At 40.8% G+C, this 72,089-nt stretch overlaps 2 protein-coding genes across 4 annotated transcripts; both read left to right on the top strand.

Moving 5' to 3' along the window:
- The first annotated feature begins 8,329 nt into the window (after positions 1–8,329).
- Positions 8,330–10,592, top strand: LOC139370675 (protein MANBAL-like). 2 transcript variants are annotated; one of them, XM_071110293.1, is made up of 3 exons: positions 8,330–8,482; positions 8,745–8,914; positions 9,181–10,592. In XM_071110293.1, exons 2-3 carry the CDS (start codon positions 8,765–8,767, stop codon positions 9,289–9,291), a joined length of 261 nt encoding a protein of 86 aa, XP_070966394.1. In that variant the 5' UTR covers positions 8,330–8,482; positions 8,745–8,764; the 3' UTR covers positions 9,292–10,592. The 2 variants fall into 2 exon arrangements, with proteins under 2 accessions (XP_070966394.1, XP_070966395.1); XM_071110294.1 differs by lacking the exon at positions 8,330–8,482 and adding an exon at positions 8,493–8,633.
- A 4,314-nt stretch (positions 10,593–14,906) lies between these two features.
- On the top strand, positions 14,907–52,641 carry LOC139370676 (proto-oncogene tyrosine-protein kinase Src-like). Of its 2 annotated transcripts, XM_071110296.1 has the most exons (14): positions 14,907–14,964; positions 16,085–16,423; positions 25,966–26,238; positions 27,730–27,829; positions 28,818–28,835; positions 29,336–29,434; positions 30,147–30,250; positions 34,655–34,804; positions 35,309–35,464; positions 42,956–43,135; positions 43,486–43,562; positions 43,786–43,939; positions 50,728–50,859; positions 51,234–52,641. In XM_071110296.1, exons 3-14 carry the CDS (start codon positions 25,974–25,976, stop codon positions 51,440–51,442), a joined length of 1,644 nt encoding a protein of 547 aa, XP_070966397.1. In that variant the 5' UTR covers positions 14,907–14,964; positions 16,085–16,423; positions 25,966–25,973; the 3' UTR covers positions 51,443–52,641. The 2 variants fall into 2 exon arrangements, with proteins under 2 accessions (XP_070966397.1, XP_070966398.1); XM_071110297.1 differs by lacking the exons at positions 14,907–14,964; positions 16,085–16,423; positions 28,818–28,835 and adding an exon at positions 23,890–24,261.
- The last annotated feature ends 19,448 nt before the right edge of the window (positions 52,642–72,089 follow it).

Consider the following 72,089-nt stretch of genomic DNA (forward strand, 5'->3'; position numbering starts at 1 on the left):
GGTCAGGGTGTGACAATGACCGGCCCTAGTAAAAGTAACTTGTGTAATCTTACAAAAGTAAGAGAAGATTAATACACATACAATTAACAAAGAACATAACAAATGTTCAGCTGTAGTTTTATATAAGCATGCACACTTATGTTTATGAAAAAACAGATTATTTGTGCATAGGCATACCTTGTCATGGACATAAAGGCCACTCGGGTCCTCATTGAAGAGGTAGGGCAAGAGCAGGATTGCTGCTGTGGTCTTGAGTCCTAGTAAAGTAAAGCAATAATCTTACTACAATTGCTAATTTTATTACAAAATACATTTTTTATGTACTATGTATTGGCTACTTTAGAGGAAGGGAAGGAAAAAGAGCAAATACCCCTGTGTGTCTCTTCTGTATTGTCCTTCAGGGTTTGCCGAAATAGCTGGATGATGTCCTCACCCCTGCCTCGCCTCTCTACCTCTGCTATAATCTTGCCAACTAGCCTTGCGGAGTCCTTGAATAGTCTTTTCATCTATGTCCATTCCATGGCCTTGATTCATTTGTATGTTAATAGATTTCAGTTTGTATTGCCTGATGTGTAGGTTAAATGTACACTTCAAATGCAGCTGTCCTACAACATATCCTTACCTTCTTCTTGATCCCAATTGAATTGTGTCCATGTTCTGTCCTATAAGAATTTCAAAGGAAGAGAAAATGTGTCAAAAAAGTCTTACAAGCATTTAATTTTTTATTTAATTTAATATTGAAAGATAAAGGCATCGACATACAATTGAATGCAAAATAGACAAACATATTGGAGAAAGTTCTAGCCAATACAGTAATGCCATACAGGCCTAATATCAAATTTCAAGCTATCTTTGTACACAAATTGTTCAATATTTTATCAAGTTGACTTGAAAGATTATACGCAACATTTTGCTGCGTGGCAATACTGTGTTTGGATTCTGAAGGGCATGCATTTACACAAAAGAGGTAGTCTAGTCACTGTATTAATATCATTATGCATTTGAATCCCATGTATTGTACATGTAATGTTATGCCCCCTTGTGAGTTCCTAATAGTATTACATGCTATATAAAGGCGAAACCCTCCATTCACTGATTCAGTTCATTGTAACATCTCGATTGGACAGGTCACCGTCGTTAGTATGTTGGCTGTTTTGTTGGTTAGCTAGCTAACGTCAACAAAGCTAACGTTAGCTAGTTCATTCTCACAAATGTGAGAAATGCTTTAGATTGGAAACTTATGTTAATGAGTGTAAAGCCATGTTGGCTTTATGGAAACGATATACAATATATTGGACAGAATATAGTTGAGGAAATCATACAAACCTAGTTCTGCCTAGTTAGGACATAACGTTAGCTATTTACGTTAATTATTCTGAACTATAGCTAACTAACGCGGCAGCTAACGTGAAGCTATTCACAAAATACCATAATTGTGTTCGTTATTCATTAGTATTGTATATTATTAGATAAATTATTTCGATACATATTCAGAGCCAAACATCAACCCAACTTACCTTTTTAACTGTTGTCGCAGAAATTCATAGGTGGGTGGGCCTGCAGGTATTTGGGTTGGCCCCCCCCAGAAAATATAATAATAATAATGTTTTTTTTGTTTTGGGGAAAGCAGCCAACTTCCTGCAATTTTACACATTTTGCTATGGGGCAAAGAGAAAATGTGCAGTTGTATTGCTCATCTCATGCTATTCTACACATTTTGCTATGAGGCTCAGACAAAATGTAGCATTTTTTTAAAGCTAAAAATCTAGGTGTTTTGACTGTGATAAAGGCACAGGGTAATTCAGGGTAATTGAAACAGGCTGAGCAGCAAGCTATTTATGTCAGTAAAGATAGAGCTAGTAAGCTAGCTACAGTATAAGCTAAGCAGCTGATACCAGCAACTTGTTAGCAACACTAAAAAAGTACTTCCGGATCACAGAATTTCAGAAATGTAAAAAAAAAAAAAAAGAGTCCCCCTCGTAACAGTAGAAAATGTACCTGTATTTATTCATTATTAGGGCTGTTATCGCCACACCAGCGGTCACGAGTCATGACAGCAGTCAAATTTTGTCATGGTTATTAGGCTGCTGATGGTCATTACTAGCCTACCACACTTCCTGCCAGGTACTCCGCGTTCTATTGTCCCTCTAATCACTCTGACATCAATGCAAATCTAATCAAATACTTAATGAGAGCCCATGAGCTCATGTTGTAAAACAATTCTATAGGCTTTGCAATTGTGTGAGAGAACAAAGTTTTGATGGCCTCTATTAAAAAGAGGAGGATCCCATCAGCTTTCTATAGGCTAGGCCTACTATATTTATTTATAAACATTCCTGATATTAAGCACATATGTGTTAATATTGCTTCAGTCCCTCATGAAATAATCCCCTATATAGATTCTACAGACCCTACTGAGTATTCCCAACCCCACTTTTACATTGGCACATAGAATAGTTCTCTCTTTAAGCCAATATGTCATTTATGCACATAGAATAGTACTCTCAATAAGACAATGTCATTTATAGGCCTACAGTGTATTTCATTGGGACCAATGGAATGGGTGGAGTAGCAAGTGGCCCTCGCGTCATACTCGTCGCCAAACTCACTGGCTCCAGTTCATCTACAAGTCTCTGCTAGGTAAAGCCCTGCCTTATCTCAGCTCACTGGTCACCATAGCAGCACTCACCCATAGCACGCACTCCAGCAGGTATACAGTGCCTTGCGAAAGTTTTCGGCCCCCTTGAACTTTGCGACCTTTTGTCACATTTCAGGCTTCAAACATAAAGATATAAAACTGTATTTTTTTTGTGAAGAATCAACAACAAGTGGGACACGATCATGAAGTGGAACGACATTTATTGGATATTTCAAACTTTTTTAACAAATCAAAAACTGAAAAATTGGGCGTGCAAAATTATTCAGCCCCTTTACTTTCAGTGCAGCAAACTCTCTCCAGAAGTTCAGTGAGGATCTCTGAATGATCCAATGTTGACCTAAATGACTAATGATGATAAATACAATCCACCTGTGTGTAATCAAGTCTCCGTATAAATGCAGCTGCACTGTGATAGTCTCAGAGGTCCGTTAAAAGCGCAGAGAGCATCATGAAGAACAAGGAACACACCAGGCAGGTCCGAGATACTGTTGTGAAGAAGTTTAAAGCCGGATTTGGATACAAAAAGATTTCCCAAGCTTTAAACATCCCAAGGAGCACTGTGCAAGCGATAATATTGAAATGGAAGGAGTATCAGACCACTGCAAATCTACCAAGACCTGGCTGTCCCTCTAAACTTTCAGCTCATACAAGGAGAAGACTGATCAGAGATGCAGCCAAGAGGCCCATGATCACTCTGGATGAACTGCAGAGATCTACAGCTGAGGTGGGAGACTCTGTCCATAGGACAACAATCAGTCGTATATTGCACAAATCTGGCCTTTATCGAAGAGTGGCAAGAAGAAAGCCATTTCTTAAAGATATCCATAAAAAGTGTTGTTTAAAGTTTGCCACAAGCCACCTGGGAGACACACCAAACATGTGGAAGAAGGTGCTCTGGTCAGATGAAACCAAAATGTAACTTTTTGGCAACAATGCAAAACGTTATGTTTGGCGTAAAAGCAACACAGCTGAACACACCATCCCCACTGTCAAACATGGTGGTGGCAGCATCATGGTTTGGGCCTGCTTTTCTTCAGCAGGGACAGGGAAGATGGTTAAAATTGATGGGAAGATGGATGGAGCCAAATACAGGACCATTCTGGAAGAAATGTCTGCAAAAGACCTGAGACTGGGACGGAGATTTGTCTTCCAACAAGACAATGATCCAAAACATAAAGCAAAATCTACAATGGAATGGTTCAAAAATAAACATATCCAGGTGTTAGAATGGCCAAGTCAAAGTCCAGACCTGAATCCAATCGAGAATCTGTGGAAAGAACTGAAAACTGCTGTTCACAAATGCTCTCCATCCAACCTCACTTAGCTCGAGCTGTTTTGCAAGGAGGAATGGAAAAAATTTCAGTCTCTCGATGTGCAAAACTGATAGAGACATACCCCAAGCAACTTACAGCTGTAATCGCAGCAAAAGGTGGCGCTACAAAGTATTAACTTAAGGGGGCTGAATAATTTTGCACGCCCAATTTTTCAGTTTTTGATTTGTTAAAAAAGTTTGAAATATCCAATAAATGTCGTTCCACTTCATGATTGTGTCCCACATGTTGTTGATTCTTCACAAAAAAATACAGTTTTATATCTTTATGTTTGAAGCCTGAAATGTGGCAAAAGGTCGCAAAGTTCAAGGGGGCCGAATACTTTCGCAAGGCACTGTATCTCACTGGTCACCCCCAAAGCCAATTCTTCCTTTGGCCACCTCTCCTTCCAGTTCTCTGCTGCCAATGACTGGAACAAACTGCAAAAATCACTAAAGCTGGAGACTCTTCTCTCCCTCACTAGCTATAAGCACCAGCTGTCAGAGCAGCTCACAGATCTCTGCACCTGTACATAGCTCATCTGTAAATTAGCCCATGCAATCTACTTCATCCCCATACTGTATTTATTTATTTATCTTGCTCTTTTGCACCCCAGTATCTGTTCTTGCACATACAGTGCCTTGCGAAAGTATTCGGCACGCCCAATTTTTCAGTTTTTGATTTGTTAAAAAAGTTTGAAATATCCAATAAATGTCGGTCCACTTCATGATTGTGTCCCACTTGTTGTTGATTCTTCACAAAAAAATACAGTTTTATATCTTTATGTTTGAAGCCTGAAATGTGGCAAAAGGTCGCAAAGTTCAAGGGGGCCGAATACTTTCGCAAGGCACTGTACATCTTCTGCACATTCTACCATTCCAGTGTTTAATTGCTATATTGTAATTACTTTGCCACCATGGCCTACTTATTGCCTTACCTCTTATCTTACCTCATTTGCACATGCTGTATATATATTTTTCTACTGTATTATTGATTGTATGTTTGTTTATTCCGTGTGTAACTCTGTGTTGTTGTATGTGTCGAACTGCTTTGCTTTATCTTGGCCAGGTCGCAGTTGCAAATGAGAACTTGTTCTCAACTAGCCTACCTGGTTAAATAAAGGTGAAAAAAATAAAGTGCTGCTGGAAATTTAGACCACAGTCACAAAATAAATAACACCATATAGAGAGACTAGTGCTAATTCAGTAGGGTCTGTAGAATATTATGTTGTTTACATGTATTTACTTCAGCTCCAAACATTTCTCAGTGTCTGTAGAATTGAATGTTCTTTACATTTATTTACTTAAGATCTAACCAATTCTCAATGTGCTCCACCTTCTAATTTAATTTGATATAAAGTACTAATTCTCTTTAGTTTAGATTTTTCCCGATGTAGTTATAATTTTGTAACATAATTGTAAGATTATGCACTATGCAAAACTGCAAAATTATTGATTTCGTATCATTCACATAGCATTTTACTGTAAACTCTCATTTTGAAGTCAAAATCGGAAAACCGGAAGTCTTAATTTTGCTGCCGGGACGCTAATGTTACTGCCATGACGCTAATACAGTTGATCAAGTCACTACCACCGGCAGTGGAGACCGACTTCTTTGCACATAACTTTTGCAGGAGGAAGCCATTTTGTTTTGTTTATATTTTCTCACAATTGCAAATGATTAAATCACTGCCACAAGGTTTGTAACAGTTTAGCTAGTTATTCTGCCTATTTCATGGAAAGTAATGCAAGAGTGCAGTGATATCATAAATTAAGAAATATATTTTCATTTTTGAATGATCGGATGCTTGGGAATATATATATATTTTTTTTTTTGAAAAATAATTTTTATTTTCATTTCACATTCAAATACAAATTCAGTGCATAACGTTGTACATAACATGGATACTTACAAACAGTATCAAAAAGTACAGTAACAATATAAGAATATCAAAACTCCTAAAAAAAGTGCTGTTCTGCAGAACCTGACCAGTATTATTGGCCTATATTCAAGATTAACATGCCTCTAACAATCTCCAAAAACAATACAAACAATTCTATAAATAAAAATATATACATATGCCAAAATGCACTCTGGATAAACCTCAGTGTGTATCAAATATCTACAAAGGCCTAGTTTACATTTCAATTGTACCTATGTAATACAATTATATATTGGTTATAAACACATTTACAATGACGGGTAAATCTCTTTCCATCTCTGTTTTACTGATGCAATGCCCCCCTTATCTAGTTCGAATTGTATTCTTTTCCAAACTTCCTGTTTTATAAATTGAACCAATCCCGTCGGTGACCACTTGAGGGTGTCATTAACTGCACCACATCTGGCCTCCCAAAGTTTGGTCTTGATAAGGGACACCAGAGTCACTAATGCTAATAATTGCACCCTTTCCACATTTTTTATTTCAAGTTTGGCAACCCCTTCATAATCAATGTTTTTTAAAATCTCAAAAAATTGTTTACTTTTTCCCCAAACTGATTGAGCAAAAGAACATTCCCATAAAACATGTGGAATTGTTTAGATTGCGAAACAATTGTCCCTGGGACAGAATTTATTTAGGGTCAAATTATGATCGTATAAAGTTGAACGGACCGGAAGACGTCTGTGTAAAACAAGCCAATTAAAATCTTTCAGTCTGTTGTCTAACCCTTTTAATTGTGTCCGTATCCAGGTGGAAGGCGATATTGGTAATCTGTCTCTAGGACGACGATTTTCTATTAATTTTGCGTATAGCAATCTGTGGTTGATTACATTTTCCTTTACTTTGCAGACAGGGGTTTTCCTTGCCCACTCCACTATTTTCTTAAAATGCAACGGGATAATTTCAGCTTTTGGCTTACTATTATTATTATTATTATTATTATTATCCCACCATGAACCTTAACGGTACAGACAGCCAGAATTTTATTAAAATGTGACATTTGTGTACAGAAGACGACAAAAGACAACAAATGTTTGAGTAGAACAACGCATCTAGCTTGAGAGGAATATGAGGGAAATCCCTTCCACCAGCCTCTATAGGCTGGTACATCCGATCTCTACGGATGTACTCATATCCCCCCCAAAAGAAATTAAACAGTACCCGTATGAAAGTTTTTCTTAGTGACACCGGCATGGGAAACACATAGGCAAGGTGAAGTAATGAAGGCAGAATGTCCGCCTTCAGCACTAACACCTTCCCACTAAAAGATAGTTGCTTGGGGATATATATATATTTTTATATGAGTCCCACATCCTACAGATGGTCCATGCTATCTGGAATCCTTGGGACATCCCTACCCCCCAAGACAGAATCGGTCAGTGCTATCCAGAATCCCTGGGACCACTACCCTTAAAGGAGTAGTTCACTATTTTACAACTTGACGTTAGATTGTTCCTCACCCTGAAAGTGGTCTATGGGCCAAGAGAATATGTAATCCAGGTTTCAGTTTTCAACGGGGTACTTTTATTTTGAAGGTGAAACGCAAATTCCACTATTGTGGCTAATTGTTTTAAACAGTCACTACAAATTTACACTAACTTTAGGCACCACTAGTTAACAATTAATGGAAATGATGGGGGCATGTGAGTATGTTTTTTTAAATGCTCAAATCACCTGAAATCAATTAAAATCAACACAATATTTGGTTTCATGTTATTTAAAGGTGATTTTAGTTTTAGTTTTTTGCTCACATGCCCCAATCACTGCCATTGAACGTTAGCTTGTGGTGGCTAAAGTTAGCTGACGTTTGTAGTGGCTGTTAAAGAGAACTGAATCATGGATTGCAGTTTCTCGTGGCCCATAGACTACTTTTAGGGTGGGGAACCATCTAACATCAAGTTGTACAATATTGAATTACTCTTTTAACCATTTTAAATTAAAACTTAAATGGGGTAGGACCATCCCAAAGATGGGGCGGCAGGGTAGCGTAGTGGTTAGAGAGTTGGACTAGTAACTGGAAGGTTGCAAGTTCAAAACCTCGAACTGACAAGGTACAAATCTGTCGTTCTGCCCCTGAACAGGCAGTTAACCCACTGTTCCTAGGCCGTCATTGAAAATAAGAATTTGTTCTTAACTGACTTGCCTAGTTAAATAAAGGTAAAAAAATAAATTAAAAAAAAAGATCCCGGATAGCACGAACCAAGATGTAATGTAATTTGAAGTAAAACAATGGTCCAAATATGGCATTATTCCCATTATAATTCGGAATTAGTCATTTATTAGGATCTGTAGATTATTCCTTTAGTTGTATCTGTTTGCATTAGTTTCAATTGGGTACTTTTATTTTGAAGGCGAACCACAAATTCCACTTTGAGGCTAATCGTTATTGTGGCTATATTCACATAGCTACGAAAATAAGCGGATATCACAGTGACTTCACTTCCGATGCAAATTTTACGACTGTAAAATATTTTTTGTGCTGATACGAATTACATTAAACTCACAATTTTACACTCAGGATCGTGTTTGGTGCTATAAAAAGAACGAAGGACGAGTTGACGTAGGGCCCTGGTAAGCTTTTGTTGGAAATTGTAGCCTATGATTAGATTTGCCGAACAGAAAAGTGCTGTTATTGTATCGAGGCCGACAGATTCAATTTCAGAAGCGTGGAAACATTGTTGCAGCCACTGTTACATTGTTGTTTTTGTAAACAGCAACGCAGGTAACAGTATTGCGCGTATTACAATATGGCCTTCAATGATTTGAAAAATATATTGAGCATTGCAGAGCAGACTTATCTTTGTTTACATACATTTCGTGTTCTTGCACACAGGGACCTGAAAGTAGGCTACTATGTCCGCGGAACTGGACCTTTCGCCCCCAGAGGTACCTGAACCCACTTTGCTTGAGAGTCTCCTGCGCTATGGACTCTTTCTGGGAGCTATTTTCCAACTCATCTGCATCTTGGCTGTCATAATACCGACCTCCAAGGGGCATGAACAGGTATGGTAAACAGTCCTGTTGGCAGTTGAAAGAATGCGGTATGATATTGTAATAATATTGTCATTATTTACCATAGGTTTACTTATAGCATTATGTGTTAAATCCGTATAAGCCTGATACTTTGTATCTTTTCCCTTCTGTCCTATTGTAGTCTTCTTTTGAACTTGGCTTGAGCAAGCAAACTGCCCATTACTATTCAGCAACCTACTGTTACTGTTCCATATGTGTCGAGTGTCACTGGGACTCACATTCTGTTTTATCTTTAGGAGGAGACGGAGCCAAGTGACATGAAGGCTGGTGACCAGAATAAGAAGTCAAAAGGACCTGCGCCTCAGATTCGCCAGAAACTAAAGAAAGAGAGCAAGAAGAAGCGATAGGTGTGTCGGATTTTGTGCTGTCCATGCAGTGCACCCAAAATGATTGTTACATTTCAAATTATGTAAACTGAATCATTTTTGTTCTATCAAATTCAACGATGTCGCTACCATGATTTATGAAAGAACAGAAGTGCATTTAAATAACTGTTTTATTCAACTAGTCTGCTATCAAATGTCATTTGTCAATCTAAAACCTGTAAAGGCCTAAACACAACCAAAAACTTTGGGGACATACTGTGCATTCAGAAAGTATTCACATCCCTTGACTTTTCTCAAAACATTGTGTTACAAAGTGTAATTTTTCTTGTCAATGATCTACACACATACTCTGTAATGTCAAACTCGATGTATGATTTGTTTAATTAATAAAAAATAAATGCTAGTATATCTTGATTATATATGTATTGACTCAGGGGGTTGAATAATTGTTAGTCACCTTTTGCAGCTATTACAGCTGTGAGTCTTTCTGGGTTATGTCTCAAAGCTTTGCACACCTGGATTGTACAATATTCTAACATTATTCTTTTTAAAATTCTTCAAGCTCTGTCAAGTTGGTTGTTTGATCATTGCTAAATGGCAATTTTCAAGTTTTGCCATAGATTTTCAAGCCAATTTAAGTCAAAACTGTAACTTGGCCATTCAGGAACATTCAATGTCATCTTGGTAAGCAACTCCAGTGTATATTTGACCTCGTGTTTTAGGTTATAGTCCTGTTGAAAGGTGAATTTGTCTTACAATTTATGTTTCCTCTAGGAATTTGCCTGTGCTTAGCTCTTCAGTTTATGTGTATCCCTAGACAAGCATACCCATAACATGATACAGTCAACACCATGCTTGAAAAGCAGATGAGTTAGGAAGGATTCCTGTATCTTTGTAGTGACTGGTTGGGTTGATACACCATCCAAAGCATAATTGCTAACTTCAGTATGCTTTTCTATGTCCCGATAGGTGCCTTTATTTCTGAGGCATTAAAAAACGTCCCTGGTCTTTGTGGTTGAATCAGTGCTTGACAGAGGGACCTTACAGATAATTTATATGTGTGGGATACAAAAATTGGGTGTAGTCATTCAAAAATCATGTTAGCCACTATTGTTGTGCACAGAGTGAGTCCATGCAACTTATTATGTAACTTTTACTCCTGAACTTATTTAGGTTTGTCTTAACAAAAAGGTTGAATACTTAATGACATTTCAGCTTTTCATTTGTAATTAATTTGTAAAAAAATAATGTCTGACATTATGGGGTATTTTGTGTGATTAGTGACACAATCTCAATGTAATAAATGTTTAAGGCTGGAAAAATATGAGGGGTGTGAATACTTTTAGAAAGTACTACTTCTACATATTACTAACATTTATGTGAAACCCCAGAATAAGCACCCTCTTTCTCTGTTATATCAATAAGAGGTTGAATTTTTTTATACAACTACCCTTTTCATCTTAAAAAGTCTCATTCAGCCTTATAACCCTCACACTGTGCATATATTCTCAATGTTGTAACAACACATTTTATGGGAAATACATTATTTGAAATATTTCTCAGATAAGATTAAAAACACTTTTTTACGAAATTGACCTTGCTAATAAGGATGAATAGCATTTTCTGAGAATAAAAACGTAAGGACTTCTGGATGGTAGGTTGCCTGGTTCGTAACCCGCAACCTTGTGTCAGTCCAACACCTTCGCTTTTACAACAAGAAGAGGTCCATTGATGAGAGAGTTGGTGTTGTACTAAGGACTTACATCCTGTGCACCAGCCCATTCCTTCCCTCTGCACCTCAAGTCCCTCATGCTCTGGCATATCTCATGGTAGCGCTATCCCACTTTTTCCACCATTGTAGCGAAATTTGTGGGTAGCCCAACTAGGACTTGAACGTGTGGTCCCAGGTCTGTCAGTTCCACTCCTCACCAACAGATTGCTGGTGTTGTGCTTGTGCAAAGTATGTACTGGTAAACTATTCAGATTCCTGTTCAAATGACTGACTCACTTTTCACAATATAGGTTATGCAATCTCTGTTCTCTGTTAGTTGCTAAATTCAATTTCACAGATACAGTACAGTTATATCAGGTGCGTGATGGAAAGTAGGATGCATTGTGTTCCAAGGCCCTTGTTTTTCACACCCACAACCTACCTGTAGCTGAAAACACAATCATCGCGAGATGAACAAGTGATGAATTTCCGTCCAAGGGTGGTCCATTTAAAAATCATTCCTTCCTTTTGGCTTATATCCAAATGTATTGATAGTGAGTGTGTTACTACAAATATATGTACTCCTCCCCTCACAGACCATAGGGCCATTTACATTGATATCAAAATATTTACCCCTGATACTAACCTTGGTAGAGTATGTGGGCGGCAGTGTAGCCTAGTGGTTAGAGCGTTGGACTAGTATCCCTGAGCTGACAAGGTTCTGCCCCTGAACAAGGCAGTTAACCCTCTGTTCCTAGGCCGTCATTGAAAATAAGAATTTGTTCTTAACTGACTTGCATAGTTAAATAAAGATAAAATAAAAAATCCTACTGGAAGCTAAATAGCTTATGATGGTTAAGTTTGAGGTTAAAGATTGGCTTTCACACTTTTGGGAAAGGAATTGTGAAGAAAAATCTTATTATTGCAAGAACTCTTTAAATTTAAGGTGTCCAAACACCTTAGGAAATGTGGTAGTAATTTTGCTAAGACCAGAAGACCTGAGGAGGAAACGGTGATCATTAAGATAACTTCCCTTTCTCAGAGATCCCCAGCCAGCCTCTCGGGGGAAGAGAAGATGGAACTGATTGTGTTATAAAATAAACTGGATAATATATATAGATTAAAAGCAGAAGGAGCCTTTATTAGATCTAAGAAAAAATGGATTGAGGAGGGAGAACAGAATTCATCCTATTTCTTTAGACATGAGAAATTTCACTCAACAAATAACAATATCCATAAGTTAAACATTGATGGTGTTATTACAGATGACCAAAAATTAATCGCTAAATACTGTAGCAATTTTTACAGAAAATTGTATAGCTCTACGTATTGTCAGGAACCCACAGATATGTTTTTTTGACTCACTGAAAAATGTTCACTCTATTAGTGATATAGAATCTAAACAGTGTGATGAACCCATCAAAGTTGAAGAGATTATAGAGTCTATCAAACATCTAAAGAACAATAAATCACCAGGTGTTGATGGAATTACATCAGAATTTTACAAATGATTTTCTGAACAAGTAGCTCCCTTCCTATTTGAAGTATTTTTAGAGAGTATTAAAAACAATGTTCTCCCTCCTACAATGAGTCAGGGGTTAATATCACTGATACCTAAGCCTAAAAAATAAGTGCTGCTCATTGATAACTGGCGTCCAATTTCTCTTTTTAATAATGACTATAAGATAGTAAGTAGCCTTACTACTTGCAAAAAGAATTAAAGATGTCCTGGATGTAATCATTGATGAAACACAGTCTGGCTTTATGAGGAACAGACATATTTCTAACAATATCAGACTAGTATTAGACATACTTGATTACTCAGACCTAATAACCGAGGATATAAAGCATTTGACACAGTAGAGCATCAGTTCCTCTTCCACTCCCTTGAGAGACTTGGCTTTGGGGATTTTTTCTGTAAGGCTATTAAGACTTTATAAAAATGGTAACAGCTCTATCAAATTGAAATATGGCGCCTCACCTAGATTTGAGTTAAAGAGAGGAATTATGCAAGGTTGTCCTATCTCTCCGTACCTGTTTTTATTAATCACCCAACTTCTTACCAATTATTTTAAATAATAGTCCTGTACAAGGAATTTCCATAGCTGGTAAATAAATTATTATAAGCCAGCTGGCTGATGATACCACACTTTCTGAAAGAAGCTAACCAAATTCCCATATCGATCAATGTGATACAATCCTTTTCCAAAGCGTCTGGTGTATATCTTAACATTAATAAATGTGAACTCATGGCTGTCAAAGATTGTGTGACACCCTCATATTATGGTATTCCAGTGAAAGAAGAACTTACATATTTAGGCATAACCATTACAAAGGATCAGAAGTCTAGAGGCTTGCTAAATTTGAACTTCTTTGTTTTTAGAATATTGGTTCCAAAATAATATCTTATTGGTGAGCCAACTGGTAAATGCAAAGGGTCTTTTACTTAGTTATAAGGAATTCTTATCACTTTACAAGGTCCCTGTAACACCTAAAAAATGTGCAATTGTTTTAGATGCCATTCCCTCAGGTGTTGCTTTATTATTCAGGAATGTGTCAAGACCTGACCCTCAGAGCCTACCTTCCGTTGACCATGTTGACTCATCAGTAGGACAGATTTGTTTCTCTTTTGGTCCATTCAACAACGGAGCGATATGAACCTTGTTTCAGCAGGATTGTGTCATGCCATATTGAAATGAATTTATTGATAATATCGGTTGGAAAAAAAGTTTGGATGTTCCCACACACATACCTACTTGTTAACAAAATTAAGGAACTTTTCTTAAAAATTAATCATAAATATTATCCTGCCAACCACTATATGAAGAAGTTTAAGGAAAACATCAACTCAAATTGTTCCTTTTGTAATGACCACCCAGAAACCATGTTGCATCTTTTTTTGGCATTGTATTCATGTAAGAAAACTGTGGCAAGACATCAGTAGATTTATAATTGAACACATTTATGAAGATCTTACACTATTGTGGAGAGATGTTCTGCTTGGATTCTTTACCTATGATAGAAATAAGCTGAAACATTTTTATGTAATTCATTTCATTATTCTTTTGGACAAAGTTCATATTCACAAATGTACATTTACAAACATAACACCACATTTTCTTACCTTAAAAAAATTAATTTAACTGTATTTTAAGACAATTAAATACTCTATTAACAAAAAAGCTGTTAATAATTATAGTATGTATGAGTTTGTAAGAGTATGTATGTCCCGTAAGGTCCTTGTGTAATGTGATATTGTACCCTTAGCCCAATTGTCCTTTGTATATTATTTATATATATATTTGTGTTCTCACATGTACTTCCTGCATTGATTTGTTGTTAATAAAAAAAATATATATATAAAAAATATTTTAAAAATCCTTCCTCCCTCGCCCTGCAAGTGTATACTCGTCAGACGTCATGATACGTCATCAGAAGTGTCCACTTAATTTGAAGGGATAGGGTGTGTCTTTTAATTGTTTGGACCGTAAATGTGTTATTCCTGACTCCATCTAGTTGCGTAAAAAACGTAATACGCTCCATTCTCCCCTATCATATTTGTGCTGTCTTGTTTCGTCACTGATGCACATGATCTTGCCTTTTTTCAATACAAGGAATGTTTTCACCATATCCCTCGTATATGGCACAAGGATTAATTTCATAGCCCTAATTTATCACTGCGCCTTTCACTAAGCCTACTTAATTTTACTCATATTAATTTCCATAGCCTACTTGCGTTTATTTTAGCGAAGTGGATCGCTACCGCAATCTAAGTTGTGCGCTCTGCTCTTCATGACCTCGCAACACTTAAACACCTAAATTCTCTAAATGGGATTTTCTTTCACTACTAGTTTCTTCAAATAAGTTCGATATCTTTCGTTTTCGAATCCTTTTCATGAAATTAAGACTACTGTGAAGATTTGATTTGGTTCTTTACTCACTCTTCTGTGCCTTGCGTGAACCTCAAGACGCTTGCTTCAAAGGTGAGTGTTGACTAGCCTACAATACTAGTTTATCTGAGGCCAAGTGAAGGAATGTCAAGACATTTTAGTATAATACATTTGCTTGACATTACACAAAGGATTCGTAATCGACAGCTTTTCTCTTGTTGGCTCACATTGCTCGCATCCCCACCACTCCACAGTGTTCTGAATTGACAGTATAATTTTTTGGCAATTTCATCCTAGGATTTATATCCTACGTCATTCATTGAGTATGTTGTTGACAGATTTCACCCCCATCGCATAGCCAACATAGGCTACTATACAATAATGCATGCTCGACCCCTCCTCAATTGAAATGAAGGTATACAAATAATCAATACACACACACTGACCATAGTAATTCAACATGGAGTTGTAACAGCACCTGCTCTGATTCATACAGCCCAATTATAACCTACCAATTAAAGCGGGTTAAGATCAGTATGTATGTGCATGATCTGCACTTAAATATACCCTAGCTAATAACCTTTATAATAACACATATTTCACCAATGGGGTTACAATACGTTAACTTGCGTAAATAGTGACCGTCTGGTGCGCAACATTTTTTCCGGCATTTTGGTTACAAATATTATGATTTGGACAGGGGCACAGTTGTGTACATCATATACAGTTTATGCTTGACCCCAATCGCTTGATATATATATTTTTGCTACAGCCCACATTTACTGGTTTGAATGAAACAGGTGTGCATCCCTGGGAATTTTGGCATGGGATGTTGCCAAGTGTCAGCATAGCTAAATGGAGGCTATTGTTCAAGTGTGGCTTAAATACACCATTGCATTATAATAGAATAACACAGCCTCAAATGCTCCCATACACCGGTTCATAACACCCTTACCAATATAAGGATAGCTTTAGTCAATCGGATATTTTTAATATCAGATGTACTGTATATGCTGTTGAGTCTTTCTATGTCGATAGGATCTTGTTGATGTGCTTCCCCTAAGGATTTCTCCAAGGACTGATATGGGTTCAAAAGAGCCTATATAATGTGCCTCATTAAAGGGAACAGAAGCCCAGTTCCTATTTAAGTCTGTTTTCATGGCTCATTGTCTGCCAATGGTTGATACTGTGTATCTACTTCCCCTTCTTACAGTGTGGAACATGGCTTAACGATGCCTCCTTTCGTTGCTTCAGGGAGAGTACCGCATTAAGTGACGGACAGAGGAAGTGGATCCAGCGTCGAGTTTATCTGCTGGGTTCTCCCCTGGCTGCACTCCTCTGCTCCACTCCCCCTCTTCCCCCTCTCCATTCATTCTCTGTGCACTGCCATGGAGGAGAGAAGATTAGATGGGACAGGCCGATAAAACCTGGTTTTCTGGAGAGTTGGGGTGAGACAAGGACTCCAGGACTGCGGAGACACTGCCGTCTCCTGTGAAGTTATTTTATCAAAGCTTTTGACGTCCTTTTACAGGGACCACGAGACAACATCAAGGTGATTCTTAGTCTCTCATGGCACCATATTCCCAATATATAGTGCACTACTTTAGACCAGAGACTTATAACCTTATTCTCAAAAGTAGTGTACTATATAGGGAATAGGGTGCCATTTGACACACCCTTGTTCCACCTATCTGGCAAGTCCAAGAATTGTTGAAAATTTATATCACTGCCATTTTGTATGTTCTTCTGTGAACCAAGCCTCAATTCAGTGGCCAGGCTATATTTAGCAGAATTGTGGATTGTTCTGAGGATTATGGATATTTTCTAAGTCGAAAATATCTGAATATTTTCCTATTTAACCATGTTTGTATTTGCTCCGTGGAACAGGGTAGACCTAAGCCAGAATGAGGAGCACACACTCCTTTTTTTGTTCACTTTTGATCTTGATAAACATGCTTGTTTCCCCCTCCAGGGAAAAAACAAGATGAGTCTTTCGATTGTCCCATCAGCCTCAAGCAAAGTCCCAACTAATTTCATCAATGGAGCAGTAGCACATGTAGGAACTATAACCGTAATCCGTTGAATGTGGGGATTACAATTTTTTTATTTGCGTTGCTTGGTATGTGGAACATGCCATCAAACTGTGTTTTCCCTCATGTTGTACGCACACACATAGTGCATTCGGAAAGTATTCAGACCCCTTGACTTTTTCCTAATTTTGTTACATTACAGCATTATTCTAAAATTGCTTAAATTGTTTTTTCCCCTCAATCTACACACAATACCGCATAATGACAAAGCAAAAACAGTTTAGACAATTTAGCTAATTTATCAAAAATAAACTGAAATATCACATTTACATAAGTATTGACCATTTACTCAGTACTTTGTAGAAGCACCTTTGGCAGCGGTTACAGCCGCTCTTCTTTGGTATGTTTGGCACATCTGTATTTGGGAAGTTTCTCCCATTCTTGTCTGGAGATCCTCTCAAGCTGTCCGATTGGATGGGAGGCGTTGCTGCACAGCTATTTTCAGATCTCTCCAGAGATGTTCGATTAGGGTCCAGGTTCTGGCTGGGCCACTCAAGGACATTCAGAGACTTGTCCCGAAGCCACTCCTGCGTTGTCTTGGCTGTGTGCTTAGGGTCGTTGTCCTGTTGGAAGGTGAACCTTCGCCCCAGTTGGAGGTCCTGAGCTCATTGGAGCAGGTCTATGTCAAGGATCTCTCTGTACTTCGCTCTGTTCATCTTTCCCTCGATCCAGTCTCTGCCACTGAAAAACATCCCCAAAGCATGATGCTGCCACCCATGCTTCACTATAGGGATGGTGCAAGGTTTCCTCCAGACGTGACGCTTTGGATTCAGTTCAAAGGGTTCAATCTTGGTTTCATTAGACCAGAGAATCTTGCTTCTCATGGTCTGAGAGTCTTTAGGTGTCTTTTGGCAAACTCCCAAGCAGGCTGTCATGTGACTTTTATTGAGGAGTGGCTTCCGTCTGGCCACTACCATAAAGGCCTGATTTGATGAAGTGCTTCAGAGATGGTTGTCCTTCTGGAAGGTTCTCCCATCTCCACAGAGGGACTCTGGAGCTCTGTCAGAGTGACCATCGGGTTTTTGGTCACCTCCCTGACCAAGGCCCTTCTCCCCCTATTGCTTAGTTTAGCCAGGCGGCCAGCTCTAGGAAGCCCTGGTGGTTCCAAACCTCTTCCATTTAAGAATGATGGAACATACTGTGTTCTTGGAGACCTTCAATACTGGAGAAATGTTTTGGTATCCCTTCCCCAGACCTGTGCCTCGACACAATCCTGTCTCGGAGCTCTACGGACAATTCCTTCGACCTCATGACTTGCTTTATGCTCTGCCATCCACTGTCAACTGTGGGACCTTAAATTGAAAGGTGTGTGTGCCTTTCCAAATCATGTCAAATCAATTTAATTACCACAGGTGGACTCCAATCAAGTTGTAGAAACACCTCAAGGATAATCAATTGAAACAGGATGCACATGAGCTAAATTTTCAAGTCTCATAGGAAAGGGTCTGAATACTTATAAATAAGGTATCTGGGTTTTTTTTGTGCTAAAATTTCTAAAATCCTGTTGTCACTTTGTTATTATGAGGTATTGTGTGTAGATTGCTGAGGAAAATGTTTTATTTGGAATAAGGCTGTAACGTAACAAAATGTTGAAAAGGTCAAGGGGTCTGAATACTTTCCGAAGGCACTGTACATGCATGCACACAGTACATTCACATACTCTACAGTACACATGGCTATGGATGCCTATCTATGGCTTTTCTCAGACTGCATATGCGCACACACATTGTCATTTTTGTGTTTTAGGACTTTGAACTCGAATGAGTTTGGTTTCCCCTGTATGGAACTGCCCCTAAACCTATATTTTGATTCCTAATACAAAACTCCTTACAATTCCCCTCACTAGCACCACATATTTACACACCCCCATTCATTCAAACATTTTGTATTTCTTCCATTGATTGCTACCAGCAACATGAATTGGAACTACACGCTAGACTTCCTATGGAATGGAGAACCTGCATTTTTTTTTATGGAACGAAAAAAGGTGTTGATCTGTCTTCATCCTCAGGTGCCTGTTCACATCGGTTGGCAGTGAGAGGAGTGGTTGGTTGGTTGATTCTGGTTTTCAACCAACCACCAAATCAGTCCCTCTCCCCTTCCTCAGTCCACCTTTCCATCTCCCTCTCGCTCGCTCACTTCCTATCCATCACCCTTTCGCTCGCTCACTTCCTATCCATCACCCTTTCGCTCGCTCTCTTCCTATCAATCTCTCTCTCTCTCGCTCGCTGTCTTCCTATCTCTGAGTATTGTAACTGGGAACAAATCACATCATCACAGATCCTGTTGTTCAAGCTTTCTTGCTCCATATTAGGGGATGTGCTACTAGTTATGCAGCTGCAGCATTAGTTCCATTGTTTACACACTAACTTTGAGGCTACTATGGGTGTGCTGGTCACATTGTCCTCCTGTCAAAGAGCAGTCACAGTCCGTTGAGAGGTTTCGACAGTGTTTCGAAACTCCTAAATTGCTTCCTTCCCTCTTCTCCTGAAAAGCCTCATTGATACTGATTGGTGACAGTAGGGCACAATATTGTGGAACGTTCAAATAGAAATGCAGTATGTAGAACAAACATGTACATGTAGATTAAGGACTCAAGTCAGCTCTGTTCCTGACATTTCTATGGGCAAGTTGTGTACTAAAGGTGGCCCAGGTGATATCACTGAACAGGAGCATGGTTGCGTTTCGATTCTGTACCCTTCTGCTTAATGCACAATCCTCCCTCATTGGTGTGTAGGAACAATGGTGGGAAATAGCCAGCCAATGCTTGCACCAACCCAAAGCTTTTAAATCGATGACAAGGAGTGTGGAAGTGCACACCTCGGGAGAAAGATCGAGAATCGAGAGACAACCTCTGTGTGGTCGTGGAGGAAAGACGTCTGTGATGGTTGTTTTGAAGTTATTTCGTGCATCCTGTACAGCAGACAGCTCTAGCGATTAAGCTTTACCTCCAGTTGAAGGCAAAAGGGTTTGGGATGTATCTCAACCGTGTTCCGTCACTATGGTCTCTCTTCCTATAGTTTTTAATCGATTTGTATGGCACTCTGCTTATCTTTTGTCACAGTTCACTGAGCAATACACTCATTTTTCAAATGCAAGCTTAGGGGCAAGAAAAATGGCCATGTGTTGTTCATAGAGAGAAACCTTGTGATGAACCAAACCCGTAACCCTGGAAACCCATCTTTCTATGACCAGTAGCCTGGGTCACAGGTTCATTGGGAAGGTATTTAAAATCAGGTAATAATTTTTTTTTTAGGAATGTAGGGTTTTCTACAATAAGTTGCATGCTGTTCTAATGTAGCATGTGCTAGTTTAGCAACAGCACCGGTATTCTGCGCAACACTGCCTTCCATCAGAACGCTGCACTCTGTAATGCTGCTGTCAGTAGTAGGCTTATTGGTATACCACTAAAACCAAAGCTTTTTTTTTTTTACCACTAAAACCAAAGCTTTTTGGGGAAAAAATAAAATAAAGAAATTGGGCATTCTCAGTAGATAGAAACTGGATGTACTACCCAAACTTATGTTTCAATTAGCTTTCTCCATTTTGTAGCCTACTGAACACAATGAACCAGTTCTCAGGGAAGGTGATGTCACTTCAACCAGCTAAACTTCCACCATACTAGGACATCGGTACAGGCTTTTGGCCCATGATGCTGGTGTTTTGTCCCAATCTAGACATGTGCACATGATAGCTAAGCTAGCTTCAACTATATAGTTAATGCTACAACGTTGGTATGGCTTTTGGCCTGGATGCTGTTTGGTCCAGGGCCCAGCCTATGCGCAAGCTAGCTTAACTAGCTAGCCACCACTATGCTAAGCTAATACGTTGGTACAGACTTTAGACCCCAGCTGATGGTATTTTGTCCAGGGCCAGGCTTGTGTACGCTATTTTGTCCTTTGGTTCCACAATTCCAGTGACCTGCAGTCTCATCAAACGCCCACTAACATTGAGCTGTCATCTACCCCCCGGCTGTCTCTCTGTGTGACTAAGCAGCATGACACTGAGGAAAACGTTATTCACCCCCACTGGGCTGGCCTTCATTCTGACTACAGATACATCAGAGCCATGCATTCTCACACACATTCCCATCTGTATTTATAGATGCACACAGCAGGATGTTTTTCCTTTTCCTCTGAAGGTGTGCATGCATGAACTAGGGCTGGGCGGTATACCGAATGTTATGATATACCGGTATTGATGCAGGGACCATTTTTTATTTTTTTACTTTACCTTTTATACCGATGTTTGGTTTGTTAAATGTGATACGCCATGTGTAATGTCAATATTTATAGTTTACTTCGCTACTTGAGTCCTCTCTCTCCGCTCTTTCCTCTGTGCCACTTTCCACACAGATCTAGCCACGCCCCCTGTCACTCAAGGAGCGCATTTGATGTTCCTCAACCACGAGCAGTGTTGCCAACTTAGCGACTTTATCACTATATTTAGCGTGTATTCAGACCCCTCTAGCGACACATTTTCAAAAAAGCGACTAACAACAAATCTAGCGACTTTTTCTGGTGTTATTGGAGACTTTTGGAGACTCTGACGTGAAAGCACGTATCGTTCTTACTCTTCTCAACGAGCAGCGGGTGCTGCCGTGGGCCCCACCCCAGTCCCAAAGCACTCACAGGCGGCCCAGTCCTCGTGCAGCAGTCCCTCCCAGCTGCAGTCAGAGCAGGAGATGTTCACCCCTCCACGTCCACACTGCAAAAGAATTGCGCATGAGGGAAGCCGCCGCTGGCTGTTCCCGCCCTGGTTTACATAAAAAAAACAATTAACCTGAATTAGGGCCAGACTAGTTACCATACATTTCTCACATTGCCATTGACAGTTTTTTTTCTATTGTCTCTTTTGGTCCATTTAGATTGTATGCAAAAAAAAAAAAAAAAATGTATGGTTAAAAATGTTTTACTTGTTGTAGGCTCCTAAGTGGACCATAAGGTTAAAACCAAACCAAATTAAGAAAACTAAACAAAATAAAAAAATAAAAAACAAAGTAACTCTTTTGTCTCTTTTGGGTCACTTTTGCTGGTCCCAAGCCCGGATAAAGGAGGAGGGTTGGAATTGTGACATTTAAAAAAACAAGAATCGACAGAAGAAAGTTCTTTTGAAGTTCTAAACATATTTAGGGTGTGTTTTACTCACTGTTTGTCTCTCCCACTACGTTATTCCTCTCTCCTACAACGTCCATCACAATTACATGCACATGGCCAATTATGCAAATTCGGTGATGTCATTTAGCGACTTTTAGGACAGCCAATAGCTACTTTCCTTACTGAGGAGTTGGCAACACTGACCACGAGACGCATTCAGTCTGCCAGGTCAATGCAGCACAGGCAACAATGTTGTTGACAACAATGCTGTTTTCACTTTGCTTCTTAATATAAATCCACTAGCGTTCTATAATGACACTATTAGTTTGTGTTTCTTACATCAGCAAACTGCTAGCTTCTTTTCTTAGCAAGTTGCCCTAAATCTTGTGAGATGCTAATTGTTATCCGCTAATACAAATAGCTAGCTAGCTAATACATGTATTTAGTAAGAGCAAATGTAGCTCGCTAATACAGCCTGATAATAACAGTGATGGTGTAGACCTAAATCAGCATGTTGTTTGTGCAACAGCATCTTCTAAATCAAAGAGGAATATGCCAGCAAGAATATGTTAGCTACATGAAGTAGCTAAGAGAAAGCATGCAATGTTGCCAAAGCTTATAGGAAACACTTAAACACACTTTTGTTCCTACCCTGTCACAATAACTCCTCCTTGGCATTTTAATTTGTTGTCATGTCAAACAACACTGTATTCAAAGTGCCCACTATTATAATTATAGAATTAAAATGGTCATTCTATTTCCATGATTAGTAAAATCGCAATTGCAACATTTGGCTAAAAATAAGTCCTAGATTATTTGCCCATATCGTGCAGCCCTACGTGGCAGTGTGGAAATGATCTCAATTGAGCAGTGGTGTAAAGTACTTTAAGATAACATATTTTTGGGGGTATCTGTACTTTACTTTACTATTTATTTATTTTTTTGACAACTTTTACTTTAACTTGGTCCAATTCATGCACTTGTCAAGAGAACATCCCTGGTCATCTACTGCCTCTGATCTGGAGGACTCACTAAACACAAATGCTTTGTTTGTAAATTATGAGTGTTGGAGTGTGCCCCTGGCTATCCGTAAATTAAAAAAATTAAATGGTGCCATCTGGTTTGCTTAATATAAGGACTTTGAAATCATTTATACTTTTACTTTTGATACTTAAGTACATTTTATCATTTACATTGTCTTTTGATAATTAAGTATATTTAAATCCAAATACTTTTAGACTATTACTCAAGTAGTATTTTACTGGGTGGCTTTCACTTTTTCCTTTTTCCACCACTGCAATTTTTCCACCCCTGCAATTGAGTACAGGAAATGCAGAAATGATAAAAGTGCTGAAATTTGTTTTAGTCGAATTGAACAGTATAAAACAATCAGCATGGAGAAAGACTCATTGAAATCACTTAGAGTGTATGTGTTGCCACCCTAGGATCACTCACTACTCATAAAGCAAATGTAGTACTTTTATCATTCAAAAACTTTTTTATTTGTAATTTTTTAAATACCGTGATATAATATTTTGGCCATATCGCCCAGCCCTAGCATGAATGCACACGCATGAACGCACACACACAGCATGTTCCTTACCTTTTCATCTGAGTACACACACACAACAATGTCTTAAAAACCCCAAAACAGAGAAGAAATCTCCACACCTGCACTCGAATGTGTCTAAAAATCCATTCACACTCATGGACAAATGCAGCAACACATACACAACCACAACCTCAAATGCTGCAGCAGCGCACCCCCCCCCCCCCATTCCTTTTTTTAGCTCTTCCCAGTTAATCTGCTCCTCCCCCACCCTCTGTTAGTCACACTCAACCCTGTCTGTGTTCACACGGCCGTAACACATCTCGACAAGAGGAACACATATGTGTAAATGCTGTTCATTGACTACAGTTCAGCATTCAACACTATTGTTCCCTTCAAGCTCGACACCAAGCTCAGAACCCTGGGTCTGGACGCCACCCTCTGCAACTGAATCCTGGACTTCCTGACGGGCAGACCACATGTTGTAAGGATTGGCAACAGCACCTCTTAACACTGGGGTGCCCCAGGGGTGTCCTCAGTCCTCTGCTGTTCGCCCATGGCTTAGCTCGTCACCAACTCCATCATAAAGTTTGCTGACGACACCACGGTTGTAGGCCTGATAACCAACAGCGCCGAGTCAGCCTTTAGGGAGGAGGTAAGTGAAATGGTGCTACGGTGTCATGACGACAACATGAGCAAAAGAAAGGAGTTGATTGTTGACTTCAGATATCAGATGAGGGATAATGTCCCAATCTACATCAATGGGACTGTAGTAGAGAGAGTCACAAGTTTTAATTTCCTTGGAGTCCACATCACCAAGGACTTACTTGTCCTGGACCAACAACACCATCACTCTTGTCAAGAGGGCGCAACAGCATCTCTACTTCCTAAGACGGCTGGATAAATTCTGCATGCTGCCCCGGGTTCTCTCCAAATAATACCACAGCATTATCGAGAGCGTACTAACTAGTTGCACCATGGCCTGGTAAGGAAATTTCTCCATCCACGACCGCCAGGCCCTCCAGTGGGTGGTGAAGACGGCCCAGTACATCACTGGGACCGTGCTTCCACCCATCCAGGACATCTACTCGAAACGAAGGCTGAGGAAGGCACGCAGCATTATTAAGGATCCCACATACCCCAGCCACAAGCTGTTCTCTCCCTTACCGCCGGGCAGACGGTATCGGAGAATGAGACTGCTGAACAAGCCATCAGACTGCTGAACACTTGAACTGGACTGGCCAGCTGCTCTGATTCTCCCAACCTTTGCACAACTGACTGCTACCAGACTCTTATTATACTGCTCAATTTATACACTGGCCCCCCATCCCCCTTTCCCCAATACACAAGTGAATATTGTACTATAAATTGCCTTCCTGAATTTTACTTATGCTAAAATGTTTATTCTACTCAGCTGCCATTTGCTTTGTTCATATTCTTGTTGTTGACTATTTCTTATTGCTGTTGCATTTTCGAGAAGGAACCTGTAGGTAAGCATTTCATTGGAGGATGCATACCATGCATATCCCGTACGACAAATAAAGATTGAAACTTGTCTGTACACACACACAGTCAGTAAGTGTGTTGGAAACTGGATTTGAGAGACGTGTGTGTGTGTGTGTGTGTGTGTGTGTGTGTCAGAGCTTCTGTTCTCAGGGACAGATCATAACAGCTGCTCACACACACTGTCTGGAACTGAGAGGCCTGCTGCTCACAACGGAACAAGCTGTGTGCATGTGTATCATCTAGCCTGTAATAGGCTTCCTCACTGTGACTCATTCTGTTGTGCAGAGAGAAGAATTGAACTGGTGTTTGTGTCCATGTTTGTAACTGAGAGTACGTAAGAACAGGATTCAACTTGAAATGCAGCGGTTTTTAACTAACACTAGAATTACAGATGATGACGACAAGCGTTGTTGCCAACTTCGACCAAGTCCGATATTTCCGTTCATCGCAATTATACACTGTCTTATTGTGTAAATCTGTATTTATTTATGGTTGGTGTTCACCAGGTTGGTTTTCATTATTTTAAAATGTTTTGCAATAGAAAACAAAATAAGTGTGCCGTGTTGGACAAGTCCAGGTAGTCCCCTCCTTGTTTCAGCCTGTTTTATTTTGTTTGGGTCCTAATGAACCCCACCCAGCTGAATGATTATACCGTTGCACGGAAAGGGGTTAGTTAGAACCAATCAGGAAGAGTGGTGTCTCTCCATCCAATCATGAGTTCTGGCTTGAGGGAATTGAATTCAGTGTATAGAATTGAATTGAGAGATTGCATTGAATCAAACAGGTCTAATCTGCATTGAGAAAGATTGAAATGGATCAACTTGAGATTTGAATCATTGTTTCTTTTACTCAGGTCTGCTGATGGGAGTCGGCAAGAGCAAGCCTAAGGAGCCGGGTCAGCGCTCACTGAGTCTGGATGGAACCATTGGAACAGGCTTGGACAGCATGCACCACCACCTCAGCCCAGCCCAGCAGACTCAGACCCCCAACAGAAGTCCCGCCGTAGGGGGCACGAGGCGTGGCCACCACCCCGGGCATGCCCCCACCAACACCCCTGAGCTGGCACTGTTCGGCGGGGTGGACCACACGGGCAGCATCATCTCTCCTCACAGAGGACCACTGGCAGGTAAGTGGAGCAGGTGGAATGATTTCAGATCTTACAATGACATATTCATTAGGCACCAAATTAAAGAAAACAAACTAAAACAGTGAGGCACTGCCTGTCCCATAAGAAACACACATTTTTGTTTTTCTGTTGAAAAAGGGTTAAAAAAAAAGTTTTCTTTTGCTTGCTCTAATAAACATAACCCTGATTCTAGCCCTTCTAGTGTTGATTGGCTCTGATAGTTGAGGCTTTTTATTTAATTTAAAAGTTTATGACCTTTCCAAAGCATCATCTCTCCTCACAGAGGACCACTGGCAGGTAGGTGGAGCAGGACGTTCCAATGCTGCCTGGGCTGCATGAAGCAGGCAAAAACATTATGGAACATTCAAATGGAAATATGTTACATGTCCCTTTGGAATGTAAATGTCACCCATTTCTTTTAAATAATTATTTCTCAATCATTTTGGGTACAGATTAAGTGTAAAGCAAACATCCTTCCCCTGAAGGATCTTTCTATGGATTTTGTTTGAGGAACATCCAAAATGTCATCATTCACACGAATGCCCCTTTTTTTTATCAACTAGACTAAACTGGATTTGATGTCCTTAGGCCCTAAAGCGTAGTTCAGAGTTTGGGCACCGTCGCTCTAAAGCAGCGCTTAGAAAAACACCCTAATTCACAATGAAGGTAAAGGAACAATTTGCTTATTTTTTACCTCATGTTCATGATATCCAGCACCTACCAGTGTCTTATCTTTTTGACTACAAAACATAGAAACACACCATTTTCACATATATAGAAAGTAAAACATATTTTAAGTGTTCCCTTAAGGCTGCAACTGCTTAGAGTGCAAAACCATCTTCAGTTTGACTTTGAAGACTCACAGACCAGACAACGTTATAATATCCAAGTTCAGCGCCAGGCATCTAACTATGTGTCAGTAATTATTTAGCATTTCCTGTAAAGAGATTGGTTGCCCTCTCATATTGGGAATTTTCTGCAGGCTCGGGTTATCCCCATCCGGCAACTAATTAACCAATCAATGTAGGCCCGAGATTCCACGTTCTAAATCTGATGGTTGTTGTAAGCTATATATGTTGTTACCTTCAAGGACAATTGGGCAGCCCTAATGTAAATGCCCGATATCTCTTTTTGGGAGATGCTAAATTGTAATATACAGCCCAGTGTTTCCTCTTTTTTTTCCTGCTGGTGAAGTGCAAAGACCTCCAGTGTAATGTTTTAAGATGCGAATGCCAAAATATTAAATTGAGACAACATATGTAAGCGGGGGCAAAGGAGCTAGTAATCCTCCTGCCTGAGTAATGGTTATGGAAAAAATAATACCCAGTTCTATGAATCTATGTTAATATTCAGGTTTATATCAATATGAGCTGTATATTGCAGGAAGAGGATACTGTACTTTTTGCCTTTTGCTGTTAATCAGATGTGTGTTAGCCCAAATCTCCCATGTCTAAGATACAGTGTTTGTGTGTGTGTGTGTCTGTCCCACAGGAGGTGTCACTACATTTGTGGCGCTCTATGACTATGAGTCACGGACTGCCTCGGACCTGACGTTCAAGAAAGGCGAGCGGCTGCAGATCGTCAACAACACGTAAGGAGATGCCCACGCCATCATCTTCCTGTTTAGATCCAACTTATCCACACTGTACTTCCACCTAGACACACACACTCATCCAGACATAGACAAACTCAAACACACACATTGTTCTGTAAACACAGACACATGCATGCAAGCACTTTGTATAAACAAACACACACCCATGAGCTCGCTCGCTTGCTCACTCACTCGTGTGTGTGTGTGTGTGTGTGCTCGCACACACACACACACACACACACACACACACACACAGTCACAGAGTGCCCACTTATTCATAATTCCTCGTTAGCCAGACAACGTCTGTCCCCTTTCTCTCGACCCCATCACCTCGGTACAACTCGACTACTAATGCTTTCAGATCTTACATTGACAGCCTTGTCAAGTCATGTTCATTAGGCGCCAAATGAAAGAAAACAAACTAAAAGCACTGCCTGTTCTATAAAAATCACACATTTTCATTTTTCTGTTGAAAAACGTAACGGAACGTTTTATGTTGTGTGCTCTAATAAACACAACCCAGATTGTAGCCCTTCTAGTGTTGATTGGGTCTAATTGTTAAAAATCGTTTTTTTTGTTTGTTTTTATTTCCAAGTCTATGACCTTTCCAAAGCATCTCTTTAAAGGACACAAGCCAGTTTGTTTCCAAAATCTTTATTTGTTCCTTCACTGGGTATTTTTGTTGCAGCAGGAAAAAATACAAAATACACAAGTACAACAGAGCTGCGTTAAAGACATAACTCATAAGACACTATAGGAAGACATTTAAAATGCATGGTTCAAATACAACCACTTCAGGTCAAGCCATTTTGGAGTTAGGTGCAGATTGTATTTTTTTCTGTTATTGTTCAATGGTCTGAAATGCTTGAAGTATTGTCTTGTCTTGTGTGCTGTGCAGTGTTGTTTGCTGCATTTCTCTCCATGTTTTTGATGTTCTTTGCTGTTTCTGTTATTTCCTTCTCTCACGCTTCATGGTTTCTCTTAGGAGAAAGTACAGCTTCAGGTCAGTGAACTAGTCCTTTCTGAGCCCCCTGTCTTAACTTATCTCACCACCGTTCCTCTTTCCATTGAACCTGTTTTTCCTCAAAATGTGCACTGAGGTAATATTTGTTAACCCAAGCTACATCATGTGTAGTAACCAGTCTTATTTTGTTGTTGAGATAATTACTGGTCACTACAAGCAAACCAAACAATTGTGCTTATGAAGGCAAAGGTGAAAAGGCACAGAATATGGTATAATCAGTCATATTGTGTTCACTTGGTATCCCTGTTTTATTAATTCTTATTTAGTCAAGAGAGTTAATTTTATTATCCTGTGAGTTTCATGATATGAGCACAGAAATCAGTTTACTCACGGTGGTGTTTTTAGGCTTCAACCACTGTCAAATAGTCTGTATCTGATGTGAATAACCAGTTAGTACCCTGAATGAACCCAGGGAAGGGTTCTGATTGTCCCAGTCCCAATAACCCTGTTGTCTCCTCCTCTCCTCTGTCGTGCTGTAGGGAAGGGGACTGGTGGCTCGCTCGGTCTCTGACCACTGGAGAAAGCGGTTATATCCCCAGCAACTACGTGGCCCCCTCTGACTCCATCCAGGCAGAAGAGTACCTCAACTTTTCTTTCTTCCTGTTTTCTCGCAGATTGCCGTTTATTGTCATGAATCTTGTCCTGGAGGCAGAACTGAGTGATTTCCAATAGATGGGCCAGCTGTATTCAAAATTGGCTAAACTGTAAAAATGTGTGATTTTTTTTGTTGTTGCTTTTTGGTCTTAATGTAAGGTTAGGCATTAGGTGTAGCAGTGTGGTTAACGTTAGGTTCAAAATCAGATTTTATGACTTTGTGGCTGTGCCAGCTAGTGGTTTTCAAAAATGATGTGCAAAAAAGATGTGCAAAAGTAGTGCTTCATAGGGACATTAAAGGGACATTTACCCTACAAAATCAAAGTTTGTCAGGTGTTTTCAGAGCTGAAAAGTGGTTTTCTGTTGAGAGTACTCCACGTCCAAGGCCATCTATTTTGTAGATCCAGCTATATGTCACAATCCAAAATGAATGAAAAAGATAAGTACCATATTTAAGAACCATATAACATCTTGTTTTTTCTGTGCTTATTATTATTACTATTATTATTTCCATTTATTTGGTTGAGGCATGTAACTGGATCTACACAATCAATAGCACGAAATGGAAACTCTTCTTAACATTACGCTGTTTTTGATGTCTGAAAACATGACCACAACTATGACGACGTTCCTTTAAAGCTGCTTAGTGGCAGGTTCTCACTGTTCTTTCTCACTCACTCTGGTCCACATTCGCAGGTGGTATTTTGGGAAGATAACTCGGCGCAACTCGGAGAGGCTCCTTCTGAGTTTACAGAACCGACGAGGAACCTTCCTGGTCCGAGAGAGCGAAACCACTAAAGGTGAGAAGAACCTCTGAGAGAGCGACAGCCATTTTAGACATGGATTAGAAGCACTTTGATTATTGTCAAATTCCTTGTTGACGTTCTCCTTTCTTTTGTGAAGTAGTCCTTTCTAACACAGAATGTACTGACCAAATGCGTGAATAGATACTTTTTGGGTCTTTTTGTCCCGGGGGCCTCTAGCTGTGGATCGGTGGCGTAGGGAGGGGGTTATTTTGGAGGAATTGGGGGAGTGGAGCACCTGTGAATGGACGGGGGGGGGGGGGGGGGGGGGGGTGAATGAATCACACAAGCAGAGCTAAGTCACCGTGCAAGGGTGCTGGATTTCCTCTGGCTATAAAATCTCTGCGCGCACACACACACACACACACAGTCACACACACAAACACACACAGGGGGAGGGTCTAGGGAAAGGATTTACAGCGTAGGGTGCTTTAGATTCCATTCTGCAGGGCATAGAGCTCATGTTCTAGGGTATAGAGTTCATATGGTGTAGCGTGTAGTTTGGTCTAGGCATGGTGTATGCTGATGTGTGTGTGTGTGTATGGTGCATAGTAGTGTGTAGGGCTTGTGTTATAGTGGGGAGGATCTATGCCATAGTGTTGAGGGTGCAAGTATTCTAATGTGCAGTAATATTTTAGAGAGAAAGGCTTGTGTAGGAGTTTTGTAGTATTATTGCCATAGGGTGTATGGTGCATGCAGAAGTGTGCAGGGTTCATGCTTTTAGAGCACTTGTTAAACTCCAGTCCTCGAAGGCCGATTGTCTGCAGGTTTTCACTCCTTCATTGTACTTGCTTTTAATAATTACAGTCATTGATTAGTGACCTCCCCTCATCTGGTTGTCTAGGTCTTAATTGGAAACAAATTGCAGACCGGATTGGAATTGAGTTTGACTCCCCTGCTTTAGAGGGTAGAGTAGGGTTGCATGCTCTAAGTAGTGTGCTTCATTCCTTCAGTCCTGGCTCAGGGGGTACTGTTAGAGCATGGCGCTGGCAACATTAGTCTTGCCGCCGGTTTGATCTGAAGTCCGGAGAGCATGATCATACTTAATTTCATTACTGGTTTGATTCCCACATGGGACCCATACACGGAGTGCACAAAACAGTAGGAATACCTGCTCTTTCCACCACATAGACTGACCAGGTGAAAGCTATGATCCTTTTTGATGTCACCTGTTAAATACTCTTCAATCAGTGCAGATGAAGGGGGAGATACAGGCTAAAGAAGGTTTTTTAAGCGTTGAGACATGGATGTGTGTGTGTGCCATTCAGAGGGTGAATTGGCAAGACAACATATTAAAGTGCCTTTGAATGGGGTATGGTATTAGGTGCCAGGCGCACTGGTTTGAGTGTGAAGAACTGCAACGCTGCTGGGTTTTTCCCGCTCAACAGTTTCCCGTGTGTATAAGAAATGGTCCAAACCCAAAGGACACGCCAGCCAATTTGACACAACTGTGGGGAAGCATTTGAGTCAACATGGGCCAGCATCCCTGTGGAACGCTTTTGACACCTTGTAGAGTCCATGCCCCGATGAATTGAGGCTGTTCTGAGGGCAAAAGGAGGTGCAACTCAATATTAGGAAGGTGTTCCACTTTTGTTGTGCACCCAGTGTATTCTGTACATGTTTATTAGGTACACCACCCCGTTCACAAATCTTTTGCTCCTACAGACAGTGATGCACGTGGCCGTGGCTTGCTATATAAAGCAGGCGGACAGGCATTGAGGCATTCAGTTACTGTTCGGTTGAACGTTAGAATGGGCAAAACTCGTGACCTAAACGACTTTGAGCAGTGGAGGATCCTCAGAGGATCCTCCTGCGTTCTAGTGGTTATGTTGACTATGACGTTAATGACGATGTAGATCCAGCTATATGTCACAATCCAAGGTTTGGCTTTGAAAGTTTTTTTCCCCCCTGGTCACAGAAAGCTGATGTGTTGTGCACTGAAGTCTATAAGCGATGGGAATGGTGAGAGGAGGAGAGCACGTAGATGCGAGAAGGAATTATACAACGATCAAAGGGATCATGCTGTTTGTATGTGGCTGCAAACAGAACAATACAGGGTGAAAAACATACATGAATTTATACACAATTTATTTACATTAATAGTAAATAAGGCCGTGTTCATAAAAAAATATTGTATATACAGTACCAGTCAAAAGTTTGTACACACCTACTCATTCAAGGATTTTTCTTTATTTGTACTATTTTCTATATTGTAGAATAGTAGTGAAGACGTCAAAACTATGAAATAACACATATGGAATCATGTAGTAACCAAAAAAGTGTTAAACAAATTGTTTGTTTTTTTTGTTTTACCCTTTTTTCTCCCCAATTTCGTATTACTATTCTTAAAAATAGTAACCCGTTGTGTTGATGACAGCATTGCACACTCTTGGCATTCTCACAACCAGCTTCGTGAGGAATGCTTTTCCAACGGTCTTGAAGGAGATCCCACATATGCTGAGCACCTGTTGGCTGCTTTTCCTTCACTCTGCGGTCCAACTCATCCCAAACCATATCAATTGGGTTGAGGTTGGGTGATTGTGGAGGCCAGGTCATCTGATGCAGCATCATCATTCTCCTTCTTGGTCAAATAACCCTTACACAGCCCAGAGGTGTGTTTTGGGTCATTGTCCTGTTGTAAATCAAATGGTAGTCCCACTAAGTGCAAACAGATGGCATGGTGTATCGCTACAGAATGCTGTGGTAGCTATGCTGGTTAGTGTGCCTTGAATTCTAAATAAATCACAGATAGTGTCACCAGCAAAGCACCCGGTGGGAACCACACGTGCGGAGATCATCCGTTCACCTATTCTGCGTCTCGCAAAGACACTGCAGTTGGAACTAAAAATCTCAAATTTGGATTTGTTTCCGGATTGACTGTCATGTCTTAAAGTAATGGTGGACTATTGTTTCTCTTTGCTTATTTGATCTGTTCTTGCCATAATATGGACTTAGTCTTTTACCAAACTAATTAAGAAGGAAATAAATTCCACAAATTAACTGAAATGCTTTCCAGGTGACGACCTCATGAAGCTGGTTGAGAAAATGCCAGGAGTGTGCAAAGCTGTCATCAACAAAAATACCTTTTTGTTTACTACATGATTCCATATGTGTTATTTCACAGTTTTGATCTCTTCACTATTATTCTACAATGTAGAAAATAGTAGTAATAAAGAAAAACGCTTGAATGAGTAGGTGTGTCCAAACTTTTGACTGGTACTGTAAATTAAATGGCAACGACCGCCACTGAATTGACAGTGCCAGACTCGCCGGTTTCAGTATCTCTGAAACGTCTGGACTCTTGGACGCACGACAGTGTATATGATTTACTGAGAATGGTTACAAAAAAACATCCAGTCAGCTGTAGTCCTGAGGTTGAAGGAGAATGGCAGGAATTGTGCAAGCTAACAGGCGGGCCACAAACAGGCAAATAACGGTGCAGTACAACAGTGGTGTGTAGAACGGCATTTCGGAATGTACAACTCGTTGGTCCTTGTTTACGAATAGGATGTTGCAGTAGACTACCACACCGGGTTCCACTCTATCAGCTAAAAACAAAAAGAAGCAGCTCCAGTGGGCACGTGATCACCAACACTGGACAATTGAGCAGTGGAACATTGCCTGGTCTGCAGAATCCCGTTTCCTGTGGCATCATTCTGATGGCAGAGTAAGGATTTGGCATAAGTAGCGTCCATGGCCCCATCCTGCCTGGCACACGTTAGGTCCCTCGATACCAATTTAGCAATATTTCCGTGCCCCAAAAAATTAGAGCTATTCTAGGGGCAAAAGGGGGTCCAACCCGGTAAAAGATGAGTGTAACTAATAAACTTGATCCCAGGAAGAGCTAATGGGGATCCATAATAAATACAAAACTGGCCACTGAGTGTATATGTCACTGTTAAAGTTGACAGTTCTTTAAGTGGCTTTGGATAAAAGTCTCTTTTTATAATGACTGTTTTATATAATAACATGCAAGTGTCTCACAATTGAAGTGTATGGGAAGTGCGTAATCAGAATTTGCCCTTCGTATGCACTCACCATGGATTCTACAGGTAGTGGTACAGCTGTGAGTGCTGACTGTTGATTGTGTGTTAGTGATTTATAAAGGCGTAGGGAGTGGAGTTTCACAGTTGCATGTTGTTAGAATTAACGCTAGAGCACAGTGCTATTGAGGCTTACCCTCTGTACTGGTTGTAGTGTACAAGTTGTTTTTAGCATCAGCCGTTCCAAATTAATTTAGTTCTATTATCGTTTCTTATTTACTCATGGCTGTGCAATGAATGTCTCTGCTGGGACAATATCGTTTGAATTCAATTTAATTTGTTTTGACCCATCCCTCGTTACACACACACACTTTGTAATTATTTTCAAATTATTTTCTAATTCTATTTTTATGAACAGGAGCCTATTGCCTGTCCGTGTTGGACTATGACAACACTAAAGGCCTCAACGTCAAACACTACAAGATACGCAAGCTAGACAGCGGCGGTTTCTATATCACCTCACGCACCCAGTTCAGCAGTCTGCAGCAGCTGGTCTTCCACTATCGCAGTAAGTAACACATTCTAATCACATTTGTGACACCTTTACCACTTACTTACAAAAATTCCTATTATACAGAGAGTAACACCAAACTTGAATTGAATGTTTTTCTATTTATTTGTCCATGTACTATAATATGCATGTCAAGGTCATGATTGGGGCAATTGTCATTCTGTTTTCCAACTAGTGTAAATGTATATGTAAATATATATATATATATATATATATATATATATATATATATATATATATATATATATATATATACTTTTTCTTACATGGTATGCAGTGTCTTTGTCAAGCATATTGATCATGCGTCAAAGTGAAACAGACATTGCTAAATAACTCAATAAGAATATCCAACAGATTGGCACATCTGACTATTATCAGCAATGTCTCGCAGAAAACTCTGCTTTTACTGCCTAATGTGGATAGTGCTAGCAAGGGTGGACAGTGCTAAATGTCTAGCTGGTAACAGTATACCTCTTTCTATCTTTCCCTACCTAACCCCAGAGCATGCAGACGGGCTGTGCCACTGTCTGACGGAGGTGTGTCCCGTGCTGAAGCCTCAGACCCAGGGCCTGGCCCGCGATGCCTGGGAAATCCCACGGGAATCGCTCCACCTCGACCTCAAACTGGGCCAGGGTTGTTTTGGAGAGGTCTGGATGGGTAAGATGCGCGTGCACACATTAGCTCTTTACGGATGTATTTGTATCTGCATTTAATCCACCAAAAAGGATGGATTTTAAAAAATGCAGAGAACACGCTTGGGAAGAAACCCCCATTCTAAGCCTATCTTGCCTTGTCGCTGTCGTGTCTTTACTATCATTAACTGAAGACTGATAGTTTTTATCAAAGATTCTCTGTAATTAGTTATTACGCGATTAGACTGATTAATCATGTAACTGTAATTACTAGGAAGTCGGGGCACCAAGGAAAAATATTCAGATTACAAAGTTATCATTTCCTAAAATAACGTTTCAGATATTTTATCTGATCAATTAGTCTTCGAATTAATTTATTATTTACTTTACCTCACGTTAGTCTCATTCCAAATGTCGTACATTTTTGGGTATCTGCACGAACCCAGTCTTCACTATGAGTCATCCATACATCAATTGTCTTAAATAATGTATTTATTACCAACTAAGTAATTCACAGAAATGCATAAACAAACAAACAAACAAGGTAAATGTGGTTACATGAAATGAGAATGTGCCCTAGTGGGCTAAACCGGCATGGCGGCTTGTTAGACAAAAGGGGAAGTGGGGGTCGACTAAGAAGTCACTACAAAGTGATAATTATAACAATTGAAATGCTAATCCTTTGCACATGAACGCTCACTCATTCGGGAACAACTGCAATCAATATATATATTTAAGCTCAGTGTGTCGTCTTGATCGCTGGTGAAAAGTTAATTTCTTTTGTAGAATTGTCCGTCTCTCTCCCTCTCTCTCTGTCGTGGTTAGTGGATAGTTCAGAGTGACATTCATTCGTTTCGTTATAGAATGGATGTTTCGGCGGTTGTCGTTCTTTGCGTTCAATGATACCGAATTCCTAGCTGCAGACTAGTAATTCATATCAAAGACTTGTTCTTATTCTGTCGGTATCGATAGTCTAAGAGTTTAAGCACGTGGTATGGTTAAAAGATTCAGCAATGGTCTACAACCTTTGTCCCCTCATAATGGAGAAAAACATGGTCTCCAACCTTTAGCGATCACGTAATTGAGGTAAGCTCGGTCTGCTGATCGAAAACCCGAGTGGGGGTTTTATTCGGAATGGCAAAAAAGGGCTGTCCCAGGATGTCTGACCCTAACTGGGCTCAGGGGCAGTCCTCTGATTTAGTTAACTCCAATCCTCTTTTTGAGTTTTCCTTCATTGAACAGTCCAAAATCATATTACATACTTTTACAAACAGTATCATACTCACTCATTCATCTTATATAACAATTAGATGTAAATCTCATATCTGAGGCTATTATATAAACAGCGTTATGGTAATGTGGCCACACCGTCTCCCATGAGCTTCCCCAAGTTGTGACAAACTCACCAGTTCGTAGCTGGATTCTTCACCGATCTTTTATACTTTCTCCGGAACATGAAATTTGTTTCGTACCTCAAGTTCTGTGAGGTGGAAGGATTTCCTTTGTTCTCCATGAAAACCTACTCTCTATATACTGTGTGGCCATGTGGCAGGGTCTTCTCAGGAATTCACGACCTCTCTGACCACAGCAACCTAGTTGAAGGAGGCAAGGGGGAGGCAGGGAGAGGGGGATGGGGCTTGCTATACCCAAAGAGGCCAAAGTCATGACAGCACGCTACAGCAATGCTGGATACTGTTTAAAAGTCGATTTATGCTTGATCCGGCAATGTGGTCCGAAGGCCTAGGATGGATGTGGTGACACAATTGCGGAACCTCCGGCTTGTCTTTGTAACAATGCGGAGGGCTCCGTGTAGCTCCGCATTGACATTAAGGAAGTTGTCAAGGAAGTGAGTTTGTGTTTGTACAGGACATACTGCCCCCACTTACCATCAACCATTCATGTCAATGTGGAGCTATATGGAGCCCTTCGCATTGTTACAAAATTTGGCAGGCTCATGGCAATGAGGTACAGAGCTTGATTTGGCCGCCAGAGGCTCCGCAATTGCTGCCCAACCTCCATACGGAGCCTCCGGACCACATAAATGGGCTTTTACTGTTACTGCTTTTACAGTAAGTTCTGAGTGGGTAGAAGCTTGCCAGCTCAATAAATTGCCCAAAAATGCACACTGGCCATATACTGTTACATGGAGTGTCATGGTATCGTGTTGGGTGTCGTGACAACTATGAATGCTATGCCCAAATGTAAAGCAAGTGCCGTGCTAAGAATGTTCAACTCTGTGGTACAGAGTTACAGCCCTTTAGTGAAGCCTGTGAAATCTGGTGTGTAATATTTCCTCTTTGCGAAGTGTATTACTTAAGCTCCGTCATTCAGTTTTCAGAGACATTAAAAACATAGCAGGTTACAAAGTGCCGCTCTGTAGCTACGTTTTGATGTTTGGGTTGTTTCTTGTCAGGGACTGGTCCAAATTCACATTTTGCCATCCCCATCGAGCCAGCTAACTAGCTGTGTGAGAGTACTTGACTCCGTTCACTGAGGGTTAGTGCTATCCTGGATCCTTGGGATGTCCCTTCGCTAAACCCTAACCCATACCCTAACAATAACCCTTACCTTACCTAACCCAAACCTTAACAATAACCCTTACCTTACCTAACCCAAACCTTAACAATAACCCTTACCTTACCTAACCCATACCCTAACAATAACCCTTACCTTACCTAACCCAAACCTTAACAATAACCCTTACCTTACCTAACCCAAACCTTAACAATAACCCTTACCTTACCTAACCCAAACCTTAACAATAACCCTTACCTTACCTAACCCATACCCTAACAATAACCCTTACCTTACCTAACCCAAACCTTAACAATAACCCTTACCTTACCTAACCCAAACCTTAACAATAACCCTTACCTTACCTAACCCATACCCTAACAATAACCCTTACCTTACCTAACCCAAACCTTAACAATAACCCTTACCTTACCTAACCCAAACCTTAACAATAACCCTTACCTTACCTAACCCAAACCTTAACAATAACCCTTACCTTACCTAACCCAAACCTTAACAATAACCCTTACCTTACCTAACCCAAACCTTAACAATAACCCTTACCTTACCTAACCCAAACCTTAACAATAACCCTTACCTTACCTAACCCATACCCTAACAATAACCCTTACCTTACCTAACCCAAACCTTAACAATAACCCTTACCTTACCTAACCCAAACCTTAACAATAACCCTTACCTTACCTAACCCAAACCTTAACAATAACCCTTACCTTACCTAACCCAAACCTTAACAATAACCCTTACCTTACCTAACCCATACCCTAACAAAAACCCTTACCTTACCTAACCCAAACCTTAACAATAACCCTTACCTTACCTAACCCAAACCTTAACAATAACCCTTACCTTACCTAACCCAAACCTTAACAATAACCCTTACCTTACCTAACCCAAACCTTAACAATAACCCTTACCTTACCTAACCCATACCCTAACAATAACCCTTACCTTACCTAACCCAAACCTTAACAATAACCCTTACCTTACCTAACCCAAACCTTAACAATAACCCTTACCTTACCTAACCCATACCCTAACAATAACCCTTACCTTACCTAACCCAAACCTTAACAATAACCCTTACCTTACCTAACCCAAACCTTAACAATAACCCTTACCTTACCTAACCCAAACCTTAACAATAACCCTTACCTTACCTAACCCAAACCTTAACAATAACCCTTACCTTACCTAACCCAAACCTTAACAATAACCCTTACCTTACCTAACCCAAACCTTAACAATAACCCTTACCTTACCTAACCCATACCCTAACAATAACCCTTACCTTACCTAACCCAAACCTTAACAATAACCCTTACCTTACCTAACCCAAACCTTAACAATAACCCTTACCTTACCTAACCCAAACCTTAACAATAACCCTTACCTTACCTAACCCAAACCTTAACAATAACCCTTACCTTACCTAACCCATACCCTAACAAAAACCCTTACCTTACCTAACCCAAACCTTAACAATAACCCTTACCTTACCTAACCCAAACCTTAACAATAACCCTTACCTTACCTAACCCAAACCTTAACAATAACCCTTACCTTACCTAACCCAAACCTTAACAATAACCCTTACCTTACCTAACCCAAACCTTAACAATAACCCTTACCTTACCTAACCCAAACCTTAACAATAACCCTTACCTTACCTAACCCATACCCTAACAAAAACCCTTACCTTACCTAACCCAAACCTTAACAATAACCCTTACCTTACCTAACCCAAACCTTAACAATAACCCTTACCTTACCTAACCCAAACCTTAACAATAACCCTTACCTTACCTAACCCATACCCTAACAATAACCCTTACCTTACCTAACCCAAACCTTAACAATAACCCTTACCTTACCTAACCCAAACCTTAACAATAACCCTTACCTTACCTAACCCAAACCTTAACAATAACCCTTACCTTACCTAACCCATACCCTAACAATAACCCTTACCTTACCTAACCCAAACCTTAACAATAACCCTTACCTTACCTAACCCAAACCTTAACAATAACCCTTACCTTACCTAACCCATACCCTAACAATAACCCTTACCTTACCTAACCCAAACCTTAACAATAACCCTTACCTTACCTAACCCAAACCTTAACAATAACCCTTACCTTACCTAACCCAAACCTTAACAATAACCCTTACCTTACCTAACCCAAACCTTAACAATAACCCTTACCTTACCTAACCCAAACCTTAACAATAACCCTTACCTTACCTAACCCAAACCTTAACAATAACCCTTACCTTACCTAACCCATACCCTAACAATAACCCTTACCTTACCTAACCCAAACCTTAACAATAACCCTTACCTTACCTAACCCAAACCTTAACAATAACCCTTACCTTACCTAACCCAAACCTTAACAATAACCCTTACCTTACCTAACCCAAACCTTAACAATAACCCTTACCTTACCTAACCCATACCCTAACAAAAACCCTTACCTTACCTAACCCAAACCTTAACAATAACCCTTACCTTACCTAACCCAAACCTTAACAATAACCCTTACCTTACCTAACCCAAACCTTAACAATAACCCTTACCTTACCTAACCCAAACCTTAACAATAACCCTTACCTTACCTAACCCATACCCTAACAATAACCCTTACCTTACCTAACCCAAACCTTAACAATAACCCTTACCTTACCTAACCCAAACCTTAACAATAACCCTTACCTTACCTAACCCAAACCTTAACAATAACCCTTAACTTACCTAACCCAAACCTTAACAATAACCCTTACCTTACCTAACCCAAACCTTAACAATAACCCTTACCTTACCTAACCCAAACCTTAACAATAACCCTTACCTTACCTAACCCAAACCTTAACAATAACCCTTACCTTACCTAACCCAAACCTTAACAATAACCCTTACCTTACCTAACCCAAACCTTAACAATAACCCTTACCTTACCTAACCCAAACCTTAACAATAACCCTTACCTTACCTAACCCATACCCTAACAATAACCCTTACCTTACCTAACCCAAACCTTAACAATAACCCTTACCTTACCTAACCCATACCCTAACAATAACCCTTACCTTACCTAACCCAAACCTTAACAATAACCCTTACCTTAACTAACCCAAACCTTAACAATAACCCTTACCTTACCTAACCCAAACCTTAACAATAACCCTTACCTTACCTAACCCAAACCTTAACAATAACTCTTACCTTACCTAACCCAGACCTTAACAATAACCCTTACCTTACCTAACCCAAACCTTAACAATAACCCTTACCTTACCTAACCCAAACCTTAACAATAACCCTTACCTTACCTAACCCAAACCTTAACAATAACCCTTACCTTACCTAACCCATACCCTAACAATAACCCTTACCTTACCTAACCCAAACCTTAACAATAACCCTTACCTTACCTAACCCAAACCTTAACAATAACCCTTACCTTACCTAACCCAAACCTTAACAATAACCCTTACCTTACCTAACCCAAACCTTAACAATAACCCTTACCTTACCTAACCCATACCCTAACAATAACCCTTACCTTACCTAACCCAAACCTTAACAATAACCCTTACCTTACCTAACCCAAACCTTAACAATAACCCTTACCTTACCTAACCCATACCCTAACAATAACCCTTACCTTATCTAACCCAAACCTTAACAATAACCCTTACCTTACCTAACCCAAACCTTAACAATAACCCTTACCTAACCCATACCCTAGCAATAACCCTTACCTTACCTAACCCATACCCTAACAATAACCCTTACCTTACCTAACCCAAACCTTAACAATAACCCTTACCTTACCTAACCCAAACCTTAACAATAACCCTTACCTTACCTAACCCATACCCTAACAATAACCCTTACCTTACCTAACCCAAACCTTAACAATAACCCTTACCTTACCTAACCCAAACCTTAACAATAACCCTTACCTTACCTAACCCAAACCTTAACAATAACCCTTACCTTACCTAACCCATACCCTAACAATAACCCTTACCTTACCTAACCCAAACCTTAACAATAACCCTTACCTTACCTAACCCAAACCTTAACAATAACCCTTACCTTACCTAACCCAAACCTTAACAATAACCCTTACCTTACCTAACCCAAACCTTAACAATAACCCTTACCTTACCTAACCCAAACCTTAACCCTTACTGTAACCCTTTTTTATTTCTACTTCAATGGGGTAGTGACGTCCCAAGGAACCCGGATAGCAAGGATCATTCACTGAAGCAACACTTGGGGCGAGAGGCAGCGCTGTGCCAGCGGCAAATGTTATGATTGATGTTTTTCCTTTTAAGTGACAACTACCAGAATTCAGTGGGTACAGCCCTACAATCGATGAAAACATGGCTAAATACCAATACATTGAAAATGTGTCCAATGTCGTTGTTTTCCAGCTGGCTATCATGAGGCAGCTCAGTCTTCAGATACAATTTTTTTTGCTGGAATCAGTGCAGTTTATCCTCCTTTCACAAGAGTAACACAGTTTTTCCATCAAAAAATAGTGTATTTCCTGTGCTCTTACATTAATGCTCTTTCCTCAAATAACAAAAATCTGCTTTCTGAGTACCTTTTTGAAGGGCTGTTTTAAGCACAATCATACAGATTTGTAAAAAACAAACAAAAAAAAAACACAAAAAAAACAAATCCAACTATAATAATAAAAATATCGACAGATATATCGGTTATTGTGAATATTTGAAGTCTAAAAACAATCGGTGTTGGATCCAAAAATAGCATATCTGTCAGGCTCTACTTTTCATTCCAATTTTATGTATTTCACCTATAACTTCATATAAGAACTGTGTGGTTGCTTGTGGCAGAAACGTGCGCCTGTCCCACTGGTTGTCTGGGTCGCCAAGAGAAATAATGTACTCCTTTAGCTACGTTGGCTATGGTCTCTGACCTATAGCTTTTGTGTTTCCACAGGGAAGTGGAACGGTACAACGCGGGTGGCCATCAAGACCCTGAAGACAGGCACCATGTCCCCAGAGGCCTTCCTCCAGGAGGCGCAGGTCATGAAGAAGCTGAGACACGAGAAACTGGTGCAGCTCTACGCTGTGGTGTCTGAGGAACCCATCTACATCGTCACTGAGTACATGACCCAAGGTAACTGTAGACCACACACATCATCATTATTATCCGTATGGCTGTCCATCGTTTCCAAAAATAACGTTGCTTCCGGGGATGGGTTGTAGAACAGATGTGGCTACCACTATTGTTACAAACACACACATTATCACGTAGGTATTGCACTATGTAGGGAATAGGGTGCCACGTAATCATAATCATCACTTACTTAGTACATGAGACACACAAACACAAACACTTCATCATCACTGACTACAGTGGACTATGGTTCAAGCTGGCATGTGCATGCTCACACACATCATGTTCTTGTGTTCCCTCCCTCCTACCTTCTCTCTCTCATTAAGCTGATAACACTGTCGCTTCCACAGGTAGCCTTTTGGACTTCCTAAAAGGTGACACGGGCAAGCTGCTACGTCTACCCCAGCTAGTGGATATGGCATCTCAGGTGGGACATTCACTGCAATGTTGATTATACCTTTTATGTAATTATATTATTTAAGTCAATTTAAGTTATTTTGCCATCTTCCTTTGTTCCCCTCCTTATCCCCCGATTGTCCCTCTTTCTGCTGTATCTATTCTTCCTCTCACTTTTTATCCTTTTCCCTCTATCCATTCTCATCCTCTAACTCTCTCTCTCATTTCATCTCATTTCCCCTCTACTCTTCCAGATTGCAGCAGGGATGGCATACGTAGAGAGGATGAACTACGTCCACAGAGACCTCAGGGCTGCCAACATCCTCGTAGGAGACAACCTGGTGTGTAAAGTGGCCGACTTCGGCCTGGCCCGCCTCATAGAGGACAACGAGTACACTGCCAGACAGGGTAAGGCTTCAGTCCAGGTCAAATCTGTAGTTGTGTGTTCTAAACCTGGTTTTGGAGGACCTGTGTTTAACCTGGTTTTCCTTCCAACTGGTCTCTAAGTATAAAGTGGCCAATTTCCCCTCCTCTTAGAGGATAATGTTTACACTGCCAGACAGAGTAAGGCTCTGGTCCGGGTCCAATATCTCTAGGTACGTGAACTGACATTGTGATGCCAGGACAACCTCTCCCTCAACGTCAGCAAAACAAAGGAGTTGATTGTTGACTTCAGGAAGCAAAGACATCGACATCAACGAGACTGGAGTAGAGACTACAGTTTTAAGTTCCTCTGCTTCCACATCACCAAGAACTTGACATGGACCAACAACACCACCACTCTTATCAAGAGGGCACAACGGTGCTTCTACTTCCTAAGGCAGCTGTAAAAGTGTGTCATGCCACCCCCGGGTACTCTCCTAATACTACCGCTGCACCATCGAGAGTGTCCTGACCGGTTGCATCACGGCCTGGTACGGAAATTGCTCCGTCCACGAATACAAGGTCCTCCAGCAGGTGGTGAAGACGGCCCAGTGTAGAAGTGTTCCCACCCATCCAGGACATCTACTTGAAACAGTGCCTGAGGAAGTCCTGCAGCATCATCAAGGACTCCACACACACCAGCCACGAGCTGTTCACTTCCTTACTTTTAGGCAGACGGTATCGGAGAATGAGATCTTATACCAACAGTCTCAGAGAGTTTATCTACAAGCTGTCAGACTGATGGTAGCGGATTTTGAATAGCCGTGGGAAAAGCAGTTGCAAGATTGAGACACACATCCAAAATCCAATTAGAAACCCTAGAATTCAAATGAAACCGATGACTTCATGAATAAAACTTAAAAAATGTATTTGTAGAATCCATAATGATAAGTGCAAGGTAAACAAAGGTTCTAATATTCCAGGTAAACTAAAAAGATCAAGGTAAAACATATGTGGTTCAAATGTATGCCAACTCGGTATCCCAAACATTTTTCACCCCTGGTAGGCCTTACTTCTGAAATGACTGCAACACTTAACATTGAGCTGCAGTTATTTTAACGTGGGTGGCGAGGAATAAGTTAGTCCTAAATATTTCTAAAACTAAACGCATTGTATTTGGGACAAATCATTCACTAAATCTTGTAATAAATAATGTGGAAATTGAGCAAGTTCAGGTGACTAAACTGCTTGGAGTTACCCTGTATTATAAACTGTCATAGTTAAAACATATTGATACAACAGTAGCTAAGATGGGGAGAAGTATGTCCATTATAAGCCACTGCTCTACCTTCTTGACAGCACTGTCAGCAAAGCAGGTCCTACAGGCCCTAGTTTTGTCACACCTGGACTACTGTTCAGTCGTATGGTCAAGTGCCACAAAAAAGGACTTGGTTCAGAACAGGGCAGTACGGCTGGCCCTTGGATGTACTCAGAGAGCTAATATTAATAATATGCATGTGTGCTAGTAGCATTAGCCTGGTTTGAACCTGCTCTTTGAGTTGCTTGGACATTAGCACCATCTATGAGTGTTAGTGGCTGCTGCTGTGGCTGCTGTGCTTGTCGGCAGAGGTGGGACCAAGGAATTCAAGTCTCAAGTCATAATGTGCTCTTCACCAAATGTAATACCATTTCATATTTAACAAGAGTAATAGTATATACAATTTATGTAAATCATGAAGGCTTTTAAAAATATATATTTATTACTTTCCAAATAAACTTTATATTTCCATGGAAATACATGGGTAGCCATGAGAAAAAAACAAAATCAAAAGATTGTAGTGCTCTCTATCTCTCTCTCTCCAGATATACTCTAGACACCTAAAACAATCCTGCCATACAATCATTTATTAAAAGGTACATCAAAACAACTGACACTGAACTTCAAGTAGGCCTACAATTTGAACACTGGCCTGATTGTCTGAGAAGAAAAAACAAATTCCAAAGATGGGAGATAAAACCTGAACATAGAGACTACGTGTGTGTATAATGCATAAACAGTTTCATTTTGTTCCTCTTTATCTCAGGGCCCTATAATGCATTGCATTTGCAAAAGACCAAATTCAATGAAAGTCTGTCAGTCATTTGTGCACGATGAGGCCGCGGTATGATGCCACCATGGCTGAAGACACGCTCCACCGGAACACTGGAGGCAGGCACTGCCAAGACCCTGATGGCCACTCGGGACAGTGAAGGAAGAGCCTTCCTGTTCATTGCCCAAAACAAGAGGGCATTCTGTCCTTCGCATATGTCAAGGTAGTGACTTAGCTGTAGTGCTGGAGTGGTCCCAACAGCTTTCTTCTGCCTCCTTACAGTATGCTGCAAACAGCCCTTCTTCTTGTCCAAGACTATGGTCCTCTCACTCTTCCTCATCAACAAGAGGCACAGCTTGCTCAGTCCCTGTAGCACCTTGCAGAATCAGTTCTGGCAAAACATGTAAAAGCATAGCAGAAACAAAAAGGCCGGTATTAGAGTATTGATGATGCAATGGATTAAACTGAAAAAGTATTATTGTTGCAGTCAATTGGATTAAATTATGAGAAAAAGTTACATTAAACTCAATATTTACCTTTAACTCTTTTTGCCACCTCCTCCTTGACCTCCTCCTTGACCAGCACATGGTGCTCCACCCACATCGGAGAAAAAGCCGGATCCAAGGCAGCTGCATTGAGGTAGACTGGATCTGAAAAGGGGGCAGTGATTCTGTCTTGTGTCCTGGCCATTTTCACATCGATGAAGATTCCAAGAAATCTTTTGTTCAGGGATGCCTGGAGACTTCTGACCAGGCCGCTCAGGAAATGGACTTGAGGCATCCGCTGCTCCAGGTGGTGATTCAGGGACAGGACCGAGGGAACAACAGAACTGCTTGTGACTATCTTCTCCCACTGTGTCATACCTGTTGCTTCTCCAAATGGCTTCAGGATGTCCACCAACTCCTTCAACTTATTCCACTCCCGTACTGTGAACAACAACTCCTTGTGGCCAGCCTTTTTCACAGCAGCAGGGATGCCTCTTTCCCCAAATTAAGCCTCAAACACCTCTTTGAATGTTGTGCTTGTATGTAGCAGTGAGCTGATTTTTGATAACTTTGAAAGAGAAGGAGTCATCACTTTTGTTTCTTTCAAGCCATCTCCCACCACCAGCTGGAGAGTGTGGGCAAAACACCCCAAGCGCTGTTTTTTTGCAATAGCAGCATCCACTGTTTGCTGGTCTTCCAGGGTTAGGTCATTCCAGAGCTCTGGGTCATCAAGGTGATCTTGGTCATGTACTTCATCTTCTTGTTAAATGGGGAAGCACACAGTGAATGCTTTTCTCATGTTGGCAGCATTGTCACTAATGATATAGTCCAATTTATCTTTAATGCTGTACTCACCACATATGGCCTCAAATTGCTCACAGATTCTTTTGGCCGTGTGTGGGCCTTTGAAGCGGACACAGGCCAAGAGATTGGACTTGAGCCGTATCCTCTCTCCATCTTTCTCCATACAGTACACAGTGCCACCAAGGAACCCCCTCATCGTTCGGTCGGACCAAATGTCCACTGTGACTGAAACATGGTCTGTGTTGCTCAACTGAGTTTTCGGTTTTGAACGTCTCTCTGTAGCGAGGTTCTCTACTTTTGATGGCAATGTTCTGTGATACACTGGGCTGTACTTACTGTCAACCACTGACAGAAAGTGCCGAAAACTCTTGTTTTCCACAATAGACAGAGGCAAGTTCTAGTTTGTTGTTGATGTGGACACCAAGGAACTTGAAGCTCTCAACCTGCTCCACTACAGCCCCTTTTCCTGTAGTCCACAATCATCTCCTGAGCCACAATCAACAATCTCCACAATCGAGCTGAGCTGCAGCCAGCTGCAGCCAGCTCAGCTTCCATTTCCACCAATTCCTTTTTTGCCTTGTTGTGTTTCTTCCATGTAAAGGCCATGTTTTTTTTTTTAAACTGCAGTTTTAGCTTTCAAAGTGGCGTGCTCAGCCTGTGCTTTAATTCTAGCACTGGATGCCCTTGATGTTGAGGTGGATGCATCTGACTTTTTTGATACAGCAGATACTGTCATGTGGACCAATGGCAAACAAAGGTTCCAATATCCCAGGTAAATGGAAAAAGATCAAGATAAAAAAAAATGTATGCCAACCCGGTTTCTCCAACGTCTCTTATACCAGTATGTGGCCATCTGGGCGGGCCCACCTGTAGCACCAACTAATTGAGGCTAGAGGGCGTAGTTTACCTATTTCTAATTCAAATCATAGGACTATAATAAGAGACCACATAACCAAATAATGCATACACCATACCTGTATATAGAAATGAAATATGATATTCTAAATGAGCGATATCATCAAATAAACAAATATTTTGATAAATTAAAAATGAAATGAAAACGGACAAATGAACTGGCTCCAACACTACTGAACACTTGAACTGGAATGACCACCTGGACTTACTTGCCACACACATATAACATGCACACACAAACACAAATACATTCAAGTTACACACACATCACAATTGCTGCTACCAGACTCTTATTTACTATTACTCATACTGCTCAATTTAAAACACCCGCCAATCCCCCCTTTCTCTGATAAATGTGTAAATATTGTACTATAAATTGTGCCTCCCTGTATTATACTAACATGTTTATTCTATTCTACTGAGCCATTTACTTAGTTCGTATTCTGATCTTTTATTATTGTTGCATTGTCGAGAAAGAACTTGAAACAATGAAACTCTGCATGTTGTCTTGCCTGACTCACGCCTCTCCCTTGATATAGCCTAGGTTACCCCTGATTCAGGCCTAATACCTACGGCTGTTGCCCTTCCAGCCCAGTTCCGATCCCAGCAACCCGCTGATACCAGTCACAGCTGGAGTTTTATTAAAAACCACTCAGTGGGGCGTCCAGCTCTGAGGTAGGGCGACCCGTAGTTTGTCAGGCTCTCCTAAGGCTATAAGACCAGGGGAAATGGAGTGGAGTGGTGAGTATGCTTTCTCCTCTCAACAACTTATCATTTTAATAAATACCTTAGTTTTACACCCACGGGTGCGCGTCACAAACCCTTCACCAGTGGACCTGGAGTTATGCACTGTAATGGGACCTAGTGTCCCACGAGACGAACAAGGTATAGTCATCGTGTCATGCCTTAGACTAACGTCCTAAGACATTTCTCATACACACCCCAAGCATGGACCCACACCGGTAACAAAGGGAGGAAACTCTCCGGGCTATTTCGGTCAGTGGCCCTTTACAGAGAGTCTACTTATCCTATGGATATCCTAGCTCCCAACCTTGAGGAAACCCAATCCTGATCCTCCTAAAGGAAAATACAAATGATATGGTCATTTCCCTGTGGGTTAAAAGCAGAGGCTCCTATCCAAACGGCTACAAACAGCAATTAAAGCTAAAAAAAAAAAATGCCCCAAAAAGAGAGAGGTATTCTAGAAAAAGGCTCTGCAGAAAAAGCAAAAATGCTGCCACTATCTTCGGTGACAATGGTGATGGTTTGGATAGACTGGGGGCTGCTTCCTCCTTCCTCTGCTGGCTGCGATGTCTCTCAACTCTCTCCCTCCTGTTCCTCTTCCCGTCCTGTTGACTCTCCATCTTCTTGGACTCCTACTCTCTCCATCCCAGAGCCTGTTGTAGCTCTGCGGGCGTGAGAGTTACATCTATCTCAGAGTCCAATGTGTAAAGTCAGAACATCTGCTGTCTCAGCCACTACCTGTCAGCAAGGGAGTACCCTAAGACTCGATTCTAAGCCCCACGCTCTTCGCAATTTACATCAACAACATAACTCAGGCAGTAAGAAGCTCTCTCATCCATTTATATGCAGATGATACAGTCTTATACTCCGCTGGCCCAATCCCGGATTTTGTGTTAAATGCTCTACAAAAAAGCTTTGTTAGTGTCCAGCAAGCTTTCTCTGCCCTTAACCTTGTCTGAACACCTCCAAAACACAAGCTGCAGGCTAAGGTTAAATCTAGGCTGTTTCCTTTATCTATTGTAATCGCTTGTCTTTCACCCTGGCTGCCAAACTAACCCTGATCCCAGGCTGTATCACAACCGGCCGTGATCGGGAGTCCGATAGGGCGGTGCACAATTGGCCCAGTGTCGTCCTTGTTAGGGTTTGGCCGGTGTAGGCTGTCATTGTAAAACAGAACCTCCCTGGGTTCCTCCTCTTTTCAGTTTGCTGCAGCTAGTGACTGGAACGAGCTGCAAAAAACACTCAAACTGCACAGTTTTTATCTCCATCTAACTGACACTTGTGGCTGCTTCGAGTGATCTATTGTTGTCTAGATTTTTGCACTTCATGCTATTGTCTGTGCCTAGCAGTGTTTGTACCATGTTTGTGCTGCTGTCATGTTGTGCTGCTGTCATGTTGTGGCCATGTTGTCCCCACAGGGGACTGTCCCCACAGGAGACCTTCTCCTCTTGGTAGGCCGTCATTGTAAATAAGAACGTGTTATTAATTGACTTGCCTAAAACATTAAAATACTAAACCTGGTTTTGGAGGGCCCTGTTTAACCTGGTATTCATTCCAACTGGTCTCTTGATGACTCACTCTGTGACTTCAGTGGTTGTAATGAAGGGGCTAAATAACATGCAGTGAAAGGAAAAATGTATATCACAACCAAGGCTTAAACCTTGTTTTAGGAAAAAGTACTTTTTATTGATTTCTTTGAGTTAAAAGCACAGATATTTTTGTAGTACTGCTACTGTAGTCAAAGGTACATTGATAAAAGACCATGAGTCATCAATTCAAATTTTTGTTTCCCCAGGAGCCAAGTTCCCCATTAAGTGGACGGCGCCAGAGGCTGCCCTCTACGGCCGCTTCACCATCAAGTCAGATGTTTGGTCATTTGGGGTCCTGCTCACTGAACTCGCCACCAAAGGCAGAGTACCATATCCAGGTACCATTTAATTTCCTTTATGAAACATTTCTAAAGGTAGTCCCACACTCTATAGGTATAAAACACCAATATTTCGACACACAATGCCTTCTTCAGGGTTCCATAGACTTTGACTAAACAATAGCACAAGATTAGCCTTTACATACAATTGCACTGAGAAGTGAACGGAAAGGGCAGGGTTTGTATGTTCCGTGTGCTTATTATAGTATTCACAAAGGAAGGGTTTGCATTAAAATATATTGTTTTTAGCTATAATTAGATATTTTTTGGGGCTCGTGGCAGATTCAGAATATGCCCTAGAAAAGTTGTACAAATGGCTCTTTAAAACAATTCAGAAAATCTTGATAGACAAATGCGGTCTCCCCTCCCTTCAGGCATGGTGAACCGGGAGGTGCTGGAGCAGGTGGAGCGCGGATACCGGATGCCCTGTCCCGGCGAGTGCCCGAGCTCAATGCACGAGCTCATGCTCATCTGCTGGAGGAAGGATGCCGAGGAGAGGCCCACCTTCGAGTACCTCCAGGGCTTCCTGGAAGATTACTTTACCTCCACCGAGCCCCAGTACCAGCCTGGGGAGAACCTATAGGTCTCAGGGACATCGGTCCCACCACGGGACCACATGGGTGGACTTGCCCACCCCTGCTCACTTTAAACACTGATCAAGGGACAGTTTTGCATTATTTCCTCCCTGTAATGGACAATGGTTAAGGATGGTTTAGGATTGGGGAGAGAGGATGAGCTGATCCTAGATCTTTGGTTATGAGGGGCTTCTAACCTGGAGCTTTTGGGGGAAGTGGGAAGCGTTGGTAATAACTGATCCCAAGACAGTAGCATTTTCTCCACTAATAGTTAAGGTTAGGATTGGGGGAGAGGAAGCTCGTCCTAAATCTGTAGCTAGGGGAAACTTCACCCTGGAGAACCCTAAGGGAGGACGGAGGATAGTGAGATGGGGCATGACCATTGTTTTGACCCTCCCTCTCTGTCCTAGTACCCTTCTTCTCAAAGGCTCTGTCCGGATTCCTTCACACTTCTCCCAAAGTGTGCACTACCTGTCAAGCATTGGCTAGACTAGAGGAAGTCTCCCCCATTGTTGAAATCTGTTTGGAGAATCTAGATGCAGCCATAGCGCCACAGCATCTGTCCTCTCCACCTCCTCTTTTTGCAGAGCACTGCCAACGTGGCATAGGTGCCATCTGTCTATTGTTCCTCTCTCTTGTGTAAGCCAAATGGCACCCTATTCCTTATACAGTGCACTACTCTTGACCAGAGCCCTATAGACCCTCGTCAAAAGTAGTATACTAGGGCTCTGGTACACTAGTAGGTAATACGGTGCCATTTTAGGACTCAGCCTCTGTGTGTGTGTGTGTGTGTGTGTGTGTGTGTGTGTGTGTGTGTGTGTGTGTTTCGCTCTGTCTGTCCCTCTATCTCTTTGTTTATCTATTTGTTTATCTATCTCTCTCTCTCTCTCTCTCGCTCTTCCTATTTCCTCCTCTCTATATCTCTCCAGTATTCTCAAGTGATGCTTACTCCAGGTCATCAGGTGTCTCCAAAACAAATGTCACATTTTTTTTTTAAAGGGTTTTCTTTGTTTGTCTTCTTTTTTGTTGTTTTTTACAGATTCTATTTTCTTCCTGTGTCCATGTCAATAAAACTGTAAGTTGTAAAGCTCCCAGACAATTTCACGTGAAACCATTTGGAAGACAGCTTTATATTATACCCATAGAAGTGACGTCAAGGATACTCAGCGTTAATACAGACTCACACTAGTAAAAAATGTCCACATTGTCCCTGCCTGTTTCAGTCCGTTTTATTCTGTTTGGTACCTATTGAACACAGCCCTGTGTGTTGGTGCAATCACCCTGAGATTATTGAGGCTCAGTCGTACAATCATTTGAAACCTATTGATAAGGATCCAAAACTTAAATTCTTAAATGCTTTCCTATTTAGGGGTTTTATGGGAATGAACAATACATTTATGATAAAAACATGAAAATTAATTAAAGCTTTGAGCCAATCTGATATGAAGGATAGCATTCATGCACAATTAGTTACATCTTTGTGAACCAAATCTGGCACTACAATCTATGCATGTCTTAATCCCTTACAAATCTTAACATTACAACAATCCTTTATAGGCAATCCTTCAATTACTACAATCTTTCATAGGCAGAAAGACGGGTAGAGAATCTAAACACTTTTCACACTATTGTGCTGACCCAAACTGTACTGCTTCTAACTGTACTGTGCTGGATTTGGATATTTTATTTTGACATTGTCCTTTCCAGAACGCTTCCAGTCCAGCGCAGTACTGCTCAGGTGATGGTCATAGGTTAGGTTTAAAGGTAGACTCAGTAGTGGGTCAATTTAAGGGTTGGGGAGTAACTGATTATCAGTTACGGGTTTATGTAATCTGATTACAAAAAAAGGAACTAATCAGTTACATTACCAGCAACATTTTTGTAATCAGATTAGATACTTTTGAAAAACTAGATGATTACTTCTTGGAATACTTTTAAATTCAGAAAATATGTTTTGTGAAAAAATACACATTGACATTCAGTTGAGCATTGAAAAAAGGCGCAGGTTTAAGTTTGTTCCATCTGACTGAGTCTGACCACAAGCCAGAGACCACTATGAGGACACACCAAACGCATTTGGTGGATCCCTTTAGTTTTCTTCTAATGGCTCTTAAAGTAATCAGATTACATTACTGAGTTTGGGGTAATCCAAAAGTTACGTTACTGATTTTATAATTTTGGACAGGTAACTAACCTCAGCAAAATAATAAGTGTTCCTTTTTCAGGACCCTGTATTTCAAAGATAATTAGTAAAAATCCAAATAACTTCACAAATCTTCATTGCAAAGGGTTTAAACCTTGTTTCCCATGCTTGTTTAATGAACCATAAACAATTAATGAACATGCACCTGTGGAACGGTCGTTAAGACACTAACAACTTACAGACAGACGGTAGGCGATTAAGGTCACAGTTATGAAAACTTCGGACACTAAAGAGGCCTTTCTACTGACTCTGAAAAACACAAACAAAGATAACCTGGGTCCCTGCTCATCTGTGTAAACATGCCTTAGGCATGCTGCAAGGAGGCATGAGGACTGCAGATGTGGCCAGGGCAATAAATTGTAATGTCCGTACTGTGAGATGCCTAAGACAGCGCTACAGGGAGACAGGATGGACAGCTGATGGTCCTCGCAGTGGCAGACCACGTGTAACAGCACCTGCACAGGATCAGTACATCCGAACATCACACCTGCGGGACAGGTAGAGGATGGCAACAACCACTGCCCGACTTACACCAGGAACGCACAATCCTTCCATCAGTGCTCAGACTTTCCGCAATAGACTGAGAGAGGCTGGACTGAGGGCTTGTAGGCCTGTTGTAAGGCAGGTCCTCACCAGACATCACCGGCAACAATGTCGCCTATGGGCACAAACCCACCGTTGCTGGACCAGACAGGACTGGCAAAAAGTGCTCTTCACTGACGAGTTGCGTTTTTGTCTCACCAGACTGAGCTTGTTGTCATTGCAGGAAATCTCAACGCTGTGCGTTACAGGGAAGACATCCTCCTTCCTCATGTGGTACCCTTCCTGCAGGCTTATCCTGACATCACCCTCCATCATGACAATGCCACCACACACAGAACAAGCAGTATGACTGATTTCCTGGAAGACAGTGTTCTGCCATGGCCAGCGAAGAGCTCGGATCTCAATTCCATTGAGCACGTCTGGGACTTATTGGATCGGAGGGTGAGAGCTAGGACCATTCCCCCCAGAAATGTCCAGGAACTTGCAGGTGCCTTGGTGGAAGAGTGGGGTAACATCTCACAGCAAGAACTGGCAAATCTGGTGCAGTCCATGAGTAGGAGATGCACTGCAGTACTTAATGCAGCTGGTGGCCACACCAGATACTGACTGTTACCCGCCTTGTTCAGGGGCACATTATTCTATTTCTGTTAGTCACATGTCTGTGGAACTTGTAAAGTCTGTTGTTGAATCTTATGTTCATAAATATTTACATGTTAAGTTTGCGGAAAATAAACACAGTTGACAGTGAGAGGATGTTTCTTTTTTTGCTGAGTTTAGTAACTGTAAGGATTACATTTAGAAAACAACCTACCCAACCCTGGCCAATTTCCGCAAAAACATGGAGCATTGAAGCTTGAGCCTAATCTTCTCAGCTGTTTGGGTCCAGTAGCTACCATGTAGCAGTGTGAAGTGCACCTGTGCACATGCGCAGATACTCTGTGTGACTGTGTGAAAGCAAAGTCTTGCAACTTGCTCATCTCAAAGGGTACGTTCGAGCAGAAGTTTTTTGTCAAGTTGGTGACTATCATTGGTCACCGCCTTTCAAAGTGTGTTAAACTCTGGGCATACGAATGTCTGGGCATGCATGTCGACTTCATGAATTTTACAAAAATCATGTGATTGAAGTTCTGACTGCAGTCTACTGCAAGTTTCATCCTGCATTGTGGGAGGCGCTATTGTTAACCAATCATTAGGATGTTTTTGTTTGATCCACACGAACGTCACCAAAGACATGACTGAAACAGGAACCAATTTGTTGTGATTTACAGTGGGGCCTGAAATTATTAACACCCTTGAAGATGATGAGCAAAGCTGAGAAAAAATGGCTGCATTAAATAAATAATTCAAATACTGAGCTTTATTGTATGCAACAACAACAAAAAAGGGATACTGTATTTATTCTTATACAGTTGCCCAGAGAAAGATTTAGTTTAACAAGTAATAACCAATTATCAAAAAAAAAAGTAGGGGTCAAAATGATTGACACTCGTTTTCAATGCGACGATAATGCCTCTGAGCCTTTTTCTAAAATGTTTTATGAGTTGGAGAACAGATAAGGAGGGATCTTAGAACATTTGATCTTACACCATTCCTCCATACAGAATTCTATTTAATGCCCTCTTCAATTCAAACCACAGGTTTTCAATGGGTTTCATGTCTGGAGGCTTTACATTTTAGTAATTTAGCAGATGCTCTTGTCCAATGTGACTTACAGGAACAATTAGGGTTAAATGCCTTGCTCAAGGGCACATCAACATATTTTTCACCTAGTCGGCTCAGGGATTCGAACCAACGATCTTTCGGTTACTGGCCCAATGCTCTTAACCGCTACCTGCCACATGGGGTTATTGACTCGTGGATACCATTTTTATGTCTCTGCAGTCAGAGACATAAAAATGGAAGTAGATAATTGGCCTCATTGCCAAAATCCTGAAATATCCCTTTAACAAAGGCCTCAGGGCCAGTGGAAGCAAAATAGCCCCGTAATATCAAAGATCCTCCACCATGTTTTACAGTAGGTATGGGGTTCTTTTCTGCTCCTGCATTCTAATTTTGACGCCAAACCCACCACTGGTGTGTGTGTGGCCAAAGAGCTTTATTGTCATGTCAATTGAAGAGGGCAGTCCATTGGCAAGGATATAAAGGAATGATATAAAATAATATCACTTCAACTTTTTGAGGGGGGCATACATTCTAATTTTTGCTCATCTTTATCAAAGGTGCCAATAATTTCGGAACCACTGTTTGTGATATTTGAGGCTCTCACTAATTGATTGTACAATGTGTACACACATAATATTATGATAATTGTATAGTTTTTCAGTGTGTGATATGGGGGTTAGATACATGTTTGTTTCGACATAAAGAAAACCTTTTATAATCAATGGCAACACTGCCATGTTGATTTGAGCCTTGCTTTTGGAAAACCACATTAGTGTCTGATTTTCGGCTGTCGCAGATGCATCTCCCCTGACTACACTCGTTAACTTCCGTCTACAATAGGTTGCTTTTGACTTACCACTCAAACACACCCAATATCTGCAGTGCTGCTCGTGGCAATGTCATCTCGCTGAGTCTAACTTTTAAATTATAATTTAAATCTCAATGTGACCTGCCATATTCAGAAGCTTGAAAACACCATCAGAAGAAAAAGCTTGAAAACCCCATGAACTTTTTGCCCCCCAAAAAACTAAAATTGAACAACAATCATTATGGATTTTATTTGAGTTTGTTTTGGAGTCAAATATAATAGTTTCAGTATAGTTTGTTTTTCAAACAAGTTTGTTAATTATTTTATTTCACTTTACTAAATAGTTTTAGTGTGTTTTAGTTTACTATAATAACCTTGCTCTGTATTTTGTGCCAGTTTGTGTCATTTCCTTCTTTCCTTTGCTTGAATCCAATCCCCTGTGTTTTCATGGAACATCTGGTTTGCAGTGAGTAGCTTTTGGTGTTTTCGAACATGTACATGATTTAACTGGAATGTTGTGCGACTTGGGCGACACAAAAAATACATTCTTGGGAGACACGGTTGAAAAGTGTTATTTAGGCAGCTCGGTTGAGAATGGTCTATAACTTGAAAGATTAAAGAAGCAATACAACTGGCCTTCTTTAGGCTAGTTGAGTATCTGGGGCATCAGCATTTGTGGGTTCGATTACAGGCTCAAAATGGCCAGAAACAAATAACTTTTTTCTGAAACTCATCAGTTTATTCTTGTTCTGAGAAATGAAGGCTATTCCATGCAAGAAATTGACAAGAAACTGAAGATCTTGTACAACGCTGTGTACTACTCCCTTCACAGAACAGCGCAAACTGGCTCTAACCAGAATAGAAAGAGTGGGAGGCCTCGGTGCACAACTGAGCAACAGAACAATTACATTAGAGTGTCTAGTTTGAGAAACAGACGCCTCAAGTCCTCAACTGGCAGCTTCATTAAATAGTACCCGCAAAACACCAGTCTCAACGTCAACAGTGAAGAGGCGACTCCAGGATGCGTGCCTTCTAGGAATTTTGCAAAGAAAAAGCCATATCTCAGACTGACCAAAAAAAAGAAAAGATTCAAATGGGCAAAAGAACAGACACTGAACAGAGGAATATTGGAAAAAAGTATTATGGTCAGACGAATCTAAGTTTGAGGTGTTCAGATCACAAAAAAAGAAAATTCTTGAGACGCAGAAAAAATGAAAAGATGCTGGAGGAGTGCTTGACGCCATCTGTCAAGTATGGGGGAGGCAATGTGATGGTCTGGGGGTGCTTTGGTGGTGGTAAAGTGGGAGATTTGTACAGGGTAAAAGGGATCTTGAAGAAGGAAGGCTATCACTCCATTTTGCAATGCCATGCATGGACGGCACTTTATTGGAGGCAATTTCCTCCTACAACAGGACAACGACCCAAAGCACAGCTCCAAGCTATACAATAACTATTTAGGGAAGAAGCAGTCAGCTGGTATTCTGTCTTTGCTGGCCACTCCATTATAGTCACTGGATCTCAACCCTATTGAGCTGTTGTTGGAACAGCTTGACCGTATGGTAAGAAGTGCCGATCCAACTTGTGGGAGGTGCTTCAGGAAGCATGGGGTCAAATCTCTTCAGATTTCCTCAACAAATTGACAACTACAATGCCAAAGGTCTGCAAGGCTGTAATTACTGCAAATGGAGGATTCTTTGAAAGCAAAGTTTGAAGGACACAGTTATTATTTCAATTAAAAATGATTATTTAAAAATGATTATTTATAACCTTGTCAACGTCTTGACTATATTTCCTATTAATTTTGCAACAATTTCATGTATGTTTTCATGGAAAACAAGAACATTTCTAAGTGACCCTAAACTTTTGAACGGTAGTGTAGGTATTAAAAAATTGGCAGTGATGTAGGTGTTAATATCTCTAACATGAATGAATGACTCTGACTATCATGTTTTTTTGTGTGTTTTTTTTTTAATCTCCTCTAAATGTGTCATTTTCTTAGACCCAACATGATGCGTAATAAGGCATGGGCTTCTTTATACTTTCAATCGAACATATGAACCTGTTGGTGCATTGATAAATAGAACTTTAGGTCATTGTACCACATGTCCAGCATTGGAATGGATTCTAATCTTGCGATGGTGCCAGTCCCCACGTGGAATATGGACCACAATGTTTATTCTTCTTTCAAATCTATTGGATGAAAAAGTGGACAATAAACTAATTGTTTAATTTCAAGCCGAGGACTAGATTCTTGATTTGACTCACTGTCCAAATGTGTATGTTTCATAAACCTACGCAGTTTCTGGTTTACTATTCCTGAAACATTCTCAATGTTTGAAACTGACAATATCAGAAGATTGAGGATTTTGTAAACAATATTTATTTGGTTTTCTCTTTTTTTTATGTGTATCAGGATTGGATTGAAATGGGTATTGTGCCACTTTTATGTTATCTTTTAAATGTGCAATAAATTATATTTCAAGAGCGTTTTCATGTGTTCAAGTCTCTTAGTAAGTGTACATTGAATGCAACAATGAATGCACTGACCGTAAGTTGCTTTTGTTAAATTAATGACCAAAATGTACGTTATCCTGAATGCATTTCAATTAGCAGGTGTGCCTTCTTAAAGGTTAATTTGTTGAATTTCCTTCAAAACTGGCATCATGAGAATCGCCACAGGAAAGGAAGGCCCAGAGTTACATCTGCTGCAGAGGACAAGTTCATTAGTTACCAGCCTCAGAAATTGCAGCCCAAATAAATGCTTCACAGAATCACAGATACATCTCAACATCAACTATTCAGAGGAGACTGCGTGAATCAGGACTTCATGGTCGAATTGCTGCAAAGAAACTACTAAAGGACACCAATGATAAGAAGAGACTTGCTTGGGCAAAGAAACACAAGCAATAGACATTAGACCGGTGGAAATCTGTCCTTTGGTCTGATGAGTACAAATTTGAGATGTTTGGTTCCAACCGCCATGTCTTATTGAGACGCCGGGTAGGTGAAAGGATAATCTCTGCAAGTGTGGTTCCCACCGTGAAGCACGGAGGAAGAGGTATGATGGTGTCTGTGATTTATTTAGATTTCAAGGTACACTTAACCAGCATGGCTACAACAGCATTCTGCAGCAATACGCCAGCCCGTCTGGTGTGCGCTTAGTGGGACTATAATTTGTTAGGACAATGACCAAAACAGTCTCCAGGCTGTGTAAGGGCTATTTGACCAAGAAGGAGAGTGATGGAGTGCTGCATCAGATGGCCTGGCCTCCACAATGAGTTGGACTGCAGAATGAAGGAAAAGCAGCCAAGTGCTCAGCATATGTGGGAACTCCTTCAAGACTATTGAAAAAGTAATCCAGGTGAATCGGGAGAGAGTCCAGGTGAATCTGGAGAGTGTGAAAAGCTGTCAAGGCAAAGAGTGACTACACTGTTTTGGTTAGTACGTGATTCCATATGTGTTATTTTATAGTTTTGATGTCTTCACTATTATTCTACAATGTCGAAAATATTTCAAAAAAATAGTAAAAATAAAGAAATACCCTGAAATGAGTAGGTGTGTCCAAACTTTTGACTGGTGTGTGTGTATCTATGTCTAAATACATGCAGTTGAAGTCGAAAGTTTACATACACCTTAGCCAAATACACTTAAACTCAGTTTTTCACAATTCCTTAAATTTAATCCGAGTAACAATTCCCTGTCTTAGGTCAGTTAGGATCACCACTTTATTTTAAGAATGTGAAATATCAGAATAATAGTAGAGAGAATTATTTATTTCAGCTTTTATTTCTTTCATCACATTCCCAGTGGGCCAGAAGTTGACATACACTCAATTAGTATTTGATAGCATTGCCTTTAAATTGTTTAACTTGGGTCAAATATTTTGGGTAACCTTCCACAAGCTTCCCACAATAAGTTGAGTGAATTTTGGCCCATTCCTCCTGACAGAGCTGGTGTAACTGAGTCAGGTTTGTAGGCCTTCTTGCTCGCACATGCTTTTTCAGCTCTGCCCACAAATTTTCTATAGGACTGAGGTCATGGCTTTGTGATGGCCACTCCAATACCTTGACTTTGTTGTCCTTAAGCCATTTTGCAAAACTTTGTAAGTATGCTTGGGGTCATTGTCCACTTGGAAGACCCATTTGCGACCAAGCTTTAACTTCCTGACTGATGTCTTGAGATGTTGCTTCAATATATCCACATAATGTTCCTACCTCATGATGCCATCTTTTTTGTGAAGTGCACCAGTCCCTCTTGCAGCAAAGCACCCCCACAACATAATGCTGCCACCCCCGTGCTTCACGGTTGGGATGGTGTTCTTCGGCTTGCAAGCCTCTCCCTTTTTCCTCCAAACATAATGATGGTAATTATGGCCAATCAGTTCTATTTGTTTCATCATACCAGAGGAAATTTCTCCAAAAAGTATGATCTTTGTCCCCATATACAGTTGCAAACCGTAGTCTGGCTTTTTTATGGCGGTTTTGGAGCAGTGGCCACTTCCTTGCTGAGCGGCCTTTCAGGCTATGTGGATATAGGACTCGTTTTACTGTGGATATAGATACATTTTTACCAGTTTTTTCCAGCATCTTCACAAGGTCCTTTGCTGTTGTTCTGGGATTGATTTGCACTTTTCGCACCAAAGTACGTTCATCTCTACATGGCAGAATGCGTCTCCTTCCTGAGCGGTATGACGGCTACTTGGTCCCTTGGTGTTTATACTTGCGTACTATTGTTTGTACAGATGAATGTGGTACCTTCAGGCATTTAGAAATTGCTCCCAAGGATGAACCAGACTTGTGAGGGTCTACAATTTTGTTCCCGAGGTCTTGGCTGATTTCTTTGGATTTTCCCATGATGTCAAGCAAAGAGGCGCTGAGTTTGAAGGTAGGCCTTGTACACCTCCAATTGTCTCAAAAGATGTCAAGATGTCTAAAGCCATGACAACATTTTCTGGAATTTTCCAAGCTGGTTAAAGGCACAGTCAACTTAGTGTATGTAAACTTCTGACCCACTGGAATTGTGATATAGTGAATTATAAGTGAAATCATCTGTCTGTAAACAATTGTTGGAAAAATGACTTGTGTCATACACTAAGTAGTCCAAACCGACTTGCCTAAACCATAGTTTGTTAACAAGAAATTTGTGGAGTGGATAAAAAATGAGTTTTAATGACTCCAACTTAAGTGTATGTACACTTCTGACTTCAACTATATATACACACACACAGTACCAGCACAGTATCTTTATTTGTACTATTTTCTACATTCTGTATATGTATATGTGTGTGTACATAAACTCAGCAAAAAAAGTAACGTCCTCTCACCATCAACTGCGTTTATTTTCAGCAAAACCTAATGTGTAAATGATTGTATGAACATAACAAGACATACCATGAACAAGTTCCACAGATATGTGACTAACAGAAATTAAATAATGTGTTCCTGAACAAAGCGGGGGGGGTCAAAATCAATAGTAACAGTCAGTATCTCGTGTGGCCACCAGCAGAATTAAGTACTGCAGTGCATCTCCTCCTCATGGACTGCACCAGATTTGCCAGTTCATGCTGTGAGATGTTACCCCACTCTTCCACCAAGGCACCTGCAAGTTCCCGGACATTTCTGGGGGGGAATGGTCCTAGCCCTCACCCTCCGATCCAACAGGTCCCAGACATGCTCAATGGAATTGAGATCCGGGCTCTTCACTGGCCATGGCAGAACACTGACATTCCTGTCTTGCAGGAAATCATGCACAGAACGAGCAGTATGGCTGGTGGCATTGTCATCCTGAAGGGGCATGTCAGGATGAGCCTGCAGGATGGGTACCACATGAGGGAGGAGGATGTCTTCCCTGTAACGCACAGTGTTGAGATTGCCTGCAAAGACAAGCTCAGTCCGATGATGCTGTGACACACCGGCCCAGACCATGACGGACCCTCCACCTCCAAATCGATCCCGTTCCAGAGTACAGGCCTCGGTGTAACGCTCATTCCGTTGACGATAAGCGCAAATCCGACCATTGCCGCTGGAAGGACAAAACTGTGACTCATCAGTGAAGAGCACTTTTTGCCAATCCTGTCTGGTCCAGCGGCAGTGGGTTTGTGCCTATAGGCAACGTTGTTGCCGGTGATGTCTGGTGAGGACCTGCCTTACAACAGGCATATAAGCCTCTCTCCCTTTTTTGGGATAGGGGGCAGCATTTTCACTTTTGGATGAATAGTATGCCCAGAGTGAACTGCCTCCTACTCTGTCCCAGATGCTAATATATGCATAGTATTATTAGTATTGGATAGAAAGCACTCTGAAGTTTCTATAACTGTTTGAATGATGTCTGTGAGTATAACAGAACTCCTATGGCAGGCGAAAACCTGAGAAAAATCCAACCAGGAAGTTGGACATCTGAGGTTTGTAGTTTTTCAAAGCTTGGCCTACCGAGTACACATTGAGATATGGAGGAGGTTGCACTTCCTAGGGCTTCCACTAGATGTCAACCGTCTTTTGAAACTTGAATGAGGATTCTACTATAAAGGAGGGGCTCATGAGGGGCTCGTTCCAGTGCCTTTCTGAAGACAAAGAAATTCTCTGGTTGGAACATTATTGATGTTTTATGTTAAAAACATCCTAACTATTGATTCCATACATCGTTTGACATGTTTCTAAAGGACTGTAACGGAACTTTTTGAGTTTTTGTCTGGATGAAATGCTCGCGCCTCATGAAGATGGATTACTGGGCTGAACACACTAACAAGTGGCTATTTGGACATAAATGATGGAACTTTATGGAACAAATCAGTCATTTATTGTCAAACTGGGATTCCTGGGAGTGCCTTCTGATGAAGATCATCAAAGGTAGGTGAATATTTATGATGTTGTTTCTAACTTTGTTGATTCCAAAATGGCGGCTATTCCTCTGGCTGTTTTGGGTTCTGAGCGCCGTTCTCAGATTATGCTTTTTCCGTAAAGTTTTTTTGAAATCTGACACAGCGGTTGCATTAAGGAGAAGTCTATCTTTAATTCTGTGAATAACACTAGTATCTTTAATAAATGTTTATTATTAGTATTTCTGCAAAATCACCGGATGTTTTGGAATCAAAACATTACTGCACGTAAGGCGCCAATGTAAACTGAGATTTTTGGATACAAATATGCACATTATCGAACAAAACATACATGTATTGTGTAACATGATGTCCTATGAGTGTCATCTAATGAAGATCATCAAAGGTTAGTGATTAATTTTATCTATATTTCTGCTTTTCGTGACTCCTATCTTTGGCTGGAAAAATGGCTGTGTTTTTTCGACTTGGCAGTAATCTAACATAATCATATGTTGTGCTTTAGCTGTAAAGCCTTTTTGAAATCGGACACGATGGGTAGATTAACAAGATGTTTATCTTCCATTTGCTGTATTGGACTTGTTAATGTGTGAAAGTTACATATTTCTAAAAAATATTTTTGAATTTTGCCCTTTTCAGCCCTGCGCTAGAAAGGTTAACGACCGTTCCATAAGTGCATGTTCATTAATTGTTTATGATTCATTGAACAATCATTGGAAACGGTGTTTAAACCCTTTACAATGAAGATCTGTGAAGTTATTTAGATTTTTACTAATTATCTTTGAAAGACAGTGTCTTGTCTGCAGAGTTCATATATCTACTCTGGAGTCCGACATTGCTCGTCCTAATATTTCTATATTTCTTAATTCCATTGTCTTTCTTTTACATTTGTGTGTATTGTTAGATATTACTGCACTGTTGGAGCTAGGAACACAAGCATTTTGCTACACTTGCAACAACATCTGCTAAACATGTGTATGTGACCAATACAATTTGATTTGATTTGATCAGGCTTGATTGTGCTGTTTTGTCTTGTATTAATGTGGTGCATGCCTATATTTCCTTAAACCTTTATTTTAGCAAAACATGTATAAAAACAACATCATAAAAACATAATTTTTTGGCCAGTAGGTGCCCAACATAACAACAGCTGTGTTGGACACAGTAGCTCAGATTCATTCCTGACTTCTGTAACTGTTCATTTATCTTACCTGTGTATTATTGAATTATGCTCAGAACCACTTGTGTTTCAAACATTATCCTGTTTTATCAATTGCTGTGGTGAAAATATAATCCATCCACCTGACAAGTGTGGCATGTCAAGAAGCTGCTTTAAAAAACATGGTTATTACACAGGTTCAGCTTGTGCTGGGGCAATAAAAGGTCACTAAAATGTGCAGTTTTGACACACAACACAAAGCCATAGATGTCTCAAGTTTTGAGGGAGTGTGAAATTGGCATGCTGATGACAGGACTGTCCACCAGAGCTGGTGACAGAGAATTTAATGTTAATTTCTCTAACATAAGCCGTCTCCAATGTCGTTTTAGAGAATTTGGCAGTACATCCAACCAGCTTCACAACGGCTATACATGTTAGCTAACATTACAATCTTATGTTGGCTAAGTTATTTAGATAGCTAAAGACTTCAGTCTTATGTGAAAAACATTACTGTTACTTGGCTAAAAGTAGCTAGCTAGCTTTCCTTGCTTGTTGGTTAGTTACCTAGCTAACGTTATCTCTCATCTGACCAGTACTACGCTAGCTAGCTAGCTACCTAGCTAATCAAAACTACATTAATTTGCTAGCTACGGTTGCCTTTATTTTTGAGCTTTCTGGTGTAAGCTAGCTACAGAGCTAGCTAATTGGTTGCACCAGATCTTATTTGGGGGATTCATAGCAAAGGGGGTGAATACATATGCACGCAACACTTTCCATTTTTTATTTTTGGGAAACATTTTTTTTTTGCATTTCACTTCACTAATTTAGACAATTTTGTGTATGTCCATAACATAAAATCCAAATAAAATATTTTTCAACTACAGGTTGTAATGCAACAAAATAGGAAAAATGCCAAGGGGGATGAATACTTTTGCAAGTCAAAATATAAAATCAAAATATCTGTTTATATTTATTGAATACCACCATATAGCTCTCTACAAGTATTCAGCTACAGCCTTATTTAAAAAAACATTACATTTTTTCCCTCATCAATCTACACACAATACCCCATAATGACAAAGTGAAAACAGGTTTTTAGAAATTGTAGCTAAATTATTAAAAATAAAAAAACAGATACCTTATGCAAATATGTATTCAGACCCTTTGCTATGAGACTTGGATTCAGAGCTATCTATCTAATAGAACTCAGAGGATTTTCTTTAATGGAAGCTTCTCTAATGTCAAATATGTAAAGTGTGGTGTGCCGCAGGGAAGCTCTCTAGGCCCTCTACTCTTTTCTATTTTTACCAATGACCTGCTACTGGCATTAAACAAAACATGTGTGTCCATGTATGCTGATGATTCAACCATGTACGTATCAGCAACCATAGCTAATGAAGTCATTGCAACTTTTTGTTAAGGGTTTCAGTCTGTTTTAGAATTGGTGGCCAGTAATAAACTGGTCCAGAACATCTCTAAAACTAAGAGCATTATATTTGGTACAAATCATTCCTTAAGTTCTAGACCTCTACCTCCGCTGAATCTGGTAATGAATGGTGTGGCTGTTGAACAAGTTGAGGAGATTAAATTACTTGGCATTACCTTAGATTGTAAACTGTCATGGTCAAAACATATAGATTCAATGGTTGTAAAGATGGGGAGAGGTCTGGCCATAATAAAGAGATGCTCTGCTTTTTTGACACCATACTCTAAAAAGCTAGTTCTGCAGGCTCTAGTTTTGTCTAATCTTGATTATTGCCCAGTCGTGTGGTCCACTGCTGCAATGAAAGACCTAGTTAAGCTGCAGCTGGCCCAGAACAGAGCGGCACATTTTGCTCTTAATTGCATTTATATCAGAGGGTTGATACAAATACTATGCATGCCAGTCTCTCTTGGCTAAGAGTTGAGGAGAGACTGACTGCATCACTTCTTCTTTTTATAAGAAACATTAATGTTGAAAATCCCAAATTGTTTGCATAGTCAACTTACACACAGCTCTGACACACACACTTATCCCACCAGACATGCCACCAGGGGTCTTTTCACAGTATCCAAATCCAGATCAAATTCAAGAAAGCATACAGTATTATATAGAGCCCTTATTGCATGGAACTTCCTTTCATTTCATATTGCTCAAATATCTAATATCTACTGACAGCTGTCTGGGTTCAGGTCTTGATGAGCAAAAAGGTTTCTTTGCTTATCTCCTTGGTGTTTCATGATTGTGGGTAAAAATGTATGCAGTGGTCTTCCACCATGAAAATGGCGTATGTCACCTGGAAACCATCTATAAGAGTTATGATATCATGGGAATATCTCTCACCTTTATTGATGACACTTTAATTTAGCTTATGAGTCCAGTGAGAAGTTTATTCTCATCTCAATCTGTCTTTCTGAGAGTCCTTGCATCCCATCTCCTTGCCTCCTCAACCAGGTTGGAAGAGAAGGTCCAGGGTCCTTCCTCTCGGACCTCATTCTCCAATGCATTTGGAGACTGAGGCGTAGGAGAGAGAATGTGAGGAATCAAGGAAAGAGGAATTCAGAAAGTTGGGTCTTGGGATGTATTTTTATGTATTTTGATTATTTGATTTGGTATTGGATGAGAAGATCTGAGAATAAGATATTCTCCAATTCCCTCTGATGTTATGAGAAGGAGGCGAGGGGAGATGTGAGGAATGGAGGAAAATAATCAAATACAACAGTATGCAGATACGACATGTACTGTAATTTACTGACACACATCAGCTGCACAACGTGGTTGTGTCCCAAATGGCACTCTAATGGCTCTAAAGCCCCATGGGCCCTGGTCAAAATTAGTGCACTATATAGGGAACAGTGTGCCATTTAAGACATACCCACAGTATTCTAGATGTTCCATTTAGTCAACCACAAGGAGGCAGTATTTTACTGTTGTAGCATGGCCACTAACTGTAAAGCGACACCCTCGTTAGCATACATACATGATAATCAAAGATTACAATCTTGTATATTGACCTAGATCTGATCTATTTTCTTCATGTTTTTGTCATATTTACTCATTTACAAACAATAATGCAGAGCTCAAAGGCATGGACAATACAGTATGACATGTTACAGGCCTACAAGTTTTTCATTAACCTTTTATCGACCCTATCCATGAACAATAACATTCCATTAGTAGATATATAGATACTGGCTGTGGACTTCCTGTCTTTCACTGCAAAGTCCATACCCTTAACTAACACATGTATTCATGGGACTGTTAATTGACAACAGATGGCCTCTCCGCATTAATCAATGTACATATTGAATAAATCAGCAGCTAAAGTTACAGCACTAATGAGTAGCTAAGTTGTTCTGCGGTGTACTGTTGTACTGTAAATAGGAATGAAAAAATATCTGAGGAAATATAGATAACTGTTTTTTAATTTGATGCAATCCGTTGCAGAATACTAGTGTCGGTTTCTCTCGGATTCTTTTTGTGCGTGAGTTATGAGTGTATTTGAACTGTAACCTTTTCTTCATTATAGTTTTCCCCCTCGAGTGTGTGTGAGTGCTCATACACTCATGTTTAAGTATGCATTTGTGTGGCAAATCAACATTTGTGCAACATCTGTGTGGTATGCACTATGCCTGTGTGTGCAGGGCCTTTTAGGGGCCCTAAGCAATATTTGGTTGGGCGGGCCCCCCACCTTGCAGGTGAACATTTTAGTAGCCCCCCCCCCCCCCACACACTCTTGAAGGTGGAGAAAGAATTGAAGTTTTGAAGCAAGTTTTCTGCAATGCTACACATTTAATTGAGGGGCGGAGAGAAAATGTAGCAATTTTAAAACTATCTTCATGCAATTCTACTAATCAGCTAATTCCCTGCAATTTTGCTAATTTTGCCATGAGGTGGAGAGAAATGTTTGCAGTTTAAAAGTTAATTCCCTCAATTCTACACATTTTGCCATGACTTATGCCATGTTAATATGATATCTGAGTGAGAGTGACTAACAAAATCATTTGGGGTCCCCTGGAGGTCAGGGCCCTCTGCATGTGCCCTGCGAGCCCAGTCTGTAATTTGGTCATGATTACTACAAGGTTTAGATAGTTGGCTAAAGTAACTTACCAATATTAAAACATTTTAGCTGGGCTAATTGAGTGACTGTCAGTAACTGACATAAGAGAAAACTGCTGATGAACAACCCAATTTTTTAATTGCACCTTGTGGTTTTTACTATACTAAGTTATGACCCCAACGACCACTTATGTTGCTTATGCCCAGGGCCGGTCCTGTGTGTGTATATATATATATATGTGTGTGCTCTTGTGTGTTCATGTCTGGCTGTGGGGCTGTTGTTTTTCCCATCTGCTGTGCTCGGCGCTAGTCATTTATCTCAGTTATCCTGACAGTGTCAGAGCTCCATCTGTGAAAACAGTAAACACACTGACTCACTCCTACACCACTCTCTTAGTAACTGCCATCGATACCAGGCATGGAAGATAAGTGCATGGCTCCCAGCCGCACACACACACACACACACGAGCAGCACACACTCACACTTTCATACACACACACACACAGTACACACATATGATAAACACACACATACGGCTACTATAGTTACCATTTGTTATCAAATCAAATCAAAATGGAAGAAGAATATATAAATATATGGATGAGCAATGACAGAGCGGCATAGGCTAAGATACAAGAGATAGTATAGAATACAGTATATACATATGAGATGGATAACACAAGATATGTAAACATTATTAAAGTGGCATTATTAAAGTGACTAGTGTTCCATTTATAAAAGTGGCCAAGGATTTCAAGTCTGTATGTAGGCAGCAGCCTCTCTGAGCTAGTGATGGCCTTTTTGGCCTTCCAGTGACATCGGGTGCTGTAGGAGGTGTCCTGAAAGGCAGATAGTTTGCCCCCGGTGATGTGTTGTGCAGTCCGCACCACCCTCTGGAGAGCCCTGTGGTTGTGGGCGGTGCAGTTGCCGTGCCAAGCAGTGATACAGCCTGACAGGATGCTCTCAATTGTGCACCTGTAAAAGTTTGTGAGGGTTTTAGGTGACAAGCCAAATTTCTTCATCTCCTGAGGTTGAAGCGACGCTGTTGAGCCTTCTTCACCACACTGTTTGTGTGGGTAAACCATTTCAGAATATCAAAGATGCAGAGGAACTTAAAACTTTCTACCTTCTCTGTTGCTGTCCTGTCAATGTGGATAGGGGGTTGCTCCCTCTGCTGTTTCCTGAAGTCCACGATCATCTCCTTTGTTTTGTTGACGTTGAGTGTGAGGCTGTTTTCCTGACACCACACTCAGAGAGCCCTCACCTCCTCCCTGTAGGCTGTCTCGTTGTTGTTGGTAATCAAGCCTACTCCTGTTGTGTCGTCCGCAAAGTTGATGATTGAGTTGGAGGCTTGCATGGCCACGCAGTTATGGGTGAACAGGGAGTACAGAAGGGGGCTGAGCATGCACCCTTGTGGGGCACCAGTGTTGAGGATCAGCGGAGTGGAGATGTTGTTTCCTACCTTCACAACCTGGGGGCGGCCCGTCAGGAGATCCAGGACCAAATTGCACATGGTGGGGTTAAGACCCAGGGTCTCAAGCTTAATGATGAGCTTGGAGGGTACTGTGGTGTTGAATGCTGAGCTATAGTCAATGAACAGCATTCTTACATAGATATTCCTCTTGCCCCGATGAGATAGGGCAATGTGCAGTGTTATGGCGAGTGCATCGTCTGTGGATCTATTGGGGCGGTAAGCAAATTGAAGTGGGTCTTGGGTGATATGATCCTTGACTAGTCTCTCAAAGCACTTCATGATGACAGAAGTGAGTGCAAAGGGGCGATAGTCATTTAGTTAAGTTACCTTTTCATTCTTGGGTACAGGAACAATGGTGGCCATCTTGAAGCATGTGGGGATAGCAGACTGGGATAGGAAGAATTTGAATATGTCTGTAAACACACCAGCCAGCTGGTCTGCGCATGCTCTGAGGACGCTGCTAGGGATGCCATCTGGGCCGGTAGCCTTGCTTGGGTTGACACGTTTAAATGTCTTACTCACGTCAGCCACGGAGAAGGAGAGCCCACAGTCTTTGGTAGCGGGCTGCGTCGGTGGCACTGTATTATCCTTAAAGTGGGCAAAGAAATTGTTTAGTTTGTCTGGAAGCAAGACGTCGATGTCCGTGAAATGGCTAGTTTTCCTTTTGTGATCTGTGATTGTCTGTCGACCCTGCCACATAAGTCTCGTGTCTGAGCTGTTGAATTGCGACTCCACTTTTTCTCTATACTAACAGTTTGATTGCCTTGTGGAGGGAATAACTACACTGTTTGTATTCGGCCAAATTCACAGTCCCCTTTCCCATGGTTAAATGCGATGGTTCGCGCTTTTAGTTTTGTGCGAATGCCTGCCACCTATCCACGGTTTCTGGTTAGGGTAGGTTTTAATAGTCACAATGGATACAATATCTCCTATACACTTCCTTATAAATTCACTCACCGAATCAGCGTATTTGTCGATATTGTTCTCTGAGGCTACCCGGAACATTTCCCAGTCCGTGTGAACAAAACAATATTTTAGCATGGATTCCGATAGGTCAGACCAACATTGAATAGTCCTTAGCACAGGTACTTACTGTTAGAGTTTCTGCCTATAGGAAGGGAGGCGCAAAAGGGAGTTGCGGTCAGATTTGCCGAAAGGAGGGCGGGGTCCAGTGAAGTTCCTTGAGGGCCGTCGTGGTATCGGCTTGAGGGGGGATATACACGGCTGTGACAATAACCGAAGAGAATTCTCTTAGGAGATAATACGGTCAGCATTTGATTGTGAGGAATTCTAGGTCAGGTGAACAAAAGGACTTGAGTTCCTGTATGTTGTTACAATTACACCATGAGTCGTAAATCATGAAACGTACACCCCCGTCCTTCTTCCCAGAGAGATGTTTATTCCTGTCAGCGCAACGCACTGAGAATCCAGGTGGCTGTACCGACTCTGACAGCCTATCCCAAGAGAACCATGTTTCCGTGAAACAGAGTATGTTACAATCCCTGGTGTCTCTCTGGAAAGCAACCCTTGCCCTGATTTTGTCAACCTTGCTATCTAGGGACTGGACATTAGCGAGTAATGTACTCGAAAGCGGTGGGTGGTGTGCGCGCCTCCGAAGTCTCATCAGAAGACCGCTCCATCTCCCTCTTCTCCGGCGGCCATGTTTTGGGTCGGCCTCTGGAATCAGTTCAAATGCTCTGGGTGGTGCAGACAAAGGATCCGCTTCGGGAAAGTCGTATTCCTGGTCATAGTGCTGGTAAGTTGACGTCGCTCTTATATCCAATAGTTCTTCCCGGCTGTATGTAATAACACTTAACATTTTCTGGGCTAACAATGTAAGAAAAAATACATAAAAAACAAAATACTGAAAAGTTTCCTAGGGACTAGAACCGAGAGCCTTCTCTGTCGGCGCCATCTTGACAGAGGCATGGCAA

Source organism: Oncorhynchus clarkii, chromosome 17, assembly GCF_045791955.1.
Source record: "Oncorhynchus clarkii lewisi isolate Uvic-CL-2024 chromosome 17, UVic_Ocla_1.0, whole genome shotgun sequence".
Taxonomy (NCBI): domain Eukaryota; kingdom Metazoa; phylum Chordata; class Actinopteri; order Salmoniformes; family Salmonidae; genus Oncorhynchus; species Oncorhynchus clarkii.

What these genes read in the sequence shown, in the direction of transcription:
- LOC139370675 (XM_071110293.1), top strand. Translation starts at nt 8,765, where the DNA reads ATGTCCGCGGAACTGGACCTTTCGCCCCCAGAGGTACCTGAACCCACT. An exon ending in CCTCCAAGGGGCATGAACAG is followed by an intron (nt 8,915 to 9,180) that starts GTATGGTAAACA and finishes TTTTATCTTTAG; the next exon opens with GAGGAGACGGAGCCAAGTGA.
- LOC139370676 (XM_071110296.1), top strand. Translation starts at nt 25,974, where the DNA reads ATGGGAGTCGGCAAGAGCAAGCCTAAGGAGCCGGGTCAGCGCTCACTG. An exon ending in GCTGGTCTTCCACTATCGCA is followed by an intron (nt 34,805 to 35,308) that starts GTAAGTAACACA and finishes ACCTAACCCCAG; the next exon opens with AGCATGCAGACGGGCTGTGC. An exon ending in TAGTGGATATGGCATCTCAG is followed by an intron (nt 43,563 to 43,785) that starts GTGGGACATTCA and finishes CTACTCTTCCAG; the next exon opens with ATTGCAGCAGGGATGGCATA.